General features: G+C 43.2%; 1 protein-coding gene across 1 annotated transcript; it reads left to right on the forward strand.

Annotated features, from left to right (window-relative positions):
• The first annotated feature begins 14,471 nt into the window (after nt 1-14,471).
• LOC129859510 (cholecystokinin receptor-like) lies at nt 14,472-59,701 on the forward strand. Its single transcript, XM_055929375.1, has 5 exons — nt 14,472-14,931; nt 28,432-28,680; nt 46,399-46,660; nt 50,335-50,462; nt 50,886-59,701. The coding sequence occupies exons 1-5, from the start codon at nt 14,760-14,762 to the stop codon at nt 51,458-51,460; spliced, it is 1,386 nt and encodes a 461-aa protein (XP_055785350.1). The 5' UTR covers nt 14,472-14,759; the 3' UTR covers nt 51,461-59,701.
• The last annotated feature ends 8,184 nt before the right edge of the window (nt 59,702-67,885 follow it).

Below are 67,885 nucleotides of genomic sequence, written 5' to 3' on the forward strand. Positions count from 1 at the left end.
TAGAGGAAATGTGTGGTAGATCATGGTGAAGAGAATGAGAATAAGCAGCGGGAAGGTATGACATTCCCAGTCACTCATTTCAGTATGAACAAATCACCTTTACGTACAGTTATTCATAAAAAATCTCATGTACTTTTTCAATCTCACTCACTAAAACTGCTGGGGAGATGTTTTAACCTATTATCATCACATTTACAGTACATTGCTCTTCATACTGTCATTATTTTAGAAATGCATAACAATGTGGACATCTAACAAGTTTCCTAACACGTTTTTAGTATTTTTTGCCTATCAAAAGACAAGCTCAGTGTCATCGGGAACATCATGCGCATTGTCTTATTCGTGTCTCTCACTTTGGTTGTCATGGGGTTGTGTGGACGTTGGGTTATGAAAGCTAAAGATATGGTACCACTCTTCCTTCTCCAGCTAAAATAATCCAACCAAACAGAGGACAATATCCATGTTTTACATTTCCTTGTATGTTTTGTCATGAAATCATTGTTGGGAGACTGGCCTAATCCCAAATGGATTCCTACCTTTTGGAATAATTTGATCGCTACAAGCAAAATTATGAAACGTTCACCTAGCCTATCCGAGGGCAAGGTGGAGTTGTTACAATATTGATTGCACCTGTCAAATCCTCTCAGATCTCCACAAGTGTATAGCGTCTAGCGGTCCATTTGGTCCACTTACAGTATGTTAGTGAATGTCACCCCTGTGACCTACAGGAAAATGCTGTCCTGTGTGCATCCAACCACCAGAGGGCAGTGCAGTGTTCCAATGCAGAATCCCCACAGGCTGGCCCGTCTAACATGGAGATGACCACTATGGCTGCAGCTGCAGGGGCTGACGCCGCAGAAGACTCATGGGAAGAAGATTATGATGACTGTGAGCGATGCTGATCTGAGAAATACTATGCAATAATACAATATGGCTAATATTGTGTAACTTCCACCAGTATAGTTTAACTGTAGATTAAGCATTAAAAGGGACATTTCACTTTTAGATGAAAGTTTAATATTTCCAGACCTCAAAAGGAGACGAGTAGACTAGTGTTGAGATATGTCAACAAACCCATAAGTTGTATAGATCCAGCTATAGGCCTCAATCACCAATGAATGGTAAAAATAAGTAACATCTAATTTCCTAGGTTAATTTGGTGCTCATCCATTCCATTTGTTTGGGGGTTGAGGAATATAGCTGGATCGACACAACCAATTACCTGGGAATAGGATATTCTGTATTTTAACACTAGTTACCCTCTTGCAATCTATTGACTTTGTTAAACATCTTCATTCTACATGGAGCTGTATTTCTATATTGATACTGTCAACAGGAAATCAGTCTAAGGTCAAACGTATGAAAATGACCAGTTGATCCCTGCTTATATGTGTCTGCTTTACTCATGTGCTTTTATCCATATTAAAGAAGATTAATTAGATACATTGCCAGTTAAAATCAAAATGTTAAAGTGGTGCAGCAGAGCTTTTGTATCATTTCAGCAAGGAGTTTTGAAGTAGTGTTCACGAGCCAAAACAGGTTCACGGAAATTGTGCACAATTGTGTACAACGTCAACCATTTCATATGATATGTTACATCACGCAAAACTATTCTTCAAAATCCTGCAATTCGTATATATTATGGATTTGTAAGTGCTTAAGATCTCGTTCAATCTCTTTATTTAATAACAAGGCAACAGTAAAGATGTCATCCCTTACGAATGATGCAGAGGCTCACCTTTGGCCAATAGTCACAACAATTCAAGCTCAAAATGGGATAGGAGATATGCTTGTTCACAGTTTGAAATTACTAACATACGAACAGCCAGAGACAGAGCCATAGTCTCCCCTTCGATTTCTTCGTGGTGCCAATTACACACCAGCGAAAAGCAAGACCGATGTGCGAGTTAAATATACTACCTTTTCACGTTTAGTATTTGTCAAAATTTGAATCTACTAGGGAAGACAGAACCTGCAAAGGACGAAATCAACTAGGGAAGAAAGAGAAAAAGCAAATAGCCCAATACACAAACTCTGAGCCTCTATCTATTGAAGGGGAAATCTGGGATTGGTAAATCCATTTGGAAATTTGACCAGGGTGATCGCTTTGTTGTTGTTTGAATCTCAGATTGACCCTTTAATTCTGTGCTCATACATCAACTATTAATAGGTAGCTATATATTCATGAAATCATGATTATTCAATTACATCAGAGGGATTCATTACCTTTTGCTCAGACATCCGGCTGCTTTTGCCACCAACAGAGAATATGTACTCAGACAACATATCCCTTCATCCAAATGACAGATGGATGAAATACCTAATGATGAAGGTAAATTCTCAGCATAAGGGTGCACTCTCCTGTGCTCATACATCACACACACACAGGCGCACACACACTGCTGTGATTTACAAGGCTTCTCCGTCAGACTCCCACTCAGATTGGTCCTAAAAAGGGTCTAATTCAATGGCTTTCCCTTTTCATTACTGTCACTCACCATCATTACCCAAGATGCTTAGCGCCCTCTCTGAGTGGTCACTGACTCAACACAAAGTAGTACACAATAGGTCAGGCAGCATAGTCTGTGCATTCCAAATGGCACCCTATTCCCTAGACTAGTGCACCACTTTTGACCAGAGCCCTATAGGCCCTGGTCACAAGTAGTGCACAAAATATCCATCAATCAATCAAACGTATTTATTAAGCCCTTTTTACATCAGCAGAAATCACAAAGTGGTTATACAGAAACACAGCCTAAAACCCCAAACAGCAAGCAATGCAGATGTAGAAGCATAGTGGCTAGCAAACACTCCCTAGAAATGTAGGAACCTAAAGAGGAACCAGGCTCTGAGGGGTGGCCAGTCCTCTTCTGGCTGTTCTGGGTGGAGATTATAAGAGTGCATGGCCATTAAGGTCAGCTCGTTCTTCAAGATGTTAAAACGTTCATACATGACAAGCAGGGACAAACAATAATCACAGTGGTTGTAGAGGGTGCAATAGGTCAGCACTTCAGGAGTATATGTCAGTTGGCTTTTCATAACCGAGCATTCAGAGGTTGAGACAGCAGGTGTGGTAAAGAGAGAGAGCGAGACATGGAGAGAGAGAGGAAAAGAGAGTCGAAAACAGCAGGATCGGGGCAAGGTAGAATGTCCGGTGAACAGGCCAGGGTTCCATGGCCGCAGGCAGAACAGTTCAAAGTGGAACAGCAGCACGACCAAGTGGAATGGGAACAGGGACAGCCAGGAGTCATCAGGCCTGGTAGTCCTGCGGTATGGTCACGGGGCTCAGGTCCTCTGGGAGAAGAGCAAGAGAGAGAGATGGAAAAATTTGAGGGAGCATAGCACACCAGATAAGACAGGAGAATTGTGCCCCCCGGCACATAGACTATTGAAGCATAGATACTGGAGGCTGAAAGGGGGGGGGGGGGGGGGGGGGGGTTGGGGACACTGTGGCCCTGTCCGATGATACCTCCGAACAGGACCAACCAGACAGGATAAAACCCCACCCACTTTGCCAAAGCACTGCCCCCAGACCACTAGAGGGATATCAACAGACCACCAATTTACTACCCTGAGACAATGCTGAGTATAGCCCACAAAGATCTCCTCCACTGCACAAGCCCGAGGGGGCACAGAACCGGACAGGAAGATCACGTCAGTTACTCAAACCACTCATGTTGAGTATAGCAAAAAAATCCTGGCACGATGTTACACACCCCTCCTGGGTACGGCATGGGAGAGCACTAGTAAGCCAGTGACTCAGCCCCAGTAATAGGGTCAGAGGAAGAGAATCCCAGTAGAGAGAAGGGAGCCGTCTAGGCAGAGACAACAAGGATGCTTCGTCACTCTAGCACCTTGCCTTTCACCTTCCACCCCTGGGCCAGACTACACTCAATCATAGGACCCACTAAAGAGATGAGTCTTCAGTAAAGACTTAAAAGTCGAGACCGAGTCTGCGTCTCTCAAGTGAATAGGCAGACCGTTCCATAGAAATTGAGATAAATAGGAGAAAGCCCTGCTTCCAGCTGTTTGCTTACAAATTCTTCTAACTGTAGTGTATGTGTAGGTACAGTATGTTCGGCAGAACCAAATCAGAGAACAAGTTTGGAGCAAGTCCATGTAACGCTTTATAGGTTAGCAATGAAACATTGAAATCATTCCTAGCCTTAACAGGAAGGCAGTGTAGAGAGGCTAGCACTGGAGTAATATGATAGATTCGTTTGGTTCTAGTCAAAATTCTAGCAGCCATATTTAGCACTAATTTAATTGTATTTAGTGCTTGATCCGGGTAGCCGGAGAGTAGAGCATTGTAGTAGACTAATCTAGATGTGAAAAAAGAGTGGATTAGGTTTTGTACATAATTATTGAAGATGGAAAAAAGCTGCCCTAGAAATATTCTTGACACTGTATGTTCGTCTAAAGATAGATCAGGGTCCAGAGTAACACCAAGGTGTAACGGTTGTTCTCCTCCTCGTCTGAGGAGGAGCATGGATTGGACCAAAACGCAGCTGGTGATGAATACATGTTGATTTATTAAACAAGACGAACACGAAGCACACTTGATTAACTACAAAACAACAAAACGACGTAGACAGACCTGAACATGAGAACTTATAGAACACAAAGAACGCATGAACAGGAACCGACTAAAACAAACGAAACAGTCCCTCGTGGTAACAACCCACAAACAAACGATGTTAACAGCCTACCTTTATATGATTCTCAATCAGAGGAAACGTCAAACACCTGTCCCTGATTGAGAACCATATAAGGCTAATTACCAATGAGCCTAAACATAGAAACACATAACATAGACTGCCCACCCAGCTCGCATCCTGACCATACTAAACAAAGACAAAATAAAGGAAATAAGGTCAGGAACGTGACACAAGGTCCTTCAATGTGTTATTTTAGACGACTGTACAACCATCAAGTTTAATTGTCAAATCAATTGTCTGATTACATCTTGCGACCTAGAACTATCATCTCTGTTTTGTCCGAGTTTAAAAGTAAAAAATGTGCCTCCATCTACATCCTTACGTCTGAAACACAGGCTTCCAGGGTATGCAATTTTTGGCCATCACCATGTTTCACCTATGTTTCATTTAAATCTGTGTGTTGTCTGCATAGCAGTGAAAGTTGACATTGTGTTTCCGAATGACATCACCAAGAGGAAAAATATATAGTGAAAACAATAGTGGTCCTAAAACGGAACCTTGAGGAACACCAAAACCTACCATTGATTTGTCAGAGAACAAACCATCCACAGATGGTGTCAAAAGCGGCATCGATGGTGTCAAAAGTGGCACTAAGGTCTAACACGGAACCCAAACCGGCTGCACGCATGCGCCATCGTGCGCCATCGTGCATACATTTATTTTATCCCACCACACAAAACGCAATCACGACACGCAGGTTAAAATATCAAAACAAACTCTGAACCTATGACATTAATTTTGGGACAGCTCAAAAAGCATTAAACATTTATGGCAATTTAGCTAGCTAGCAATTTAGCTAGCTATTCTATGAACCAATGAGAAGATGGGAGAGGCAGGACTTGCAGCGCGATCTGCATCAGAAATGGGAATGACTTCTATTTTAGCCCTTGGAAACGCAGACGCTCGTTGGCCCGAGCGAGCAGTGTGTGTGCAATAATTGAATAACATGTTTTTTTTTTGGTGTGGTCAGCCTATAAGAGCACAAGGACCTTGATTTGACGCCATTAAATAGTAATTTACCACCTTCACGAGTGCAGTCTCTGTACTTTGATGGGGTCTAACACTTTTGTATACATTATTTGTCTTCAGGAAGGCAGTGAGTTGCTGCACAACAGCTTTTTCAAACAATTTTGAGAGGAATGGGAGATTCGATATAGGCCGATTGTTTTTTTACATTGAAGGAGAGGCTTTATTACTGCCAATTTTAGTGAGCACAGGAAATAGCTCTTTCAGTAGTTTTGTTGGAATAGGGTCCAGTAGACAGCTTGAAGGTTTAGAGGCCATTGCTATTTTTGTGAATGTGATGAGAGGTACAGGTTAAAAAAACTTGTCTCAATTGATCCTAGGTCCTGGTAGTTCTGTGCAGACTCAGGACAACTTAGTTTTGGAGAAATACGAATATTCAAAGAGGAGTCCATCATTTTATTTCTAATGATAATTATCTCTTTGTCGAAGAAGTAGCTTTGCGACAGTATAAAAACAACATTTTTGATTTTTTTTATTCTCCTTAATCAGGTTGGAAAAGCAGCAGTGAGGGCTCTTCGATATTGTACGGTACTGTCTTTCCAAACTAGTCGTAAGACTTCCAATTTGGTGGAACGCCACTTCCGTGCCAATTTTCTGTAAGCTTGCTTCAGGGCTCAGGTATTTTCTGTATACCAGTGAGCTAATTTCTTGTGACAAAGTTTTTTGTTTTCAGAGGTGCGACTGCATCCAGGGTATTATGCATTCCATCATGCTATGGAATGTGGTCTCTTTAGGTTTTATCACCCAAAGACATCATACATCTTCTGTCAGTGTGAAATCTCCCAGAGGCCCACTTTCAGTTCACACAAACACAATAGAGTTATAAGAACACTCTATTCTGTTGCACAAAACAACCATTTGATGCAATAACAGTATTATAAGATCATCTTCTAAATTGTCTCACAGTCCTTGGGAAGGTGGAGGGAGTCTGAAAAGGAATCTATGGGTTGTCTGAGATAGTGCGGCTTTTGATAATCCTTGTTTGGGGTCTGAGCAGATTATTGGTTGTTATTGCAGACGTTAAAGATGGTGGTCCAATAGTCCAGAAGGAAAAACCTTTAGATCCACAATATTTATTCCACGGGACAAAACTAGATCCAGAGTATGATTGTGGCAATAAGTAGGTCCGGAGACAGGTTGGACAAAACCCACTGAGTTGATAATGGCTTCGAAAGCCTTTTGGAGTCACTGAAAAGTAGGATATTACCTGCCATGACTACGAGGTCCAATAGGAACTCCGGGAATTCAGTAAGAGACGCTGTATACGGCCCAGGAGGCTGAATGTGGACCAGGAGGCCTGTAAACAGTAGCTATAAAAAGTGATTGAGCAGGCTATATAGATTGTATGACTAGAAGCTCAAAAGACAACAACGCAGTCTTTTTTTTCGTGATTGAAATTTGCTTTCATAAATATTAGCAACACCTCCACCTTTGCGGAATGTGAGGGAGATATGGTTACTTGTAAACCAGGAAGAGAGGCCTCATTTAACACAGTATATTCATCAGGCTTGAGCTATGTTCCAGTCAGGTTATGATCAGTGATTAGTTCCTTGACTATGACTGCCTTGGAAGTGAGGGATCTAACATTAAGTGGTTTTCTTATGGTATGTGAGATATTTTCAAATTCTCTTTCAATAATGACAGGAATGGAGGTTTTTATCCTGTGAGATTGTAAAAGCGAACACCGCCTTGTTAAGTTTTGCCCGACCTAGAACGAGCAACAGAAACTGTCTCAATGGGGAAGCAGAGCTGTTCTATCCGTTTTATGGACTCTTAATTAACCAGCCGTGCTATTTGATCGTGTTTTTTGAATTGTAACTTATTTTGTACATAATGTTGCTGCTATCGTCTCATATGACAGTAAATGGTTTCTGTGGACATGAGAACAGCGATTACTCACCTTGAACTGGACAAATAATTTTCCTTTAATGTGTTGGACAAGAGGGATTTACTCCAGACACCTGACCAGGCCCTCATGCCCGCCATTCGCAGGAGAAAGAGACGGAGGTTTTGCAGAAGGAGTTCAGGGTTCCTGGTGACGATCCGGCAACAAGTGGCTAATCTGCCTTTGCCATCGGTACTATTGGCCAACGTACAATCGCTGGAAAAAGTGGGTGAACTACAAGTATGTATATCCTACCACGGGACATTAAAAACTGTAATATCCTAAGTTTCACCGAGTCGTGGCTGAACGACGACATGAATAACATACAGCTGGTGGGTCATACACTGTATTGGCATGATAGAACAGCAGCCTCTGGTAAGACAAGGGGTGGCGGTTTATGTATATTTGTAAACAACAGCTGGTGCACGATATCTAAGGAAGTCTCAAGGTTTTGCTTGCCTGAGGTAGAGTATCTCATGATAAGCTTTAGACCACACTATCTACCTAGAGAGTTTTCATCTATATTCTTCGTAGCTGTCTAGTTACCACCACAAACCGATGCTGGCACTAAGACCACACTCAATGAGCTGTATACGGCCATAAACAAACAGGGAAACGTTCATCCAGAGGCGGCGCTCCTAGTGGCCGGGGACTTTAATGCAGGTAAACTTAAATCAGTTTTACCTAATTTCTACCAGCATTTACATTTTACATTTTAGTCATTTAGCAGACGCTCTTATCCAGAGCGACTTACAGTAGAGTGCATACATTTTATTACATTTTTTACATACTGAGACAAGGATATCCCTACCGGCCAAACCCTCTCTAACCCGGACGACGCTATGCCAATTGTGCGTCGCCCCACGGACCTCCCGGTTGCGGCCGGCTGCGACAGAGCCTGGGCGCGAACCCAGAGACTCTGGTGGCGCAGCTAGCACTGCGATGCAGTGCCCTAGACCACTGCGCCACCCGGGGGGCCAGCATGTTAAATGTGCATCCAGAGGGGAAAAAACTAGACCACCTTTACTCCAACAGAGATGTGTACAAAGCTCTCCCTCGCCCTCCATTTGGCAAATCTGACCACACTTCTATCCTCCTGATTCCTGCTTACAAGCAAAAATTAAAACATGAAGCACAAGTGAATTGGTCAATAAAAAAAGTGGTCAGATGAAGCAGATGCTAAGCTACAGGACTGTTTTGCTATCACAGACTGGAAAATGTTCTGGGATTCTTCCGATGGCATTGAGGAGTACATCACATCAGTCACTGGCTTCATCAATAAGTGCATCGATGACGTCATCCCCACAGTGACTGTACGTATATACCCTCACCAGAAGCCATGGATTACAGGCAAGATCCGCACTGAGCTAAAGGGTAGAGCTGCTGCTTTCAAGTATAGGGAATCTAACCCAGAAGCTAATAAGAAATCACCCGATGACCTCCGACGAACCACCAACATCAATACAGGAGGACTAAGATCGAATTGTACTACACCGGCTCCAACGCTCGTCAGATGTGGCAGGGCTTGCAAACTATTACAGACCACAAAGGGAAACACAGACGAGAGCTGCCAAGTGACACAAGCCTACCAGACGAGTTAAATGACTTCTATGCTCGCTTCGAGGCAAATAGCACTGAAACATGCATGAGAGCGTCAGCTGTTTTGGACGACTGTGTGATCACGCTGTCCGTAGCCGATGTGAGTAAGATCTTTAAACAGGTTAACATTCACAAGGCCGCAGGGCCAGACAGATTAACAGGACGTGTACTCCGAACACGCGCTGACCAACTGGCAAGTGTCTTTACTGACACTTTCAACCTCTCCCTGTCTGAGTCTGTAATACCAACATGTTTCTAGCAGACCAACATAGTCCCTTGTGTCCAGGAACATTAAGGTAACCTGCCTAAATGACTACCGACCCATAGCACTCACGTCTGTAGCCATGAAGTGCTTTGAAAGGCTGGTCATGGCTCACATCAACACCATTATCCCAGAAACCCTAGACCAGGCCTGGGCAATTCTAGTCCTCGGGGGCCTGATATGTGTCACACTTTTCCCCCCCATCTCTAGCAAACACAGCTGATTTAAACTAATTGCATTTTTCACTGAAGATCATGATTAGTCGATTATTGGAGTCAGGTGTGTTAGCTAAGGCTGGGCCAAAAGTGTGACACCAATCAGGCCCCCGAGGACAGGAGTTGCCTAGGCCTGCCCTAGACCCACTTCAATTTGCATACCGCCCCAACAAATCCACAGATTATGCAATCTCTATTGAACTCCACACTTCCCTTTCAAAAATGGACAAAAGGAAAACCTATGTGAGAATGCTATTCATTGACTACAGCTCAGCGTTCAACACCATAGTTCCTCAAAGCTCACCACCAAGCTAAGGACTATGGAACTTCCCTGTGCAACTGGATCCAGGACTTCCTGATTGGCCGCCCCCAGGTGGTAAGGGTAGGTAACAACACATCCGCCACGCTGGGGCCTCTCATGGGTGCGTTCTCAGTCCCCTCCTGTACTCCCTGTTCAGCCATGACTGCACGGCCAGGCACGACTCCAACACCATCATTAAGTTTGCTGATGACACAACAGTGGTAGGCCTGATCACCGACAATGACGAGACAGCCTATAGGGAGGAGGTCATAGACCTGGCGGTGTGGTGCCAGGACAACAACCTCTCCCTCAACGTGATCAAAACAAAGGAGATGATTGTGGACTACAGGAAAAGGAGGACCGAGCACGCCCCCATTCTCATCGGCGGCGCTGAAGAGCTAGTCGAAGGTTGAGAGCTTCAAGTTCCTTGGCGTCCACATCAACAACAAACTAACATGTTCCAAACACACCAAGACAGTCATGAAGAGGGCACAACAAAACCTATTTGACCTCAGGAGACTGAAAAGATTTGGCATGGGTCCTCAGATCCTCAAAAGATTCTACAGCTGCACCATCGAGAGCATCATGACAGGTTGCATCACTGCCTGGTATGGCAACTGCTCAGCCTCTGACCGCAAGGCACTACAGAGGATAGTGCACACTGCCCAGTACATCACTGGGGCTAAGCTTCCTGCCATCCAGGACCTCTATTCCAGGCGGTGTCAGGAAGGCCCTAAAAATTGTGACCCAATTCAGGAAACTAGGCGTATATCGCAAGTCATGACATCACAGGAGAGCCTTTTGAACTTTACATTTTTTTTTATCAAATTGCATTTTTTGAAGGCTGCTGTCGATATGAGCTCGTCAGTCTGTGTTGGTAATGTATTAGTCACATGCGCCGAATACAACAGGTGTAGACCTTAGAGTGAAATGCTTACTTACGAGCTATTAACCAACAATGCAATTTTTTTAAATGCGGATATGAATAAGAAATAATAATAATAATCCTGTCTAACACTGCTTTTTAAAAAATGTATTGTGTACTGGAGCTGCATAAATGTTGCTCTACACTTTCTGGAGGATCAAGTTTTGAAATCAGTGGAATTAGAGTATGATAGCTAAAGAGATGGAGAAAACACCTGTCTCCAGATTACATTTTCAAACTAAGGGCAACCATGGTATGGCATTCATGACAGGGAGATGATGATGATGATGATGATGATGATGATGATGATGATGATGATGATGATGATGATGCTGATGATGATGATGATGATGATGATGATGATGTATACGGGTAAGATAGTCTAGTGTTAGCTAGCTACATTTTCAGATATTACATATTTCTAATTTTGACAGAAAGTGGTTTCATTTCAGGCTGTACAGTACTGTTAGCTAGCTGGCTCCCTAGCTGACGTTATTATTTCTTTTACCAGAGCCGTTTGCTTTTCTAGTTAGAGCCTGATGTTAGGCATTGTTGGCTCTTTGATAATTGTTGTTTAACTAGCAAACGTTAGCTGGCTGGCTCGTTATCCTGTCTGGGAACGGGGTTCCGCTAGTGGAACCCCTCGCCAACAGCCAATGAAATTGCAGGGCGCCAAATTCAATTAACAGAAATCTCATACTAAAAATTTCTCAAACATACAAGTATTAGACACCATTTTAAAGATAAAATTCTCGTTAATCCAACCACAGTGTCCGGTTTCAAAAAGGCTTTTCGGCGAAAGCAGGACATATCATTATGTTAGGTCAGTGACTAGTCACAGAAAGCATACAGCGATTTTCCAATCAGAGAGGAGTCACAAAAAGCAGAAATAGAGATAAAAGTAATCACTAACCTTTGATATTCTTCATCAGATGACACTCCCGGGACATCATGTTACACAATACATGTAGGCTTTGCCTCCAAAACATCACGTGAATTTGCACAGAGCCACATCAATGATGAAAAATACAAGTGTTATTCACAGAATTAAAGATATACTTCTCCTTAATGCAACCGCTGTGTCAGATTTCAAAAAAACTTTACGGAAAAAGCAAACCATACAATAATCTGAGTACGGTGCTCAGACAACAAATCAAGCCAAACAGATATCCGCCATGTTGTGTAGTCAACAGAAGTCATAAATAGCATTAAAAATATTCACTTAGCTTTGATGATCTTCATCAGAAAGCACTCCCAGGAATCCCAGTTCCACAATAAATGTTTGATTTGTTCAATAAAGTTCATCTTTATGTCCAAATACCTCCCTTATGTTTACGCGTTTAGCTCAGTATTCCAAATTCATGACGCGCGATCACTAGGAGCAGACGAAAAGTCAAAAAGTTCTGTCACAGTCCGTAGAAACATGTCAAACGAAGTATAAAATCAATCTTTAGGATGTTTTTAACATAAATCTTCAATAATGTTCCAACCGGGGGATATTCCTTTGTCTTCAGAAATGCAATGGAACTCAAGCTAACTCTCACGTGAACGCGCATGGTCAGCTCATGGTACTCTGGGAGAGACCTTACTCAATCCCCTCTCATTCGCCCCCACTTCAGAGTAGAAGCATCAAACAAGGTTCTAAAGACTTTTGACATCTAGTGGAAGCCTTAGGAAGTGCAATATGACCCCATAGACACTGTGTATTCGATAGGCCAAGAGTTGAAAAACTACAAACCTCAGATTTCACACTTCCTGGTTGGAGTTTTCTCAGGTTTTTGCCTGCCAGAGCAACTGGGACTGAGTAGCAGGCAGTTTTCTCTGGGCACGCTTTTCATCCAAACGTGCCCAAACAAGATTTATCTAACGTTACGTGATGTGTGTGATCTTCAACGTTCTTTACCTAGCTAAGTTCAATGTTTAGCTATCTACCTATATGTCTTAAGCTAAAGTGTACTGTTAGCTAGCTAGCTAACATTAGCTGGCTGGCTACCTAGCGGACGTTACTATTCGTTTCCCAGAGCTGTTTGATTTTCTAATTAGAGCCTAATGTTAGGCATTGTTGGCACTTTGTTCATTGTTGTTTGGCTGGCTCGTTAGCTAACGTTACGTGACGTGTGTACAACACCCGTTGAACATGGTCGGTGTCAGTAAACGTCTGCAAAAAGGCGTAATGAAATTGTTGCCAGCAGAGCTGGTTAAGCTGTTTTCATGTTATCCAAAGGTAAACAAATCATCGGTCAGAGCGCCAAGTGTGCGCTCCGAGAGCGAAACGAGATGGGTGGGGCTAAAGCTTCAGAGGGTGTGAACGATGCTGAATGGGTGTAGACAAAGAAGAGCTCTTCACTAGAAACCAAAACATTCAAATGCGATTTTCTCAAAAGTGAGTTTACAGGTTGATCAAGTTTCAAAGCAAAATTACTTTCCATTGTTCCTCAAATGCAGTGTATGATATACCATTTTGTAGCTCTGAGTCTCTACTTTTATCCAATGTATAAAACACAATTTCACATTTTGCTACATAAGGCCGAATCCAGGTGGTGAGTCACAATTGTAAAAGACTCCAGCCACCCTAGTCATAGACTATTCTCTCTGCTACCGTACGGCAGCTTAGAAAGAAGCCTCGATACTGTAAGATTTATAAACTTTTAAAACCATGACTAGAGAGAGACAGCAAAAATCTGCTGTTTATGTAAGTAAGTTATTTTTTTACGTTGTTATTCAGCACTGTCAACAATTTGTTCAACACTTTTATAAGCCATAAAATGCGCCTTCTACCTACTTCCACTCACGTTACAACCAGCACTGCAGCTGCAGTGAATGAGTATAGAAAAGGGCTTAGATAAGCTTGCATTGTTATTATTAGCGGCTTGTGTCTTTTTTAATATGAAGGAATATTTCCCTATCTCTGTTTATAGGAGGAACATTATGATTTGGTGCATGATGCAGAATTAATGCAGTGCAACTTGAGATCAGCTGGAAGACTGTGTCCCCTTTTCTCAACAGAGGTAGGGAGAGCAGAGGGACGGTGAGTTGGATGAGAGGCAGCCTCACCACTGCTCCCTCCCTCCCCTCAGACTGACAATCAGATGCAGACCATCAGTCCAGTAACATTTAAAAAGCTAATTATTATGCTCACTCAGCTGTGCCTCTCAAGAAATACAACAAATTATCTATTATCAGTGTGATCATATACCTATTATTTGGCAGGGCAATTTAAGCATATATTGCGCCTATAGCCTACTGCACAAACCTCATTGCTACATAACTGTTTTTAATAGGTTTTTTAAGAATTAAAAAAAATAATCTGAATGGAAGACCTCGGCTTGCTTTCGGACTCAGAAAGTGTTGTTGACTCAGAAAACTTTGGTGACCACTAGGCTAAGGTGTTATATCTTCCACTGGGAGGCAGTGTCAAGCTACAGTATTTGCTACTGTGCTGCAGTTAGTAACTGCACGGCCCCTCATCCCAAACACCCCTCCCCAACGTGTGTTTTATAGTGATGCATTCTCTCTACATACCAGAAAATCTCTCCAGTCTCCACGCAACAATGATGCCAGTGTGCTCTCGTTGACTCTACACACGAATCTGCATCTTTCTGCGGACTGTCAGTTTATTGACATATACGACAGCTCGCCTACAGAACATTTCGATGTCAAAACGACAGGAGTGTACTTTGGAAATAATCCTCTGGACCAGACTTGCTACCATGGGCATTTTTGTGATGCACTCCACAACTGTAAAATTATTTAATGGAGATACAACTGATAAGGATGAAAAGTTATTGATTTGATTGATTTTAATAGTTTGAAGAACAGAGAAAAAACATGGCTTTACAAACTTCTAATGACACTTCTTTGTCAACATTCCTGGACTGTCTGCCACGCCTGCAGAGCAACTCATCTGTGAATGCATCTGGAAATATCAGCAAGGAAGTTACCAATCCCACCTGTAGCAATGCGTCTGTCATCACAAAACCCCCATCCATGCGGCAAAAAGGTAATACTGGAAGATTCATAAAGATTCTCTATAACAATCTCAGTTCTTTTGAGGTTCTTGAAACCTTTTCCTATCATTAAATTAATTACATGAGATTAATTCCTACATTAAATGATATGATGGGTTGCGAACAAAAGAGTGCTCTAATTGGCATTGTTTGTCACTGTAGTATAGGATTTAATTAAGTGAGAAATGCAGATTGTTCACACCACATTGAACAATAGTGTAACTTGGAGGAAATGTATATCCACCTTAAGGTAAATGTATATTTTCTGACAGAAAAAAAAGTTACATTTGGTAAGATTTAGATATATTGCAAAATGCCCCCTGAAGATTAGTGACTTAATTGACTCTTAAAAGCTAAAGTCTAGGTATCTTATTTTAATTAAATAAATCCAATTTTGGAAAACAAAATGACATTGTATATGTAAACGACGTCATGTTGCTTGCTTAGAGATTACCACTTCCTCCTGATTTGGGGCATACCTTGCAAGAACTCAGGAGCTCTGCCATGGTAGCACAGGTGACACCCTCCTGAAGTGTTTTACCAGTCAGCACCACACAAAGCTAGTTATTCACTTGCGCAAGTGGGTAACATCGGATAAAACAGATGAAATGTTTAGTTGCACAAGACTAGTGGCATCCAGGGAAAGTGTTGAAAATAAAATAGTTGACAAAAATTGGTTTCAGTTAGAATTACAGGTGTGGGGGGGGGGGGGTTATCCCGGGGGTCATTTAACCCTAAGCCACCCTAACCACTAATTCAGTGTCGACATAAGGCAATGGTTCTTTATTAAGGCACAAACAATTGTTTATATACAGTACCAGTCGAAAGCTTGGACACGCCTACTCATTCATACTGTAAATCCAATCCATTTTTATTACTAATCAAGTCTGACAATTTTCATCCCCAGAATTCAACACACTATGAAAAGCGGTGACCAGTGATGGTCCCCAACTTGACAAAAGTGATCCGCTCGAACGCGACCATTGAGATGAGCACAATGCAAGACTTTGCTTTCACACAGTCACACAGGGTATCTGCACATGTGCATGGGTATGACTCAAACGCTGCTACAACATAGTAGCAATGTGACCAGAACAGCTGAGAGAACCAAATAATATAAAAATGAAATATACATATTTTTATAAAACTAGTCAAATGCATCTGAAAACTAACTGAAACTAAACTAAATTTAAAATAAAAATTGTTGAACTAATTAAATAAAAATATATATATATGCACAAAACTATAATAACCTTGCATCCATCACAATCATCGATTTTAGCTGTCAGTGTCACTGGCATTACAGTTGTCATTTTAGATCATCATCCCCATCTTTGATATCATAAAGGTTGTCAGAAGCGTTATGTTCATCTTACAGCATTTTGGTGATAGAAAGAAGCCACTCGATTGCTATAGGGAACAATGGATCAGATGCATGTCTTTGTTCTAACCAGGCACCTGGGTCAGTTAGGCTCAGTTTAGAATTTTCAATCACAATGAATGAGCTTAACATGGATAAGGGAGGGCTGAGCCTCTGAGACACTTCCTACGACTCCGGCCACTGATCCAATGCACAGATAAGGAGACGACATGGACTTCCATTGATTTAACTGAAAGGGAGTCATTTTGGGAGCTGACACTGTCCTTCTGCATGGTTTAGAAAAAAATGTGTCATGAAGCTGATATGATACTGTCAACATTTATTCAAGTTCCCCTCGGGCACCATACATGGGGGTGGCGAGAGAGAGGGAGAGAGAGGAGGGAGAGAGAGGAGAGAGAGAAGCGTTGTACTGCACCGTAATAACGCCTAGAAGACCTTGTATCAGGGGTTTATGTATCAAGCAAGTTATTGCCCCTTGCTATCTACTGGAGGTGGCTTAGAAATTCTGGGACCAAGTGAGTTTCAGGTATCCAGTGAGCATAGATGGTCATGGTTTTCGCCTGATAGATTTAATGTGATTGGAAATTTGGTGGACAGAACCACTTATCTGATAACTGACGAAATCCTCCTCTCAGCCCACATCTCCTTCATACACCAGCCCCCAATAATTAAATCCGATCTCAAATAAAAAATATATTACATTTTTCACATGCTTCGTAAACAAGAGGTGTAGACTAACAGTTAAATGTTTACTTATGGTCACTTCCCTACCATGCGGAGAGGAAAAAAAGAGAAATAATAGAAAAATAATAACAAAAGGAATAAATGCAAACTGAGTAACAATAACTTGGCTATATGCACAAGGTACCAGTACCGAGTCAATGTGCAAGGGTACTAGGTAATTGAGATAGATACTGTATGTTCTTACTATCAAGGAACAAGGCGAGGCCCAAATGCAGACACAGGACACAGATGGTTGGAGTCTTACAATGTTTATTAATCCAAAGGGACTGTCACGTTCCTGACCTGTTTTCTGTTAGTTTTGTAGGTGTTAGTTGGTCAGGACGTGAGTTTGGGTGGGCAGTCTATGTTTTCTGTTTCTATGTTTGTTTAAGGGTTGCCTGGTATGGCTCTCAATTAGAGGCAGGTGTTTGGCGTTTCCTCTAATTGAGAGTCATATTAAGGTAGGTTGTTTCACATTGTTTGTTGTGGGTGGTTGTCTCCTGTGTCTGTGTATGTCGTTGCGCCACATGGGACTGTTTCGGTTTTGTTTGTTTGTTTGTTCGTTCGTTTTATGTAGGCAGTTTTCGTGTTCATGCGTTCTTCGTGTTTCATGTGAGTTCGTCGTTCAGGTCTGTCTACATCGTTTATTTGTTTTGTAACTTCAAGTGTTCGTTCGTGTTTTCTGTTTTGTTTATTAAACATTATGTCTAAGTATCACGCTGCGTCTTGGTTCAATCCATGCTCCTCCTCTTCGGATGAAGAGGTAGAGGAGAACCGTTACAGGGACAGGCAAAAACGTCAAAACCAGATCAGAGTCCAGGAGGTACAGAGTGGTAGACAGGCTCGTGGTCAATGCAGGCAGGTACAAAGTCCAGAAACAGGCAAGGGTCAAAACCGGGAGAACTAGAAAAAGGAGAATGCAAAAAGCAGGAGAACAAGAAACCACTGGTTGACTTGGAAACATACAAGACGGACTGGCACAGAGAGACATGAAACACAGATATAAATACACTGGGGAAAATAAGCGACACCTGGAGGGGGTGGAGACAAATCACAAGGACAGGTGAAATAGATCAGGGCGTGACACATATACAGTGGGGCAAAAAAGTATTTAGTCAGCCACCATTTGTGCAAGGTCTCCCACTTAAAAAGATGAGAGGCCTGTAATTGTCACCATAGGTACACTTCAACTATGACAGACAAAATGAGAAAAAAAATCCAGAAAATCACATTGTAGGATTTTTAATGAATTTATTTGCAAATTATGGTGGAAAATAAGTATTTGGTCAATAACAAAAGTTTATCTCAATACTTTGTTATATACCCTTTGTTGGCAATGACAGAGGTCAAACGTTTTCTGTAAGTTTTCACAAGGTTTTCACACACTGTTGCTGGTATTTTGGCCCATTCCTCCATGCAGATCTCCTCTAGCGCAGTGATGTTTTGGGGCTGTTGCTGTGCAACACGGACTTTCAACTCCCTCCAAAGATTTTCTATGGGGTTGAGATCTGGAGACTGGCTAGGCCACTCCAGGACCTTGAAATGCTTCTTACGAAGCCACTCCTTCGTTGCCCGGGCGGTGTGTTTGGGATCATTGTCATGCTGAAAGACCCAGCCACGTTTCATCTTCAATGCCCTTGCTGATGGAAGGAGGTTTTCACTCAAAATCTCACGATACATGGCCCCATTCATTCTTTCCTTTACACGGATCAGTCGTCCAGGTCGCTTTGCCAAAAATGCCCCAAAGCATGATGTTTCCACCCCCATGCTTCACAGTAGGTATGGTGTTCTTTGGATGCAACTCAGCATTCTTTGTCCTCCAAACACGACGAGTTGAGTTTTTACCAAAAAGTTCTATTTTGGTTTCATCTGACCATATGACATTCTCCCAATCTTCTTCTGGATCATCCAAATGCTCTCTAGCAAACTTCAGACGGGCCTGGACATGTACTGGCTTAAGCAGGGGGACACGTCTGGCACTGCAGGATTTGAGTCCCTGGTGGCGTAGTGTGTTACTGATGGTAGGCTTTGTTACTTTGGTCCCAGCTCTCTGCAGGTCATTCACTAGGTCCCCCCGTGTGGTTCTGGGATTTTTGCTCTCCGTTCTTGTGATCATTTTGACCCCACGGGGTGAGATATTGCGTGGAGCCCCAGATTGAGGGAGATTATCAGTGGTCTTGTATGTCTTCCATTTCCTAATAATTGCTCTCACAGTTGATTTCTTCAAACCAAGCTGCTTACCTATTGCAAATTCAGTCTTCCCAGCCTGGTGCAGGTCTACAATTTTGTTTCTGGTGTCCTTTGACAGCTCTTTGGTCTTGGCCATAGTGGAGTTTGGAGTGTGACTGTTTGAGGTTGTGGACAGGTGTCTTTTATACTGATAACAAGTTCAAACAGGTGCCATTAATACAGGTAATGTGTCACGATCGTCAAAGGGACTGAGAGAAGACCAAGGCGCAGCATGATATGAATACATCTTCTTTTTTATTATACAAAGACGTAACACGAAACACTTATACAAACTAACAAAAACAACAAACGACCGTGAAGCTACAAACGCAAGTGCACACACAGACTACTTACGTTCAACATAGACAATTCCCCACAAACAGCTAAAGCCTATGGTTTCCTTAAATATGGCTCCCAATCAGAGACAACAATAACCAGCTGTCTCTAATTGAGACCCAATTCAGGCAACCATAGACTTTCCTAGATACCTACACTCAACCATAGACACAGCTAGACTTCTATACTAAACATAAACCCAACTACTCTAATAAACCCCCTAAACTTTACAACCACCCTAGACACTACAAAAAACACATACATTCCCCATGTCACACCCTGACCTAACTAAAATAATTAAGAAAACAAAGAATACTAAGGCCAGGGTGTGACATAATGAGTGGAGGACAGAGGAGCCTCTTAAAGAAGAAGTTACAGGTCTGTGAGAGCCAGAAATCTTGCTTGTTTGTAGGTGACCAAATACTTATTTTCCACCATAATTTGCAAATAAATTCATAAAAAATCCTACAATGTGATTTTCTGGATTCTTTTTCTCATTTTGTCTGTCATAGTTGAAGTGTACTTATGATGAAAATTACAGGCCTCTCTCATCTTTTTAAGTGGGAGAACTTGCACAATTGGTGGCTGACTAAATACTTTTTTGCCCCACTGGAGTTAGGGCAAAAGTGACTAGGCAACAAGATAGATAATAAACTGTAGCAGCAGCAAATATGATGAGTCAAAATAGTTAGTGCAAAAAGGGTCAATGCAGATAGTTAACTTAGCTACCCAGACTAACTACCCAGACTAACTATCAGTAATATGGCTGGGGGGTGGAAGCTCTTCAGGGTCCTTTTGGTTCCAGACTTAGTGCATCGGTATCGTTTGCCGTGCGACAGCAGATAGAACATTTTATCACATGAGTGGCTCGGTGGCTTTTTGGGGCCTTCCTCTGACACCGCCTTGTAAAGAGGTCCTCAATACCCTCTGTAGTGCCATTTGGTCAGATGCAAAGCAGTTGGCATACCACCCAGTGATCACGCCAGTCAAGATGCTCTCAATGGTGTGGCTGTATAACTTTTTGAGGATCTGAGGGCCCATGAATCATCTTTTCAGCCGTCTTAGGGGGAAGAGGCATTGCCGTGCCTTCTTCACGACTGTGTTGGTGTGTGTGAACCATGATAATACCTTAATGGTGTGGACACAGAGGAACCTGAAGCTCTCGACTTGCTCCACTACAGCCCTATCGATGTGGATGCGGTTGTGCAGGGTGCTCCGTTTCCTGTAGTCCACGATCAGCTCCTTTGTCTTGCTGACGTTGAAGGAGAGGTGGTTGTCCTGGCACCACACTGCCAGGTCACTGATCAGTTTTTCACAATTCCTAACATTTAATCCTAGTAAAAATTCCCTGTCTTTGGTCAGCTAGGATCACCACTTTATATAAAAAATGTGAAATGTCAGAATAATAGTAGAGAGAATGATTTAGTTTTAATGATTCAAACCTGTGTGTATGTACATTTCCAACTTCAACTGTATTTACCTTACTGTGATTGTGTTAAATTAAAATGGCCCCAAAAAGAATAGTTCTCAGCAAAAATGCAATTTCTCAAGCAAAAATGTTGCTAGTGCTGGGAGTGGTCTGAGAGAAGGGCCTAATTGGAAGAGCCTAATGGGAGGGAAGTATAACATGAAAACTAGCTTTTATTGGCAAAGAGGAGGGTAAGCTCTCTTTGTTATTGGTAAATTAACTTATACCACTTGGTGATGTCACCAGGCAGTCCAAAAAAAACAACCAGGAAAACAAGCTGTGTCACGCCCTGGCCTTATTATTCTTTGTTTTCTTGATTATTTTAGTTAGGTCAGGGTGTGACATGGGTAATGTTTATGTTTTGTTGGTTTTGGATGTTTATTTGGTAAAGGGGTTATGGGGTGTAAAATATGGTTTTGTGTTTAGTGTAGATGTCTAGCGTTGTCTATGTCAGAACGTTTGTAGCCTGTCTGTCTATGCACAACGTTTGTAGCTTCACGGTCGTTTTGTTATTTTGTATAGTTTGTATTAAGTGTTCGTTTTTTCATTTAAATAAATTCATTATGACTGCATACCTTGACGCGTATTGGTCCGACCCATGCTTCTCCTCTTCAGACGAAGAGGAGGAGAACGATCGTGACAGAATTACCCACCATCGGACCAAGCAGCGGAAAACAAGGCAACAGGACCTACCCATAAAGGATTTCTGGACATGGGAGGAGATACTGGATGGTAAGGGGCCGTGGGATCAACCTGGAGAATATCGCCTCCCTCGTGAAGAGCTGGAGGCAGCGAAAGCCGAGAGGAGGCGATATGAGGAGGCAGCACGGAGACAAGGCTGGAAGCCCGTGAGTACAACCCAAAAATTTCTTGGGGGGGGCCTTAAAGGGAGTGTGGCGAAGTCAGGTAGGAAACCTGCGCCTACTCCCTGTACTTACCGTGGAGAGCGAGAGTACGGGCAGACACCGTGTTACGCAGTAGAGCGCACGGTGTCTCCTGTACGCGTGCATAGCCCGGTTCGGTACATTGCAGCTCCACGTATCGGCCGGGCTAGACTGAGCGTTGAGCCATATGTCATGAAGCTGGCCCAACGCATCTGGTCACCAGTGCGTCTCCTCGGGCCGGCGTACATGGCACCAGCCTTACGCATGGTGTCCCCGGTTCGCCTACATAGGCCGGTGCGGGTTATTCCACCTCCCCGCACTGGTCAGGCGACGGGGAGCAGAGAACCAGGTAAGGTTGGTCAGGCTCGGCGTTCAAGGGAGCCAGTACGCCTGCACGGTCCGGTATTTCCGGCGCCACCTCCCCGCCCCAACCCAGTACCACCAGTGCCTCCTCCACGCACTAGCTATATGGTGCGTGTCTCCAGCCCTTTACCACCAGTGTCTAAACCACGCACCAAGCCTCCTGTGTGTCCCCAGAGTCCTGTGCGTCCTGTTGCTGCTCCCCGCACTAGCCCTGAGATGCGTGTCCCCAGCCCGGTGCCACCAGTCCCGGCACCACGCACCAGGCCTACAGTGCGCCTCAGCCGGCAGGAGTCTGCCGTCTGCACAGCATTGACTGAACTGCTCGTCTCCCCAGCGCCATCTGAGCCATCCGTCTCCCCAGCGCCATCTGAGCCATCCGTCTCCCCAGCGCCATCTGAGCCATCCGTCTGCAATGAGCCTGCAAAGCCGCCCGTCTGCCATGAGCCTGCAAAGCCGCCCGTCTGCCATGAGCCCACTGAGCCGTCCGCCAGACAGGAGCCGCTAGAGCCGCCAGCCAGACAGGAGCCGCTAGAGCCGTCCGTCAGACAGGATCTGCCAGAGCCGCCAACCAGACAGGATCTGCCAGAGCCGCCAACCAGACAGGATCTGCCAGAGCCGCCAACCAGACAGGAGCAGCCAGATCAGTCAGCCAGCCATGAGCAGCCAGATCCGTCAGCTAGCCATGAGCAGCCAGATCCGTCAGCTAGCCATGAGCAGCCAGATCCGTCAGCTAGCCATGAGCAGCCAGATCCGTCAGCTAGCCATGAGCAGCCAGATCCGTCAGCTAGCCATGAGCAGCCAGATCCGTCAGCTAGCCATGAGCAGCCAGATCCGTCAGCTAGCCATGAGCAGCCAGATCCGTCAGCTAGCCATGAGCAGCCAGATCCGTCAGCTAGCCATGAGCAGCCAGATCCGTCAGCTAGCCATGAGCAGCCAGATCCGTCAGCTAGCCATGAGCAGCCAGATCCGTCAGCCAGCCATGAGCAGCCAGATCCGTCAGCCAGCCATGAGCAGCCAGATCCGTCAGCCAGCCATGAGCAGCCAGATCCGTCAGCCAGCCATGAGCAGCCAGATCAGTTAGCCAGCCATGAGCAGCCAGATCTGTCAGCCAGCCATGGGCTGTCCCTCAGTCCGGAGCTGCAGTCCCTCAGTCCGGAGCTGCAGTCCCTCAGTCCGGAGCTGCCATTCCTCAGTCCGGAGCTGCCCCTTACCCTGGAGCTGCCCCTTCCCCTGGTGCTGCCCCTTACCCTGGTGCTGCCCCTTACCCTGGTGCTGCCCCTTACCCTGGTACTGTCCCTGACCCTAGTACTGCCCCTGACCCTGGTACTGCCCCTGACCCTGGTACTGCCTCTTACCCTGGTACTGCCCCTTAGTCTGGAACTGCCCCTGAATGCAATGGGGTTAATGTGGAGGGGGGTCGTTTGGAGGAGGCCTAGGAGGTGGTTAGGTACTGTGGTGACGTGGGGACTACGACCAGAGCCGGAGCCGCCACCGTGGAGGGGAGCCCACCCAGACCCTCCCCTAGACTGTGTATGGTGCGCCCGGAGTTCGCGCCTCAAGGGGGGGGTTATGTCACGCCCTGGCCTTATTATTCTTTGTTTTCTTGATTATTTTAGTTAGGTCAGGGTGTGACATGGGTAATGTTTATGTTTTGTTGGTTTTGGATGTTTATTTGGTAAAGGGGTTATGGGGTGTAAAATATGGTTTTGTGTTTAGTGTAGATGTCTAGCGTTGTCTATGTCAGAACGTTTGTAGCCTGTCTGTCTATGCACAACGTTTGTAGCTTCACGGTCGTTTTGTTATTTTGTATAGTTTGTATTAAGTGTTCGTTTTTTCATTTAAATAAATTCATTATGACTGCATACCTTGACGCGTATTGGTCCGACCCATGCTTCTCCTCTTCAGACGAAGAGGAGGAGAACGATCGTGACAAGCTGTCTTTTCAAAAAGCTTTTACACTATAAGTGCATTATCATAATTTTCTCAATTTCACAGTATTATTCCAACCTCATAGTGTGGAAATATAAGGAAAACACAGAAAAATCATATTTTTACTGCACTGGAAGTCAGGATTTGTTATGTACAGAACAGTAAATAACCATTATCTGTTAACGTTAAAAATATACAATGCATACTGAAAGTATTCAGACCATGACCTTGACTTTTTCCACATTTAATTACGTTTCAGCCTCATTCTAAAATGGATTTAAAAAAATACACACAATACCCCATAATGACAAAGCAAATACAGGTTTTTAGAAATGTTTGAAAATGTTAAAAAAAAGAAATACCAGATTTACATAAGTATTCAAATAAAGCAGCTTTGGCAGCCTCAAGTCTTCTTGGGTATGACGCTACAAGCTTGGCACACCTGTATTTGTGGAGTTTCTCCCATTCTTCTCTGTAGTTCCTCTCAAGCTCTGTTGGTTGAATGGGGAGCGTCGCTGCACAGCTCAGGTCTGTCCAGAGAAGTTAGATCGATTTCAAGTCCAGGCTCTGAATACTTTCCGAATGCACTGTAATCTTTAAGGTTTTGTTTCTATTGTTTGGATATACAGTACAGCCTAGTGTACATCATATAATAATATCTACCATTTAGTAGATGCTATTATTCAAAGCAACTTACAGCAGTGTACAACAATGCATTTCAGTACATGTGGCCCCATCAGGAATCGAACCCGTATTTATGTCATTGCTAGCTCCACGCTCTTACCTACTGCGTTACACAGGACCGGTCAAGTGTAGATTACTTTGTATAGTTTGACCTTTAAAATGTATCTAGATTCAGCTCAGTTGATTATAGAGTAGCCAGGTTTTCTTCCACAAAACTGAAGTGTGTTTAGCAAGCCTCATGGGTAATTTTATGCATTTTTGGCATGGTGCCCAACAAGCAGACATTTTAAAAGTGCCAGCAGTAAGACAGCAAAAAATGCTTGGGTTAGTCTTGGCCCCTCTATGGTTTGCATCGCTCAAACACTAATTTACTTGAATAATGCTGATGTTATTCTAACTTATCTTGTTAGAAAGTAGACTATAAAGATAGTTGTTGTTTTCTTCAGTGTGTTAAGCTACAGCATATTTTTTAATAGTTCATCAATAAACTTATTGTTGTTGTTGGCGGGCTGTCAGGCTGGATGGCTGTAGATCAGTATATATTTATATAAAGTATATACAGTACCAGTCAAAAGTTTGGACACACCTATTCATTCAAGGTTTTATTTTTATTCTTATTATTTTCTACATTATAGAATAATAGTGAAGACATCAAAACTATGAAATAATGCATATGGAATCATGTAGTAACCAAATAAGTGTTAAACAAATCAAAATATATTTTAATTTTAGATTCTTCAAAGTAGCCACCCTTTGCCTTGATGACAATTGAAGACATATGGACAGAAAACCTGTAATCACTACTAGTGTAGACTACCTGCTACTTTTCCCCAAGAATTTCTTATGAACAGAATTGCAAAGCGGGGCAGTATTGGTATTTCCAAGCAGAAGTGAGGCATTTCGATTTGTTGTGAGCATTATGGTCGAGGAGCTTTGATTTAAGCACAGAAGTCTATTGATTAGTGAGAGAGTGCAGTGCCCATGATGAAAGCCTTACCGGCGTGGCACCAGAGCAATGGGGAGCAGCTCGGGAGCATAAGAGCAGGTAGAGACTGATTAACTGTGGCAGCACTAACGCAGCCATTCTGTAACGGTGTAACCCTTAATGTCCACACACACACCGGTTCTATTAACCCTGTGGCTCCCCCCATCACAGCCACAGACCTTACCGCAGACCAGTCTGATAGGTTATTTAACCTTTATTCATCCCACACCTAAGGTGCAAGGAAATTAAAGTCTGATTTACCTAGCTCTCTAGACACCAATGGAGTCTACAGAGTTAACCAACCCTGTTAAAGGGTAATTTTAAATCTTAACAGTAATGTTAGGTAAGTCGGAAGTTTGTGGCTTTGTAAACAAACAGTGAATAATAATGTGATCTATGATGACAAAGCGGTCCAGCCAAACTTTTTGTAAAGAATAAAGTGATGAGTAACAAACTGTCTCCTTTGATAAAACGAATTGTGCCCTGAAAAACAGCATCCAAAGGTTTAGGAGTAGAGGCAGCTGCACTTTAATAAATGGTATTACAATAATCAAGAACAGATATACAGTGCATGCGGAAAGTATTCACAACCCTTCAAATTATCCACATTTTGTTACGTTACAGCCTTATTTTAAAATGGATTAAATAGTTTTTTCCCCCCCGCTTCTCAACAATCTACATACAATATTGCATAATAAAAAAGAGAAAAATCACATTTAGATAAGTATTCAGACCCTTTACTCAGTATTTTGTTGAAGCACCTTGGCAGCAATTACAGCCTCAGGCTCTGTCAGGTTGGATGGGGATTGTCGCTGCACAGCTATTTTCAGGTCTGTCCAGAGATGTTAGATGGGGTCAAGACCGGGCTCTGGCTGGGCCATTCAAGGACATTCATAGACTGTCCCGAAGCCACTCCTGTGTTGTCTTGGCTGTGTGCTTAGGGACGTTGTCCTGTTGGAAAGTGAACCTTCGTCCCACTCTGAGGTCCTGAGCACTCTGGATACAGGTTTTCATCAAGGATCTCTCTGTACTTTGCTGCGTTCCTCTTTTTTTAATTTAACATTTATATAACTAGGCAAGTCAGTTAAGAACAAAATCTATTTACAATGACAGCCTACCCCGGCCAAACCAGGACGACGCTGGGCCAATTCTGCGCCGCCCTATGGGACTCCCAATCACGGCTGGATGTGATGCAGCCTGGATTCGAACCAGGGACTGTAGTGATGCCTCTTGCACTGAGATGCAGTGCCTGATGCACCACACATAAAGGCCTAATTGGTGGAGTGCTGTAGAGATGGTTGTCCTTCTGGAAGGTTCTCCCATCGCCATAGAGGAACTCTGGAGCTCTGTGAGAGTTACCATCGGTTTCTTGGCCCTTCTCCACCCCTTAAAAAATAAATAATTAAAAAAGTAATTAAAAAAGGCCCTTCTCTCCCGATTGCTCAGTTTGGCCCGGGCGGCCAGCTCTAGGAAGAGTCTTGGTGTTTCCAAACTTCTTCCATTTAAGAGTGATGGAGGCCACTGTGTTCTTGGGGACCTTAAATGCTGCAGAAATGTTTTGGTACCGTTCCCCAGAACTGTACCTCGACACAATCCTCTATCAGAGCTCTAGGAACAATTCCTTCTACCTCTTGGCTTGGTTATTGCTCTGACATTCACTGTCAATTGTGGAACCATATATAGACAGGGGTGTGCTTTTTCAAATCATATCCAATCAATTGAATTTACCACAGGTGGAATCCAATCAAGTTATAGAAACATCACAAGGATGATCACTGGAAACGAGATGCACCTGAGCTGAATTTCGAGTCTCATAGCAAAGGGACTGAATACTTATGTAAATAAGTATTAAAAAATATATATATATAAATTTATCAAAAAATAAATTAAAAACTGTTTTCGGTTTGTCATTATGGGTTATTGTGTGTAGATTGATGAGAAAAACATTTAATCAATTTTAGATTAAGGCTGTAACGTAACAAAATGTGGAAAAAGTGAAAGGGGCTGAATACTTCCCGAATGCACTGTAAAGGTTGATTGCACAATCTGCTTCCTGCTGACTAGAGAGAAACAAGATTTGTTTCTGTAAAAAACGGCTACTTTAAGTCTTAGTTTCTCAACAAGCTCAGTCATATGCTTTGTAAACTATAAGTCATTGTCAAACAATAAGTATTTGAAGTATGAGTATGCATCCTGCAGACATTAACCCTTGACTTTGGGGGTGACATTACTCTTGTAATCACTCAGCTCAGCAGATAGTCAATGGTGACCTTGTCCCGTCACATGCTGTCAGCTTCAAGCACAGGGTCCGTGACAGTGTAATGACTAGCATCAACTTCACTGGCATCCTTGGAGCTCTCTGTCCTTGCAGTCATAGATGCTCAGTTGCAGACCAGCAGATTGTGTTGCAGACCAACTATGGTGTGTTGTGATTATGCTCCGTATAAAATGATATAATACTGATATGTTTTAATATGTGATCATTGTCATCTGTCTCTCTCTCTCTCTCAGAGATGGACTCAGTGCGGATCTTGCTTTATTCTCTCATCTTCCTGCTCAGCGTCTTTGGCAACCTTCTGATCATTGTGGTCCTGACGGTCAACAAGCGCATGCGCACGGTCACCAACTCCTTCCTGCTTTCGCTGGCGGTCAGTGACCTGATGATGGCAGTTTTCTGCATGCCCTTCACACTCATCCCCAACATGCTGGAGGACTTTATCTTCGGAGCCGCCATGTGTAAAACGGTCACCTACTTCATGGGTAAGATTGTGACCGTCTGCAAAGCAGTCGCACTGCACAAATTCACCAATTATTAAATTGCATCTAATCTACATTGCAGTCGAGCATCAGATTGCAATATTATATTGGTGTAGTTACTGACATGGGCAACACTTATCCAGGCATTATGAGATTTGGTGCATGTGTAACGGTCCTGACCTGTTTTATGTTGTTTTTGTATGTGTTTTAGGTCAGGGCATGTGTTTTGGGTGGGCAGTCTATGTTATCTGTTTCTATGTTGGTTTTGGTTGCCTGGTATGGCTCTTAATTAGAGGCAGGTGTTTTGCGTTCTCCTCTAATTAAGAGTCATATTTAGGTAGGGTGTTCTCACTGTTTGTTTGTGGGTGATTGTCTCCTGTGTCTGTGTCGAAGTTATACCATACGGGATTGTTTCGGTTTGTTCGTGCGTTTATGTAGTCTGTTCCTGTGTCAGCGTGCTTCGTGTATTTGTAAGTTCGTTTGTTCAGGTCTGTCTACATCGTTTTGTTATTTTGTTAGTTATATCAAGTATAGTTCGTTTTCGTCTTTGTCTGTTTTGTTTATTTAATAAATCATCATGTATTCACAACCCGCTGCGCCTTGGCTCGATCACTACTCCACCTCTTCTTATGAAGAGAGAGAGGAACGCCGTTACAGAATCACCCACCATTCCAGAGCCAAGCAGCGGAGTAAATGGAGTAAGGGACAGGAAAAGAAGGAGCAATGGACATGGGACGATGTATTGGACGGAAAGGGTTGCTACACTTGGGAGGAGATCCTGGCTGGTAGGGATCGCCTCCCATGGGAACAGCTGGAGGCACTGAGGAGAGCAGAGGCTACCGGAGAGAGGAACCGGAGCTATGAGGGAACGCGTCTGGCACGGAAGCCCAAAAAGCCCGTAAGTAATTCCCAAAAATTTCTTGGGGGGGGGGCTAGGAGGTAGTGGGCCAAGGGCAGGTAGGAGACCTGCGCCCACTTCCCAGGCTTACCGTGGAGAGCGGGAGTACGGGCAGGCGCCGTGTTACGCAGTAGAGCGCACGGTGTCTCCTGTACGAGTGCATAGCCCAGTGCGGGTTATTCCACCTCCCCGCACTGGTAGGGCTAGATTGGGTATTGAGCCAGGTGTCATGAGGCCGGCTCAACGCGTCTGGTCTCCAGTGCGTCTCCTCGGGCCGGCATACATGGCACCTGCCTTACGCATGGTTTCCCCGGTTCGCCTACATAGCCCGGTGCGGGTTATTCCACCTCCCAGCACTGGTCGTGCAACCGGGAGTATTCAACCAGGTAAGGTTGGGCAGGCTCAATGCTCAAGAGTGCCAGTACGCCTCCACGGTCCGGTATTTCCGGCGCCACCTCCCCGCCCCAGCCTAGTACCTACAGTGCCTACACTACGCACTAGGCTATCAGTGCGTCTCCTGAGCCCAGTTCCTCCTCCACGCACTCTCTCTGTAGTGCGTGTATCCAGTTCGGTGCCTCCAGTTCCGGCACCACGCAAAAAGCCGCATGTGCGTCTCCAGAGCCCTGAACACACTGTATATTCTCCCCCTACTAATCCTGATGTGCTTGTCCTCAGCCCGGTGTCACCAGTGCCGGTACCTCGCATCAGGTATAGAGTGGGCTTTGAGAATACAGTGTGCCCTGTCCCTGCTCCCCGCACTAGTAGGAAGGTGCTTATCCTTAGCCCGGTGCCTCCAGTTCCGGCACCACGCACCAGGTCTACAGTGCGCCGTATCCGGCCAGAGCCATCCGTCTCCCCAGCGCCATCTGAGCCATCCGTCTCCCCAGCGCCATCTGAGCCATCCGTCTCCCCAGCGCCATCTGAGCCATCCGTCTCCCCAGCGCCGTCTGAGCCATCCGTCTGCCATGAGCCTGCAAAGCCGCCCGTCTGTCATGAGCCTGCAAAGCCGCCCGTCTGCCATGAGCCTACAGAGCCGTCCGCCAGACAGGAGCCGCTAGAGCCGCCCGCCAGACAGGAGCCGCTAGAGCCGCCCGCCAGACAGGATCTGCCAGAGCCGCCAACCAGACAGGATCTGCCAGAGCCGCCAACCAGACAGGATCTGCCAGAGCCGCCAACCAGACAGGATCTGCCAGAGCCGCCAGCGAGCCATGAGCTGCCAGAGCCGCCAGCGAGCCATGAGCAGCCAGAGCCGTCAGAGAGCCATGAGCGTCGAGAGCCGTCAGCCCGCCATGAGCGTCGAGAGCCGTCAGCCTGCCATGAGCGTCGAGAGCCGTCAGCCTGCCATGAGCGTCGAGAGCCGTCAGCCTGCCATGAGCGTCGAGAGCCGTCAGCCTGCCATGAGCGTCGAGAGCCGTCAGCCTGCCATGAGCGTCGAGAGCCGTCAGCCTGCATAGACCTGCCAGAGTCCCTCAGCCAGGATCTGCCAGAGTATATCAGCCGGGACCTGCCCCTTGTCCCGGTGCTGCCCCTTGTCCCGGTGCTGCCCCTTGTCCCGGTGCTGCCCCTTGTCCCGGTGCTGCCCCTTGTCCCGGTGCTGCCCCTTGTCCCGGTTCTGCCCCTTGTCCCGGTGCTGGTCCTTATCCTGGTGCTGCCCCTTATCCTGGTGCTGCCCATTGTCCCGGTGCTGCCCCTTGTCCCGGTGCTGCCCCTTGTCCCGGTGCTGCCCCTTGTCCCGGTGCTGCCCCTTGTCCCGGTGCTGCCCCTTCTCCTGGTGCTGGCCGTTTATTTAGGGGATGTGAGTTTTAGGGTGGTCATTGGGAGGGGTAGACAGAAGCGTTGGGTGACTATGGTGGTGTGGGGACAGCGTCCAGAGCCGGAGCCACCACCGTGGTCAACTGCCCACCCAGACCCTCCCCTGGACTTTGTGCTGGTGCGCCCGGCGTTCACACCTTGAGGGGGGGGTTCTGTAACGGTCCTGACCTGTTTTATGTTGTTTTTGTATGTGTTTTAGATCAGGGCATGTGTTTTGGGTGGGCAGTCTATGTTATCTGTTTCTATGTTGGTTTTGGTTGCCTGGTATGGCTCTTAATTAGAGGCAGGTGTTTTGCGTTCTCCTCTAATTAAGAGTCATATTTAGGTAGGGTGTTCTCACTGTTTGTTTGTGGGTGATTGTCTCCTGTGTCTGTGTCGAAGTTATACCATACGGGATTGTTTCGGTTTGTTCGTGCGTTTATGTAGTCTGTTCCTGTGTCAGCGTGCTTCGTGTATTTGTAAGTTCGTTTGTTCAGGTCTGTCTACATCGTTTTGTTATTTTGTTAGTTATATCAAGTATAGTTCGTTTTCGTCTTTGTCTGTTTTGTTTATTTAATAAATCATCATGTATTCACAACCCGCTGCGCCTTGGCTCGATCACTACTCCACCTCTTCTTATGAAGAGAGAGAGGAACGCCGTTACAGCATGACAGCTTTGTAGACAGGCTGGATATTACTGGCCTGGAACTGTCACATAGATCTGAAAGCAATACGTTACATATTTTCAGTATTCTTACAAGATATCAGAGCATAATTAGGTTCTGGAGTCAATAATCTTTAAACAGTGGTTTGAGAGGTCTCTTCCTAGTGACATTCTGTTTTGGAGTCGTAACAATACCCAAAGGGGAATTAACTGTAGCTCTTTTATGCTGAGGTCAGGGTGGACACAACCCATCATGCCAGAGCCAGTTGGAGTGTCATATGTCCGCAGGAGTGGGACTTACGGATGAGCTGGCCCTTCATCAGGCTGAGCCCAATGGACCACAATAGCTCCCTGAGTCAGAGAGAGAAAAAAGAGAGGCGAGAGTGAGGGGGAGTGAGAGAGAGGGGGGAGAGAGGCAGACAGAGAACAAAAGAGAGAGAGAGAACAAGAGAGAGAAAGAGAGAGAGAGAGGACGTTTCAAATTTCACATTTTATTTGTCATGTAAGGGATAAACATGGCATACACTGTCCAAGAAAATGCTTATTTGCAGGTTCCTTCCCGACAATGCAAAAACAATAAGAAATACAAAAATATAATAATACAAACATAAAGTAAATGGCTCCGTAAAATATATTTGTTAAATTTATAGTACAGGACAGCACATTTTACAGTCCAACATGTGTTTTGGGGAAGGGGGGATTGGGGGGCAAGTGTTTAATTGTGAAGAATTTAGCAATCATAATAAGAGTCTGGTATCAGCAGTTGCGATGTTTGTGTAGCATGAATGTGTGTTGTCGTAGAAATTCATTCTGAGAGAGACTGTCATTTCTTCAAACAATCATCCCGACACTGTAGACTGTTGGGCCGAGCAGCCTAACCTTTACAGAAATGCAGAGGTCTTTATATAGCTGACACTAAGAATGCTACACTAAGAATGCTTAGTCATGGCTGGTTTCACCCCTCCCATGCAGATTGGGGCATCATAAGCCACTCTGGGTTCATCCTGTCGTTATCTTCACGGGGTGCATTGTTTTAATCCCCACCAGGCTTAGTCTCCCAGATGCAAGGATGATGCTGGAGGACATTGTGGTAGTGGATGGAGTAATTCCCGTACCAGGCTGTGATGCAACCGGTCAGTACGCTCTCAAGGGTACAGCGATAGTTTTTGGAGAGGAGCCAGTGTGGCAGGCCAAATTTCTTCAGCCGCCTTAGAAAGTAGAGACGCTGTTGTGCCCTCTTGACAAGAGTGGTGGTGTTGTTGGTCCACTTCAAAATATTAGCCATCCAAATACTAGGAAGACGAGGCCGTGTAGCCCGTCTTTTCAGCCAAGCTTGGAGTCATCCTTTTCTTCCTCTCCTTCATCACTGGTGTTGCCTTTGGTCATCTAGGGTCAGGAGCAACAGGTAAGCCCACTGTGTTGGGAACAAAAGAGCGAATGTAGTATTGCAGATTCGGGAGGCTGAGAGATATGTGTGTATCTTCCAATTCATGATCCAGAAATCTTTGCCAGTGGTAGGAAATTATTGAACAAACATTCTGAGCTAACAAAGTAATCATTAATAGCTATTTTAAAAAACTAAGTCGAGCAGGAACCAGCAACACCTGCTCCCTTCTCAGCACCCCCATATTATCTTATCATAATAAAATGAAGGAAATGGATAGAGAGAAAGAAAGAAAGAAAGAAAGAAAGAGAGAGAGATCCCCTGTCTAACTCATCTAAAGCCATCACTTAAACACTTGCTGAATCAAACTTATTTGAACAGTTTATTTATTTCAGACATTGTATAAGAACAGCAGCAGGACAAAATAATAGCAGTTATCAATTAATGTTTGCTGTATTGATTAAATCAAACACATTAAATCCATCAGAAGTAGGGCTGTAGCGGTCATGACATTTTGTCAGCCAGTGACTGTCAAGCAAATAACTGCCGGTCTCACGGTAATTAATCCCAATTAACATAAACACATTTAGAATCCCCTGGCTTCTATGCATAGCCTACAAGCCACAGATTTTTTTAACCCTTTATTTAACTAGGCAAGTCCTTTAAGAACAAATTCTTATTTTACAATGACGGCCTACCCCGGCCAAACCCTCCCCTAACCCGGATGACGCTGGGCCAATTGTGCACCACCCTATGGGAATCCCGATCACGGCCGGTTGTGATACAGCCTGGGATCGAACCAGGGTCTGTAGTGATGCCTCTAGCACTGAGATGCAGTGCTTTAGACTGATGCGTCACTCGGGAGCCCAAAAATTGCTGACCTTTGGAACATATACATTTTAAAAAGTCGAATAAATCCATGTATTATAGGCTACACGATAGTTCAAATCCATTATTTAATTTAGACAAGTCTAAAGACATGTAGTCTATTTCAGAAGAACAGAATGGCATACTCTGAGTTGTCCTTATGTTAGGCCCTGATCTGGCTATGCCATATGGCTGTGGGCTACACTAGTTAATTTAGCGGACAACATTTGCTTAGAATTCCATGGAATTATTTTATATTATTTTATTGTATGAAGAATACAATTGAACATAGCTGAATGAAATAGGGAGCGCAGACGTGCGCACTCCCTATTTTATGTCATACAAATTAATTGAGGGAGTGCGCACATGCGGCTATTCTGTGTTGAGCGGTTAACAAAGAGACAGGTACTCTTATATGCTTAATTTACAGTTATTTATCTAACTTTAGTTGTGAAATAAATGTTGGGATATATGTTTTGATTGTTAATACATTCTAAGGCTGCATGATGCAACTCTATTGATGCTTTTTTTAAAGTCGCATGAAAGGCATGAGCTCTGCTCAAGGACCCCTTGTACAACATTCTGATGAAAGATCATCAAAAGTAGGACCCATTTTATGATGCTATTTCATATATCTGTCGAACATGTTGTACTAGTTGTTTGCGCCCAGATTTTGGGTACTCTCTCGCTATACCTAAGCTGGATGTCGTAATGAATGTCGTAATTATTTGGTCAGAGTAGTTGGAGTGTCATAAAAATATCCGCACATTCTGGGAAAAAGATGCTACGTTATCACAATGTATAACCACTGATTTCAGCTCTAAATATGCACATTTTCGAACAAAACATAAGTGTATGTATAACCTGATGTTATAAGACTGTCATCTGATGAAGGTTTATGAAGATAAGTGAAAATTAATATATTTTGCTGGTTTATTCCCTATCGCTAACGTGCCTATTGCTATCGCTAACGTGCCTTGATGAATGAATGCGGTAGTGTGGTATGCTATTGTAGTAAGCTAATATAATGCTATATTGTGTTTTCGCTGTAAAAAATCGGAAATATTGTCTGGATTCACAAGATGTTTGTCTTTAATTTGCTGTACACCATCGATTTTTCAGAAATGTTTTATGATGAGTATTTAGGTATTTGACGTTGGTGTCTGTAATTACTCTGGCTGCTTCGGTTCTATTTCTTACGGTAGCTGTGATGGTAGCTGCAATGTAAAACTGATTTATACCTCAAATGTGCAAATTTTTCGAACAAAACATAGATTTATTGTATAACATGTTATAAGACTGTCATCTGATTAAGTTGTTTCTTGGTTAGTTTGGTTGGTTCTTGGTTAGTTAGGTTGGCTTTGTGCATGCTACCTGTGCTGTGAAAAATGTCTGTCCTTTTTTGTATTTGGTGGTGAGCTAACATAAATATATGTGGTGTTTTCGCTGTAAAACATTTTAAAAATCGGACATGTTGACTGGATTCACAAGATGTGTATCTTTCATTTGCTGTATTGGACTTGTTAATGTGTGAAAGTTAAATATTTCTAAAAAAAATCTTTCGAATTTCGCGCTCTGCCTTTTCAGTGGAATGTGGGAGGAGTTCCGCTAGCGGAACCCCGGTGCCAGACAGGTTAAGTTAATACAAATGTAACCATGTTTTGGAAGGAGATCGATATCTGGTCCACCCACATAACATTCAGCCCGTAGATGACGCCAAAATATAAACCTAGATATTCCTGTCTAGCTCCATAGATAACTCATTATATCTACAACCTTGACTCACTAATGCCAAAGTCCCAGCACGTAATATAGCTTGTTACACGGACACGTCATTCAATCTGATCATCCGCACAAACTACCTCACTTTGTTGCTCACATGACTTGATCCAACCCTGTTCTCACTCTCCTCCATCCCAACCAGGCTAAAACCTATCTATCCCATAATACTCACTGCACTTGATGATTGCGAAATATCTTCTTTGCTTGGCAACAAGCCAAGCATTTGTACACCACATGTCCAGTGGTGATAATAAGTTGACATGATGATACATGTAGACACCACTGTAGCCTAGTTATTTTCAGGGGAGAATAAATGTAATTAATCTTTTTTTTGAACAAAAAATATTTAGGATGCCAGCATTTCCCTTAGCCATGACTGGAATATGTAATGTATAATCATATCCCACTCTCACATTGTTTGTTCGCCACTATTGTATTAAAGGCACAGTCAACTTAGTGTATGTAAACTTCTGACCCACTGGAATTGTGATACAGTGATTTATAAGTGAAATAATCTCTCTGTAAACAATTGCTGAAAAAATTACTTTTGTCATGCACAAAAAAGATGTCCTAACCGACTTGCCAAAACTATCGTTTATTAACAAGAAATTTGTGGAGTGTTGAAAAACATGTTTTAATGACTCCAACCTAAGTGTTTGTAAACTTCCAACTTCAACTGTAAAAGAGATTTGCAGTTTTCCCTGGCGTGACCAACATAATTGACAGACTAATTTTTTACATTTAAACTCGGACAAAACAGAGGTGCTAATTCTAGGTCCCAAGAAATAAAGATATCTTCTGTTGGATCTGACAATTAATCATGATTGTTATACAGTCTTCTCAAATCAAATTGTGAAGGACCTCGGCCTTACTCTGGACCCTGATCTCTCTTTTGCTGAACATATCAAGACTGTTTCAAGGACAGTTTTTTCGATATATGTAACATTGCAAAAATCAGAAACTTTCTGTCCAAAAATTATGCTGAAAATTAATCCATGCTTTTGTCACTTCTAGATTAGACTACTGCAATGCTCTACTTTCCTCGGCTACACAGATAAAGTACTACATAAACTTCAGTTCGTGCTAAATACGGCTGATAGAATCTTGACTAGAACTAAAGAATTTGATCATATTACTCCAGAGCTAGCCTATCTACACTGGCTTCCTGTTAACTTCTACTTCATCACAATCCCGGATCCGGGAGCACCCCCATCAGTAAAAAAGCTGACTAGCATAGCCTAGCATAGCATCACAAGTAAATACTAGCGTCTAAATATCATTAAATCACAAGTCCAAGACACCAGATGAAAGATACACATCTTGTGAATCCAGCCATCATTTCTGATTTTTTAAATGTTTTACAGGGAAGACACAATATGTAAGTCTATTAGCTAACCACGATAGCAAAAGACATAACTTTTTTTCCCACCATTTTTTTCCTGCATAGGTAGCTATCACAATTTCGACCAAATAACGATATAAATAGCCACTAACCAAGAAACAACTTAATCAGATGACAGTCTGATAACATATTTATTGTATAGCATATGTTTTGTTAGAAAAATGTGCATATTTCAGGTGTAAATCATAGTTTACCATTGCAGCCACCATCACAACTCTCACCAAAGCAACTAGAATAACTACAGAGACCATTGTGTATTACCTAAATACTCATCATAAAACATTTCTGAAAAATACACAGCGTACAGCAAATGAAAGACAAAGAGCGAAAACACAATATAGCATTATATTAGCTTACTACAATAGCCAACCACACAGCAGCATTGATTCATGCACGTTAGCGATAGCGAATAAACCAGCAAAAGATATTACATTTTTCACTAACCTTCTCAAAACTTCATCAGATGACAGTCCTATAACATCATATTACACAATACATATAGAGTTTGTTCGAAAATGTGCATATTTAGCGGCACAAATCGTGGTTATACAATGAGAAAAGTAGCCAAGCTGCCAAAAATATGTCGGGAGAAATCTTGGGAGAGGCACCTAGTCTAATCAGTAACTAATCCTAAACTTGACAAAAAAATACACATTTTTAACTTCTACTTCAAGTAGAAGTTAAAGTATTACTAACTACAAACCTCCCTAAAATGGTTTCACCGGAATCTGGCAACCCCATTTAGCTTTCGCACTACAGCTAGGCTAGGCAGTAGGTTTGTATTTGAGGTGATAATCTGTGAGGTGAAAACATTCATTTGCTTTGTGATTTGTTAGAAACTATAAACGACTTGTCAGGTCAAGTGCCCTGGTTCTTGTATACACTGTAACAAGCACATCGAAGATTTGTAATATGCTGAAAAGTGGCCAAACTAAGTTAATCTTATTCAGGCAATGGGCGCTGCCATCTTTGACTTTGTTTATTTGTGTCTTATAGTCAATGGCGTTCTGGGATTAGGGAGTTTTCATTGGTCAAACATAAACAAACATGCAATCATGAAGATTTTAGCCGCTGTTAGCTTAGCTGACACGTACCTCTATAATATTTCATTTCTCCCTTGTCTCCCAGAGATGTGGAACATTGTAAACAAGTCTAGCTGTTAGGTTGCAAATTTATGTTTAGTTTTTTGTCAGCGCAACCTGTTTTTTAGACTGGTTTATGGAATGAGTTTGGCTGTGGATGTGTTCCGTGTGATGCTTGGATGCTAAAGTTTGCATTTACAATAAAATGTAAAATTGAGGAATAAAGTTGTGAAAAGCTTTATTTTCCATCAGTACGTAATATTTTTTTAGATGCTTTTCAGACAACAACGCCATTTAGATGTGCTTGTTATATGTAGACGTTCTGTTCCAATCACATATTTGTGATGGTACGCTGCAGGGACCATTCAAAAATTATCACAAATATGTGACCGTACGCTTGAAAAGGTTAAAGGTCCAATGGAGCCATTTTTATCTCAATATCAAATCATTTCTAGGTAAGAATGAAGAAGTATCTTACTGTAATTGTTTCCAATTAAAATAGACAAACAGAGCTTCTTAGCAAAGAGCAATTTGTCAAGAAAGACTTTAGCTAGGACTGTCTGGGAGTGGTCTGAGTTGTGAGGGGAAAACTGAATGCCGTGGCTGTGAATACAGAGTTTTCTGTCACCTGCCGCCCCTCCTGAAACCTTTTAATCAAAGCTAAGGATTCGTATGACATTCTGCGCATGTGTTATTTTACATACACTACATAGCTGCTGCTCACACTACCTCTCTCTTGATTCCCCCTTTTCTGTAGCCTACAGTATGTCTGCCTCATATTCCTGAACATTTTGAATAAGTAAAAACCTGCAGCGATTTGAATGAACTTTCCCAAAAATATATATTGAAGGCTATACAACCTTCTCTGTCTGGTGTATTGCAATTGCACAAGCAGGACACAGTCCCTTAACATCGCATTGGAGAAAAAACAATCACTGATGATGTAGGCTAATCTTATAGTTTCTGCCATATCGTAGCCACTAGCCAGAGTTCCTGAAAAAAGAACACCCCTACTTTTGACTGTCCGTCTGTCTCCAGCTTAGCCAATGTTCGGAATGATGATGAAAAAATAACATCAAATCGCTTGTGATTGATATGCTACCTAGTTTAGAGGAGCATCACATCAACACATCCACGCTAGACATCAAAAACAATGAGAAAACACAAGGACCTCTGTTGTTTAGGATGGTGACCAGCCATACGGTAGCTGTCAATTTATGAACTACAAACCAATTCAAGGCCACCCCGTGAGGAGACTTTGCAAGAATTCTACTTGGACTGCTGAAATCCCTTGTTGTGGAGAGTTGAAGACCTTTGGTTCCAGACATGATATACGTAAGAGAATCCATCTCGATATCACCTATCTTTACCCTGATTGTGTGTAATCTGTATCTGTTGCTTTATTATTACTATCTACACTGAACAAAAATATAAACAAACATATAAAGTGTTGGTTCCATGTTTAATGAGCTGAAAAAAAAGATTTCTGAAATGTTCCATATGCACAAAAAGTGTATTTCTCTAAAATGTTGTGCACAAATGTATTTACATCTAACTCAGAAATATAATAAGTGTCTTTTCTCTGTCAACTGCATTTATTTTTAGCAAACTTAACATGTGTAAATATTTGCATGAACATAACAAGATTAAACAAATGAGACATAAACTGAACAAGTTCCACAGACATGTGACTAACAGAAATGGAATAATGTGTCCCTGAAAAAAGGGGGGCTCAAAATCAAAAGTAACAGACAGTATCTGGTATGGCCACCAGCTGCATTAAGTACTGCAGTGCATCTCCTCCTCATGGACTGCACCAGATTTGCCAGATCTTGTGAGATGTTACCCCACTCTTGCACCAAGGCACCTGCAAGTTCCCAGACATTTCTGGGGGGAGTGGCCCTAGCCCTCACCCTCCGATCCAACAGGTCCCATACGTGCTCAATGGGATTGAGATCCGGGCTCTTCGCTGGCCATGGCAGAACACTGACATTCCTGTCTTGCAGGAAATCACGTACATAACGAGCAATATGGCTGGTGGATTTGTACAGGCCAGAGTCCAGAGTACAGGCCTCTGTGTAACGCTCATTCCTTAGTCGATAAACGTGAATCCGACCATCACCCGTGGTGAGACTGTACTGCGACTCGTCAGCTGGCCTACACGCCTTCAGTCCAGCCTCTCTCAGCCTATTGCGGACAGTCTGAGCACTGATGGAGGGATTGTGTGTTCCTGGTGTAATTCGGGCAGTTGTTGTTGCCATCCTGTACCTGTCCCGCAGGTGTGATATTTGGATGTACCGATCCTGTGCAGGTGTGGTTACACCTGGTCTGCCACTGTGTGGATGATCAGCTGTCCGTCCTGTCTCCCTGTAACACTGTCTTAGGCGTCTCTAATGTCCATCATTTATGTCCAAATAGCTATTTTTGTAGCGTGTTTGGTAAACAAATCCAACGTCAGGAAGCGCGTTCACTAAAAGCTGACGAAATGTCCAAAAGTTTCGTAACAGTCAGTAGAAACATGTCAAACGATGTATTGAATCAATCTTTAGAATGTTTTTAACATAAATCTTGAATAACGTTCCAACCGGAGAATTACATTGACTTCAGATGAGCGATGGAACAGAGCTCCCTCTCATGTGAACGCGCATGGTCAAAGAATGGTCAGGTCATGGCAGACCTGACTAATTCCCCTCTCATTAGGCCCCCCTTCACAGTAGAGGCATCAGACAAGGTTCTACAGACTGTTGACATCTAGTGGAAGCCGTGGGAAGTGCAAACTCCTCCATATCTCGCTGTGATTTCAATAGGAACTTGGTTGAAAATCGACCAGCCTCAGAATTTCCACTTCCTGTTTGGATTTTTTCTCAGGTTTTTGCCTGCCATATGAGTTATGTTATACTCACATAAGTTATGTTATACAGACATAATTCAAACAGTTTTAGAAACTTCAAAGTGTTTTATATCTAATACTAATAATAATATGCATATATTAGCAACTATGACTGTGTAGCAGGCCGTTTACTCTGGGCACCTCTGTGCACCTTTCATCCAAGCTACTCAATACTGCCCCTTCAGCCATAAGAAGTTAAATGTTTTACTCATGTCGGCCACGGAGAAGGAGGGGGGGGGGCGTAGTCCTTGTTAGCGGGCCACGTCGGTGGCACTGTATTATCCTCAAAGCAGGCAAAGTAGGTGTTTAGTTTGTCTGGAAGTAAGACTTACGTGTCCGTGACGTGTCTGGTTTTCTATTTGTAGTCCGTGATTGCCTGTAGACCCTGCCACATAAGTCTTGTGTCTGAGCCATTGAATTGCGACTCCACTTTGTCCTTATGCTGACATTTAGCTTGTTTGATTGCCTTGCGGAGGGAATAACTACACTGTTTGTATTCGGCCGTATTCCCGGTCATCTTTCCATTGTTAACCTGTCTAGGATCAGCGTGGCGCTAGCGGCACACCCCCCCCCCCCCACTGAAAAACCAGTGCCGCGAAATTCAAAAAAAATATTTTTTTTAAATATTTAACTTTCACACATTAAAGTCCAATACAGCTAATGAAAGACACAGATCTTGTGAATCCAGCCAACGTGTCCGATTTTTAAAATGTTTTACAGGGAAGACACAATATGTAAAGATGTACATCTATTACCTAAAAACACATTAGCATAATCCACCATCTTTTATTTGTCCACCAACACCAGTAGCCATCACCAATTCGGCTAAACTAAGATATTTATAGCCCCTAACCAACAAAAAAACTCATTAGATGACAGTCTGATAACATATTTATGGTATGGGATAGGTTTTGTTAGAAAAAAGTGCATATTTCAGGTAGATGGCATAGGTTACAATTGCACCCACCGTCACAAATGGAATAGAAAAACTACTTAGAGCAACGTGTTTACCTACTTACTAATCATCAAACATTTCGTAAAAATACACAGCATACACGAATCGAAAGACACAGATCCTGTGAATACAGACAATATTTCAGATTTTCTAAGTGTCTTACAGCGAAAACACAATAAATCGTTATATTAGCTTAGCACATAGCAATTAGCAGCCCAGCATTGATTCTAGCCAAAGTGAGCGATAAAAGTCAACATCGCCAAAATATATTAATTTTTTCACTAACCTTCTCAGAATTCTTCAGATGACACTCCTGTAACATCATATTACACAATCCATATAGAGTTTGATCGAAAATGTTTATATTTAGCCACCAAAATCATGGTTAGACAATGTGAAATGTAGCCAAGCTGGTGAGAAAATGTCCGTGCGCCACTTAGACAGTGATCTACTCTTATACATAAATACTCATAAACGTGACTAAAAAATATAGGGTGGACAGGGATTGATAGACAATTTAATTCTTAATACAATCGCGGAATTACATTTTTTAATTTATCCTTACTTTTCAATACAGTTTGCGCCAAGCGAAGCTACGTCAAAAAACATGGCGTCCTAAGCCACTAACATTTTTCGACAGAAACACGATTTATCATAATAAAAATGTCCTACTTTGAGCTGTTCTTCCATCAGTATCTTGGGCAAAGGATCCTTTCTTGGGAGTAATCGTCTTTTGGTGGAAAGCTGTCCTCTTGCCATGTGGAAATGCCAACTGCGTTCGGGATGAACTGGAAGCGTGCCCAGCAATTCACAGCGTTTCAGAAATAAATGTCCCAAAATCGCACTAAACGGATATAAATTGCTATAAAACGCTTTAAATTAACTACCTTATGATGTTTTTAACTCCCATAACGAGTAGAAACATGACCCGAGTAATATTACTCCCTCCACTAATGCTTGGAACAGGTGCGGGTCGGTGTCCTCTAGGCGCATGACGCACCAAGAAAAGAGTGACTAGCCTCAGGGTTTTTTAATTTGTAGTGCCTGTGAACGCGCAATCGACCCCATTCAAATCGTCATCACGTAAAGGCATCCAGGGGAAGACGTAAGCAGTGTCCATATACTCATAGCAATAACAGTGCCCTTTTAACTGACTCCAGATCAGGGGCCAAAATTTCTGAAATCTGACTCCATGTCAGGGAAATTGCTGTAGAATGGGCTCTGTTCCACTTAGAGACAAAATTTCAACTCCTATAGAAACTATAGACTGTTTTCTATCCAATAATAATAATAATATGCATATTGTACGATCAAGGATTTTGTGGGAAGCCGTTTCAAAAATTACACGATTAGCATAAATAGTCACAACAGCGCCCCCATCCTCAACAGGTTAATTGATTTGATAAAATAGCCATAATCACATTAATGATAGTCACATCAAGACTGAGTGCTCATGGTGGGTCTGGGATTGAAGTAGTGGATCTTTCTAAGGAGGGAGGATTAGTGGGTGGAATATATTGAAGGGATTCTCAAGAGGTGGGTAATGGCTGCCGGTTTAATACATGTACAGTATGCCTTTATTGATGCTATTTGTCTTCACTGCCAACTCTTTGTCTGAGTGCACTCCCTCAGTGCAGCTTCATGCATATTCATGTAGGCAACACACAGTTTGGGTTGAAGATTTTTTTACTAAAGGGTTTTCACTCAAGTTTGAAACCAATTACAAGGGTGTCCTTGGGTATTATAATGCAATTTAGAGATCTAACACTGAGCAGGACAGAACGACAATGGTGTGATTCCATCAGTGTGAGGCTATTTCTCTGAAATGTAATGCACTTCGTGTCTTTACTTAATGATAAGCTAAAGAGGCTTTACCATTTGTCTTTACTTTTTTGGTGGCCTACGAGCATCTCTCTGACGTGTCAAGCCTGCTCAAATACATGGAAGGTGTTTATCACTATCAGACCTGGTAATATAGTATTTGTTTTCTTTAAAATATTTTTCCTGCTTATTTGAACTTGCCTTGCTCAATGGAGACAATTGAATTGTTTTAAAAGCTTAACCTTTCACGCCTCTCTACCCCGGATCCGGGACACCCCCCCCCCCCCCCCCCCCACACACACACTGATAAGCATCGCTAGCATAGCGTCACAATTAAATAGTAGCATCTAAATATCATTAAATCACAAGTCCAAGACACCTAATGAAAGATACAGATCTTGTGAATAAAGCCACCGTTTCAGATTTTTAAAATGTTTTACAGGGAAGACAAAATATGTAAATCTATTAGCTAAACACGTTAGCAAAAGACACCATTTTTCTTTGTCCACCATTTTTTCTCAACACCAGTAGCTATCACCAATTCGGCCAAATAAAGATATCGATAGCCACTAACCAAGAAAAAACCTCATCAGATGACAGTCTGATAACATATTTATGGTATAGGATAGGTTTTGTTAGAAAAATGTGCATATTTCAGGTAGAAATCATAGTTTACAATTGCACCCACCATCACAACTCGACTAGAAAAAATACAGAGCAACGTGTATTACCTAATTACTAATCATAAAACATTTCGTAAAAATACACAGCGTACACTAATTGAAAGACACAGATCCTGTGAATCCAGACAATATTTCAGATTTTCTAAGTGTCTTACAGCGAAAACACAATAAATCGTTATATTACCATAGCACATGTGCAAACATTACCCCAGCATTGATTCACGGCAAAAAGAGCGACAGCATTATCACCACCAAAATGTATTAATTTTTTCACTAACCTTCTCAGAATTCTTCAGATGACACTCCTGTAACATCATATTACAACATACATATAGAGTTTGTTCGAAAATGTGCATATTTAGCCACCAAAATCATGGTTAGACAATGAGAAAAGTAGCCCAGCTGGTCAGAAAATGTCGTGCGCCATATTAGACAGTGATCTAGTCTTATACATAAATACTCTTAAACTTGACAAAAAAATACAGGGTGGACAGCGATTGATAGACAATTTAATTCTTAATACAATCGCTGAATTACATTTTTTTAATTATCCTTACTTTTCAATACAGGTTGCGCCAAGCGAAGCTACACCTAACAAAATGGCGGCATAAGCGTTTAACATTTTGACAGAAACACGATTTATCATCATAAATTGTTCTTACTATGAGCTGTTCTTCCATCAGAATCTTGGGCAATGAATCCTTTCTTGGGTCTAATCGTCTTTTGGTCGAAAGCTGTCCTCTTGCCATGTGGAAATGACCACTAACGTTCGGCATGAACTGGAAACGTGCCCAGCGGTTCAAAGTGTCTCAGAAAGAAATGCCTCAAAATCGCACTAAACGGATATAAATTGCTATAAAATGGTTTCAATTAACTACCTTGTGATGTTTTTAACACCTATAACGAGTAAAAACATGACCGGAGAAATATTACTGGCTAAACAACAGGTTGGAAGGAGGCGAGTCCGACGTCCTTCGTGCGTCAGGCGCAGACAGCAAAAGGAAGTTACTTCCGGTATTTGGTGATTTATAGAGGCCCTGATTGCGCAATCGACTCCATTCAAAGCGTCACCACGTACTGACATCCAGCGGAAGACGTAAGAAGTGTCTGTTTCTCCATAGCATTTACAGGGACCTTTAAACCGACCCCAGATCAGGGGCCAAGATGTCTGAAATCTGACTCCCTGTCATGAAAAGTGCTGTAGAAGGAGTTCTGTTTCACTCAGAGACAAAATTCCAACGGCTATAGAAACTAGAGAGTGTTTTCTATCCAATAATAATAATAATAATATGCATATTGTACGAGCAAGAATTGAGTACTAGGCAGTTTAATCTGTAGAGCAAATTATGCTAATGCGAAACAGCACCCCCTATAGTGGCAAGAGCGTCCATCTGGCACTCCAGACAGAAAACAAGTACTATTTGAACCCAGGTCTGATCACTGTTGATACAGTCATTTTAATTTCTCTTATTGACCCCTCCCCCTTCCCTGCATTCCTATAGGGCTCTCCGTCAGCATCTCCACCTTCAGCCTGGTTGCCATAGCGATCGAGAGGTACAGCGCCATCTGCAACCCGCTGAAGTCGCGGGTGTGGCAGACACGTTCCCATGCCTACCGGGTCATCGCCGCCATCTGGGTGTTGTCGTTGGTCATGATGGTGCCCTACCCAGTGTTCAGCCACCTCAAGTCCTTCCCCAAACCCGACCGAACTACGGGACACATGTGCCGCCTGGAATGGCCAAGGGGTTGGGTGGAACAGACGTGGTGAGTGAGTTTCTGACTGGAGACCTCTAGTGCAGTGGTCAGAACTGGTTTCTGACCGGTCCCTGAGTTTCCTGACGCTAATTAAGTCAGTTCTTGAGTGGTATTTTCAAAGTAAGCAGTTATCAAAGGAACATAGATTGCCAGTCCCTTGTACAAAAAAGAGTCTTGGGTTTGTTCGGTCTGTTTTTATGTTTGATTGCTTTTATTGAATAGATTTGTTTCAAAATAAATTGTTTACCCCCCATTTCTGAACAGGGAAGCAATGAAGCGTTTCGTGCTGTTTTCATTATATTTCACTTATATTAAAAGTAATGCCTTCCCCATGCAAGACTGAACAGAATCGTCATAGCCGGACATTTAGGAGCACCACAGCAACATCTAAGGCAAAGCAATTATATTATTAGGCGGATTTGTTCGCATTGACTCAGGGCTAGCGAAGCAGTTTTAGAAGGTAATTCCACTCTAAAGATTAGTAATATAGCTAGAATAAAGCTCCACTGCCCAAGTATCTGCATCTGCAGTTCAAGGCAAGGCTTTTTCTGTAGAAACTGTTGCTGTTAAGTTTGGGCACAGACGACTATTCATCAATTTGCCCATAAACATACAGAGAGGCTGTGGAGCAGAGCAATTAAAGGAAGATTGACATTCTCCAGGGGTTCTCCCCAGCCTAATACAGCTCTCTCATCTCTCTCCTCCAGACTATACTTCTTATCTTTCACACTAAATAAGCTCTCTCTCTGCAGACCTTACTACTTTAATTGTAGTTGTTTACTGATTGCAGCCTGTTAAAACCTCTCCAGACTTTACTTCTTTTTTTTTACACTACAACCCTAAGAGTCCTTTGGGGATCTACAGTGCATTCTGAAAGTTTTCAGACATCTTGACTTTTTCCACATTTTGTTGCATTACAGCCTTATTCTAAAATTGATTAAACCGTTTCATCCCCCCCCTCATCAATCTACACACAATAACCCATAATAACAAAGCAAAAAAACATATATTTTTAAATAAATAAATAAAAAACGTAAATTTCACATTTACGTAAGTATTCAGACCCTTTACTCAGTACTTTGTTGAAGCACCTTGTGGAAGCTATTACAGCCTCAAGTATTCTTGGGTATGGAGCTACAAACTTGGCACACCTGTATTTGGGGAGTTTCTCCCATTCTTCTCTTCAGATCCTCTCAAGCTCTGTGATTTTGCTGCCCAGCCAAGTCACTCCTGGATTGTCTTGGCTGTGTGCTTAAGGTCGTTGGAAGGTGAACCTTCGCCCCAGTCTGAGGTCCTAAGCACTCTAGAGCAGGCTTTCATCAAGGATCTCTCTTTACTTTGCTCCGTTCATCTTTCCCTTGATCCTGACTAGTCTCCCAGTCCCTGCCGATGAAAAACATCCCCACAGCATGATGCTGCGACCACCATGCTTGACTGTAGCGATGGTGCCAGGTTTCCTTCAGACTTGAGGCTTGGCATTCAGGCCAAAGAGTTTCAATCTTGGTTTCATCAGACCAGATATTCTTGTTTTGCATGGTCTGAGAGTTCTTTAGGGGCCTTTTGGCAAACTCCAAGCGGACTGTCATGTGCCTTTTACTGAAGAGTTGCTTCCGTCTGGCCACTCTACCATAAAGGCCTGATTGGTAGAGTGCTGCAGAGATAGTTGTCCTTCTGAAAGGTTCTCCCATCTCTACAGAGGAACTCTGGAGATCTGTCAGAGTGACCATCGGGCTCTTGGTCACCTCTCTGACCAAGGCCCTACTCCCACGATTCTTCAGTTTGACCCGGCGGCCAAACTTCTTCCATTTCTTTGTGGTTCCAAACTTCTTCCATTTAAGAATGATGGAGGCCACTGTGTTCTTGGGGACCTTCAATGCTGCAGAAAGTTTTGGTTTCCTCGATACAATCATGTCTAGGGGCTCTAAGGACAATTCCTTTGACCTCATGGCTTGGTTTTTGCTCTGACATGCACTGTCAACTGTTGGACCTCACATAGACAGGTGTGTGCCTTTCCAAATCATGTCCAATCAATGTAATTTGCCACAGGTGGAATCAAGTTGTAGAAACATCTTAAGAATGATGAATGGAAAAAGGATGCACCTGAGCTCTATTTCGAGGCTCATCGCAAAGGGCCTGAATATTTTTTTTATATAGATTTGCAAACATTTCTGAGGATTTATTGATATTTCTGAGTATTTTCTGTTATCTAATCCATTTTAAAATAAGGCTGTAACCTAACAAAATGTGGAAAAAGGGAAGGAGTCTGAATAATTTCCGAATGCACTATTTCTCTTAACAATGGCAGGCACAATCATTTTAATCGGATTTATATTTTAATTTGTATTGATATTCAAAAAGTTATCAAAGCAGTGGTGACAGTAGATGTCATCAACAAGCACACACAATATAATACCTATGTAACGGCAGCCTTCCCTCTCTTCACGAGAAGAGAGGGTGTAACAGGGATCGGACCAAGACGCAGCGTAGTTGGTGCTCAACATATTTAATGAAGACAATAAACAGTGAACACTCAACAATTATAAAATAACAAAATGTGGCAAAACGATACAGTCCTAGCTGGTGCAGACAAAACACAGAGACAGGAAACAACCACCCACAATCCCCAACACAAAACAAGCCACCTATATATGATTCCCAATCAGAGACAACACAAAACACCTGCCTCTGATTGAGAACCATATTAGGCCAAACATAGAAACAGACAAACTAGACACACAACATAGAATGCCCACCCAGCTCACGTCCTGACCAACACTAAAACAAGCAAAACACACAAGAACTATGGTCAGAACTTGACAACCTATCATTTTTAAATTATTACAATATACTTCAGAAAAGATGCTATTGAAATATAACTTGTGACCTTAGTACTTTTGTACTTTTGGTGACCTTTTTGAGGCCAAGCATCTTGGTGTAATGGCTAAGGTGTTGGACTGACAGTCACAGGGACTAAGTGACTGAGTCCATAAGAGTCCATTACGGGCTACTCCCCAAATTGGCTATTGAATCAGCGTGTCTAATTATGCTTACTAATGATGCCGGTCATGAAGAATCCTCAAATAATGTGAAACAGAAATATTATAGAGAATAAGGATCAAAGACTAAACAAAAGATTAACCGAAACCTCTAACCTCTAATTACTACCTCTCTGTATGTCCTTCCTTCCTGTCACCTTTTGTCCCCCAATCCCTGATGTGTGAGTACTGATGAAAAGCTTTGAGTATCAGAGGCTGCATTAATGAATGAATGAGTGAATGAGAGTCTAACCTGCTGCAAAGGCTGTTGGGAGATGAAAAATGAACCATCCATGGAGGATGTTCAGAGGAAAACACCCACGCACCCATTAGAATTTCACACAACGCAAAATAAAGGCTTCCTCTCTACTAATTCTCAAATTGTGTGGAATGAACAATAGTGAATTTGTACTTTTTTTGTACAAGGCCAAGTTGATAGTATCCAGATTGATGTGAAGATAATTGGAAAAATGCAATGACCACCATAGAAATTTTATTTTATGACCACAATGATCAAAGTCACTTTTTTCTCTTCCTGTCTGGCTTCCTGTCCCTCTTTCCCTCCGTCTTTCTCTCCCTCTTTCTTTCCCTCCCTTTTTCTCTAATTTTCCCTCTCTTTCCCTCTTTCTTTCTCTCTTTTTTTCTCAGGTACATGCTGTTGCTTTTAATCTTGTTCTTCATCCCTGGGGTTGTGATGATTGTTGCCTATGGACTCATCTCCAGAGAGCTGTACCGGGGGATGAAGTTTGAGTTGGACCAAAACAGAGAGAACAGTGGTGAGACTCCTACACCACATGTATCTCCTGCCATGGAAATGATTGAACATATAATTTGTTTCTTATAAATAGAAAGTTATATAAGTGAAGTTGAGGTTTTGGGTTAGGGATTGGGGTTGGGTTTTTGAAATAGGGTTGTGCTGGGCAGAAGAAATGAGGGTAAGGGCTAGGATTAGGGTTTTTAAAACAGGCAATGATAAGGCTGGGGCCAGAATAAGGGTTTTGCATTCATACAGTAACTATTTTCTCATAAGGGCTGTTTATTTGTGAATGCATGTTCCCCACAATGCAGGCTTATGTCACCAACTCTTTTCTCATTCTATTATTAGTAATGTGCTCTGTCTTCAACCTACACACTTACACTCACCTACACACTTAAACCCAATTCAGACCCACGTACATACTTCCATGTACATTCCACAGCACTGAAGAATGGCGTAAACACCACCATGACCACCAGCAACAACGTCACAGACGATGATGGCTGCTACATCCAGATACCAAAGAAGCCACCGTCCATGGAGCTGTCCACCCTCACCACCCCTACTCCGGCCCCTCCCAAACCCAGAGTGTCTGCCGAGCACCCTCGAAGCAATACCTCGGAGGCTAAACTCTTGGCCAAGAAGCACGTGATCCGCATGCTCATCGTCACTGCCATTCTCTTCTTCCTCTGCTGGATGCCCCTGTACACGGCCAACACGTGGAAGGCATTCCACATCAGCTCAGCCCACCGGCTCCTCTCGGGGGCACCCATCTCGTTCATCCACCTATTGAGCTACACATCGGCGTGCGTCAACCCCGTTATCTATTGTTTTATGAATACACGCTTCCGCAAGGCGTTGCTCACTACCTTTGCCCACAGCCGTCCGCCCTGCTGTCGGCGCCGCCGGGGGATGTGGAACGGCGGGGATGATGAGATGACAGTGACGGGGACTATGGGTCCTTTGTCCATGTCCAAGATCAGCTATACCACAGTGAGCACCGCGGGTACCTACTGATTCTTTGTGAAGGGGGCTAGGGGTACAGTGTCCATATTAGGACAGCCTCATTCTCAGCAGGACTTCTTCCTAATATGGACCCTGTATAGGGGAACACAGGGGGCTGTAGCAGTGGGTGCACAGGTAGTTGTGACCAAGGATGGCAACCGACAGAATGCTTGTGTATTTCTTTGCTTGTTTGCTCCTGATTTCTTCACGTTTTATTGTGTTACATACTGGGATTAAAATTGATTTAATTTAAAAAAAAATGTCAACGATCTACTCAAAGTACTCTGTAAAGTCAAAGTGGAAGAAAATATCTAATGAAAAATAAAACAGTAATATATATTGATTTGATAAATATTCACCCTCCTGAGTCAATAGATGTTAGAAACACCTTTGGCAGCAATTACAACTATGAGTAATCTTGGTTAAGTCTCTAAGAGCTTTGCACACCTGGATTGTACAATATTTGCCCATTTATTATTTTCAGAATTCTTCAAGCTCTGTCAAGTTGTTGGGGATCATGACTAGACAGCAATTTAACGTCTTGCCATACATTGTCAAGCAGATTTAAGTCAAAACTGTAACTTGGCCACCCAGGGACATTCACTGTCTTCATAGTAGACAACAGTGTAGATGCAGTGTAGATTTGGCCTTGTGTTATAGGTTATTGTTCCACTGAAAAGTGAATTCCTTTCCCAGTGTTTGGTATAAAGCAGACTTAAGCAGGTTTCCCTCTAGGATTTTGCCTGTGCTCAGCTCCATCCCATTTATTTTTTGTCTTTGCCAATATCAATCATACCTATACCATGATGAAGCCAACACCATGCTTGAAAATAAGGTGGCAGTTAGTCAATGAGGTGTTTTGTTGGATTTACCCCAAACATAAGGGTTTGCATTTAGGTCAAAAAGTGTATTCCTGTGCTGTGTTTTTTTTCAGTATTACTTTAGTGCCTTGTTGCATACGTATGCATGTTTTATTCTGTATGTTTGTATTCTTCTTTTCACGCTGTCATTTAGGTCGTTATTGTGGAGTCACTACAATGTCGTTGATCCATCCTTCGTTTTCTCCCATCACAGCCATTTCAAATCAAATGTATTTATATAGCCCTTCTTACATCAGCTGATATATCAAAGTGCTGTACAGAAACCCAGCCTAAAACCCCAAACAGCAAGCAATGCAGGTGTAGAAGCACAGTGGCTAGGAAAAACTCCTTAGAAAGGCCAAAACTTAGGAAGGAACCTAGAGAGGAACCAGGCTATGAGGGGTGGCCAGTCCTCTTCTGGCTGTGCTGGGTGGAGATTATAACAGAACATGGCCAAGATGTTGAAATGTCCATAAGTTACCAGCATGGTCAAATAATAATAATCACAGTAGTTGTCGAGGGTGCAGCAAGTCAGCACCTCAGGAGTAAATGTCAGTTGGCTTTTCATAGCCGATCATTAAGAGTATCTCTACCGCTCCTGCAGTCTCTAGAGAGTTGAAAACAGCAGGTCTGGGACAGGTAGCACGTCCGGTGAACAGGTCAGGGTTCCATAGCCGCAGGCAGAACAGTTGAAACTGGAGCAGCAGCACGGCCAGGTGGACTGGGGACAGCAAGGAGTCACCATGCCAGCTAATCCTGAGGCATGGTCCTAGGGCTCAGGTCCTCCGAGAGAGAGAAAGAGAGAATTAGAGAGAGCATAATTAAATTCACACAGGACACAGTGGCTGATACAGCAGATGTTCTGACATTATACACTGCACTCTGAGAAAACTTGATTAAGCTTAATGTCAGACTTGTTATTGTTACCCTTCTATTAATCACTGCCCTTCTTTATGAGGCTTTCGAAAGCTCCCTGGTCTTTGTAGTTGAATCTGTGCTAAATTCAATACTTGACTGAGGGGCCTTACAGATGTTGTATGTATGGGGGACAGAGGAAGGGATAGTCATAAAAAAATAACGCCAACCCCTGTTATTTCACACAGAGTTAGTCCATATATTTAACTGCTGAACTGATTTAGGTTTGCCTAAACAAAGATGGTGAATACTTATGCAACAACTATATTTAGTTATTTAAGTTTTATTCATTTGTACACATTTGTAGAATTCTCTTTTCACTTTAACAATGGAGTATTTTGTGTAGATCAATAACAAAAAAAATACAAGTAATGCCACAAAATGTGAAAAAAATCCAAGAGAGGTGAACATATTTATAGGACTCATTACCTGAACATATAAGGTATTTCAAATTCACGCTCAACAGTTTCCCGTGTGTATCAAGAATGGTCCACCACCCAAAGGACATCCAGCCAACTTGACACTTGACACAACTGTGGGAAGCATTGGAGTCAACATGGGTCAGCATCCCTGTGGAATTCTTTCGACACCTTGTAGTGTCCATGCCCCAAAGAGTTGAGGGTGTTCTGAGGGCAAAAGGGGGTGCAACTCAATATTAGGAAGGTGTTCCTAATGTTTTATACACTCAGTGTAGGAGTTGTCTGATTACTCATCCTGAATTTAATTTTGCTGGTCTATCAATCCCTCCGTACATCAGTCTGAACCTACTACTCTAGAAGTCGTTTGTGCTGACGTGAAGATATGTATAGGCCCAACCCATCGGTTTCTAGGACCAACCAGAACGGTTTGACTTTGTTCGCATTTAAGAAGGCAAAATTCCGAAACTTTAGTGGGTGTGGCATTTGGCCGGAGATGTGGATGGTTAACCAGACAACATAGAAGATCTGTCACCCTAAGACTATTGATACAGTAGCTTGGTGGTTGGTGTCTTATAGCTCCTTACCGGAAATGTACAGTATACAGTATGTTTAAAACTAGTTGGAAAAACAATAATTACACAATAGCACATTTAATTTCAACACAAATTAAATGATTACATATTTCCGTATTTTACCCCCTTTTTCTCCCAATTACGATCTTGTCTTGTCGCTGATACTCCCCAAAGGGCTCGGGAGAGGCGAAGGTCGAGTCATACATCCTCCAAAACATGACTCGCCAAAGTGCACTCCTTAACACCCACTTGCTTAACCTTGAAGCCAGCTGCACCAATGTGTTGGAGGAAACACTGTTGAACTGACGACTGAAGTCAGCCTGCAGGCACCCAGCCCACCACAAAAATCATTAGAGCGTGATGAGCCAAGTAATGCCCCCTCGGCCAAACCCTCCCCTAACCTGGACGACGCTGGGCCAATTGTGCGCCGCTCTATGGGACTCCCGGTCACAGCTGGTTGTGACACAGCCTGTAATGCAGTGCCTTAGACCGCTGCGCCACTCGGGAGGCCCCAAATTGTAACATGTTAAATGCATTCTATTCCGCCTTTGCTTTCACAAACATCTAAAACGCTTGTTTGGAGTGCATTTTTTTTTCCCTAAATACATTTCAAATGTATTGGAAAGAGGTTATCAAGTCCTTTCAAATACATGGAACATGTTACAATTGCAAACGTGTAAATCTTGTGTGAAATATCCGGTAAGGTTTCCCAATATCCGGTAAGGTTTCCCACAGACAGTTATTACCTCCTCTGAAATGCTGTTGAAGCTTTTTATTGAGGGAAGGTACCACAGCCACAGTATATCTACCATCCTCTCGTTGAACATATGAAAAACCATGTTGTACCTGCTGTAGCAAGTATTTGCTTTGTTATTTCAGGGTCAGAAGGAAAATTACTGCTAAAAATATGTTTCAATGTACCTGTTTGCATTGCAAAGTTTCATTTCCATCCATGCATTATGTGATTGGTCTGTGTACCGCAGGTGAACTTGTTCTTTGCTCAATGGTGTTCTGGCTACACATGGTACAGAAAAGCTGTTTTAGTCCAAGTCAACCTTCATGCTTGAGTTTCTCTGCAGTGTACTCTGCATGTCCTCACCCACCAGCCGTAGCAGAGGCAAATTGATCGTGCTCAGCTTTAGACATGCTCAAAACATGCATTTTATGGTTATAGATAAACAGCTGTATTTTGGAGAGCTCCTGCAATGCGTATCTCATTGCTTCCTCATCTTAAAATTGTTTACAAATAGCTGTATACTGATATATCTCTGTATTATTGACTGTGCCATGGTACGGACTAAATCCTCCTTTTAGTGTGTGGTAATACACTATACTTTCCAACAATCCACAGTGTAGCAAAGATCTGACACCATTTAGATTATGCTGCTTTACGGTGTCCATATTAGGACAGCCTCTGTCTTATCAGAACTGCTTAGATTAATCATAACACAGTCAAATTAAGTAATGAACTGATGAAACCCAAAATGTGCAGAAACCCCACACATTACATGCTTATTTATTTCCACGCAAGCGCGCACACACACACACACATACACACACACACACAAAGGATCAGAGCTAAATCCTATGCATGATTACACAATTATACAATTTCAATGCCCTCGCTGTTTCACCTTTACTTTTTCTCCCCTTTGGAAATGAAAATAGGCCTCTTTCCATGTCCTAACCTTAGCCCCTTAGACCTTTTCTCTCTCAGCAGAGAGGCGTTGAATATATGAATGGCAATAGAGACACTGCTGTGATGTGCTTATGGTCTGTGTTCAATAACGGTATGTCACAGACTTTAGGGGATTATTTGACACCAATGGGCACATGCATAAACTCGCACATACCTTGTAAAAGACATTGTTCAATCGTAGGTGTCTCTTAATCTTGGTATGACAAATGCCTGGAAGGGAATTCGGTAACACTCTACCTATAGCCTGTTGGTGTAATGCTTTATAAGTATTATGAGCCCTACAATGCATTATAACTGCAGGCTTTGTGGAAAGTGTAACTGGGAATTCATCACTTGGCTGTCTCTCTCTTCGCTGATCAGTGTAGAGTAGCATGCACCATACTTAGTATCGTTTGCTGCTCTCCCTGGCCTCAATTTTACCTTGTTAATCTACAATCTGATCATATTGTTATGATTTTCTGTCCCGGTTCCACAAAGCCAATATCCATTTTAATACTCTGTTTAATTAGTGTTAATCTAAACTTCGTCCTTACACACGATATGAATAGCAAACATATCATTGTGTGGTGTGTCTCTTACTTGTAGTGTCAGCTTCACAAATGTTGTACGTATGAGGACCATAAAGAAGAGGAACAACCATTCACAACAACGTTGTGACTAAAAATCTGTCTTTCTTTAAAAAACATTTTTATTTCTTTATTTTGTTAATTTTTTCCCCAAATTACAAACCTTCCCCTGCCTTTGTAAGAGCAATTGTTTATTGCTAGATATGGTTGGAGCTAAGAGGGCAAAGCCAACAATAACTACAAATAGGATTTTAATGATAATAGGTTCTTATCCTCCAAGATATAAAAACTCAAACACAATTCTCTAATGTAATTGAAGAAATGGCTCGTGGGAATCGGAAATGGGACCGAGAATAAGACCCTGGTGTTAAAATGTCTGTGACTGATTCCAGAAACTCTAAAGTCAACATGGCACCCTTAATGAAAATGTAAAATTGAAATGGACCTAGACAAGGTGAACATGTCACTTGTTCCTGTGAGAGCATTTATTCAGGATAAACTCCATGTCTCTCTTCTTAAATAGGTGTTAAAATAAGAAAAATGCAGGCGCCATGGACAAACAACCTTGGTCTCGCCTCGTTTTCCAGTAATTGTCTTGTATGTTTCAAGGTACCACATGTGGCACCAACTAAATTACCTAGGGGACTTCATTAATTTACAATACATGATTAAACTGCCTTGTTGTCTTTGTTTATCATTTGTTCTTAGTCAGGTGATGCATGCTTTTTATTTAGTTAAGGATCTATTATTTATCTGTTTTTCTTTGCTCTGTTCCTTCTTGTTATTCGCATTGACAGTGTAATGCATGTAATGTAGTCCAAATGAGAACTTGATTCAAGACAGTATTAAATGATAGTGGCTTTACTGATAGTTCATTCAGAGTTAGCTTGGTTTTGCACGACAGTGCCAGTGTGTCTCGGATGGAGGGAGAATGGGAGATGGAAAACTTGATTGAAAAGTAATCTTGCACACAAAACCAGACTGACAATTTATACATCAAGTGACAACTACGTTCTTCATCCAGGACATGCTGCTGTGCAAACCAAAGGGACAAGACAGACCAACACAAATGTCGGACATGCGCAATTGATCACTTCCTGGCTGACGACAAACGGTGACGATTCAATATGCAGAATCGTATGGAAATTAAAGGAAAACGATGGCTGATGTTCTGTGGTCAGAGGCAATAGGATGGCCTCTCACTTTACACGACGCCCACCCACTTAAACACAATTCTGAAAGTATTATCTGAAATCTAATTAACTGCAATTGATTGAATACAGGATAAATGGGAATCTAAATGTGATTTGATGTTTAATTTCTGCCAAATAATAGTAAGCCAACAGCATATTTTCGAAAGATGCTGACATATCATGTGCATTATATGGTTCATTCTGTGGTTCTGTTTACTGGATAAAAGTTTCTGTGCTTAATCTTGGGAAGTCATTTTTACATTATATCAAATGTGTGTTATAGAGAAACAATTTTCATACAATCTTCCCATATTTCGGAGGATTTTGAATTATTGAGATAGGAGTAAGGGCGGATTTCTGTTTGTATTTGGGGTCTTTTGAATCATCCATCATCTTGCTCTCTGGTGAGTAGAGAAAAGCATGATGAATGTTTGAGCCCAAGCTCTAGTGGATTACACACCGTCAACCCATTTTTGGAATGGTAAGGTTATGTTATAGCAAGCCAAATTATACTGGGAAAAAACAAACACAGCATGTAAAGTGTTGGTCCCATGTTTCATGAGCTGAAATAAAATATCCCAGATTTTTTCCATATGCACTAAAAAATTATTTTTCAAAAATATTACACAGAAATTTGTTTACATCCCTGATGGTGAACATTTCTCCTTTGCCAAGATAATCAATCCACCTGACAGATGTGGCATATCAAGAAGCTGATTAAACAGCATGATCATTACACAGTGCAACTTGTGCTGGGGACAATAAAAGGCCACTCTAAAATGTTACATTTTGTCACACAACACAATGCCACAGACATCTCAAATTTTGAGGGAACATGCAATTGGCATGCTGACTGCCAGAGCTGTTGCCAGAGAATTGAATGTTAATTTATCTACCATAAGCCACCTCCAAAGTTGTTTTAATGAATTTGGCAGTACGTCCAACCTGCCTCACAACTGCAGACCACGTGTAACCACGCCAGTACAGGACCTCCATATCTGGCTTCTTCACCTGTAGGATGATCTAAGACCAGCCACCTGGACAGCTGATGAAACTGAGGAGTATTTCTGTCTGTAATAAAGATCTTTTGTAGGGAAAAACTCATTCTGATTGGCTGGGCCTGGCTCCCCAGTGGGTGTGCCTGGCTCTCCAGTGGGAGGGCCTATGTCCTCCCAGGCCCACCCATGGCTGTGCACCTGCCAAGTCATGTGAAATCCATAGATTAGGGCCTAATGCATGTATTTCAATTGACTGATTTCCTTATATGAACTGTAACTCTGTAAAATCATTGAAATTCTTGCATGTTGTGTTTATAATTTTGTTCAGTATATTTCCATTGCAATTTTCAACCATCGACTAGGGGCAACACGAGTGCCTGCTAATTTGGTCGGATCGCAACAAGCTAGGGCGTTAGGGAGGAGGATAAGCTAAAACTTTGCGCTATGGCTCCAAGAAATCACAGGTTCAATCCCAGCGTTAGGCATTTCTTTTGTGTTTAACCCTTTCCCAAACCATAACCATAACCATTTTGAATTAATGCCTAAGCTTAACCCTAATGCCTAAACTTAACCCAGACCTTAACACTTACTCAGTTAATGCCTAAACAAATGTTTCCCTTTTGCGTAGTTTGACTGACAGCTAACAGATGTGGATAAATAAGATACTTTTGTACATGGTTCAATTCTTACTTGGTTGAATCCTTGAAGTCTTTTTCAGACAGAAATAGTTTCTGTGTCTGTGTTGTAAACTGCAACCATCAAGTCTGAACAACTGACTGTCATTAACTTTTGATAGCGTTATACTGCATTTTTTTTCCTGTGTCAATCTGATTTGTCCATGCCAGGCCAGCTTTTGGTGTAAATTATTATCTGTAAATGTTAGTGTCGCCACTTTGCAATGTTTTCAGGATTCTGGTTAGTGTTCCCACTTTGTAATGTTTTCAGGTTTCTGTGTTTATTTGTGTTTCATGTAAAATTATGTTTAAAAAACAATAAATGTTTGGACAACAGATAGGCGCTCTGTCATTAAATGTACATTGTGTTTTTTTGTGTGTGTTTGTCTGTGTGTGTCTCTGTCTGTGTCTGTGTGTGTGTGCATACATACCCACATGTCTGTGACTGTGTGTACCATAGTGTGCATGCATAGACCTACGGGTGAGTACGTGTTCATGGGAATTTGAATTCCACCAGCACTGAACAGTATCTCCTCATTTGATGTAACTTCTCTGGTTGCTGCTACCATAAAACAGGTTCTCTCGTGTGTCCGTTTATAGGCCTGGGAAAGATTTTGCGCGTGGTCAACACTAAATAAAGCTCATTGGTTCACTCTATAGAGGCCAGTCTTTCATGCTAACATCAGGGCCAGGTCTCAAAGCTCCCATTTGACGTGGTACCCCCTCAGGTGAAGGGCATTTACAGTGAGGCAGTGGTCCCGTAAACACTCAGTTTGTACAACTGATGTACAATTAATTTGACAAAACAGACAACACACAATGATTGTGTAAAAAAATGTGTAAAGACAAACTGTTGCATCGCAAAAAGTTGTATCAGTTGTCAGTATCAGTTGTATCACATCCATTGTATCAAATGTGTTTTACGTGAACAGTGTGGCTGAATACAATTTGTGTGGGTGTGCGGGAGAGTGTTAATTAGCAATATTTGTGTGTGTGTGCGTGTGTGTGTGTGTGTGTGTGTGTGTGTGTGTGTGTGTGTGTGTGTGTGTGTGTGTGTGTGTGTGTGTGTGTGTGTGTGTGTGTGTGTGTGTGTGTGTGTGTGTGTGTGTGTGTGTGTGTGTGTGTGTGTGTGTGTAAATGCATGAGATTCCACTTGCTCATCCACACATTGCTCTGACAATAGGAGTCTTCAGAAACGTGATTCTCATTCCATAATGGACCCAATTTTGGTCAATGTTGGAAATGCTTGTTGATTTTCTCTTTCTACTACTTTCTCTTTCCACTGAACGTTTTTTCCTAACACTGACTGGGGAAAAGCTCATTGTTGAATGGAACAGGACTTTCAGAGAGGTACAGTATGGGAGAAGAAGGTATAACAAAACAAAAAAACAATAAAAAACACGAACAGCTTTAGATTTTATTGCCATAGTAACAGACTTTTTTACTCAAAAAACTGGAGCAATATATTTCTAAACGTTATCTATCAAAGACACTGGTCCCATCACAATAAAATCAATTTCCAAGAGAGTGCCAGAGATTATATCGGGATGCAACTAGTCATAGCTTGTCTTTCAGCAGGTGTTTGAAATTATGTTTCGTAATTTGAGCAGAGTATGTTAAGGTATTGACTGCGGCATAAAGTTTAAAGAATAAATACGTTTTCTCAAAGCACATGGCATATTATCATTAGGCTTATATTTGCCATATTCTTAAACCTGTAAAATCTTCCAGAGTAGATTCAGGTGTAATGCACATAAGGATTTCAATAGCGACATGATGTCAATAATGAAGCATATGAACCTTTTTTCCCCATTACCTCTACAAACAGTAAATAGTATGTATTTTCTATAATGTTACACAAACAGAACACGTTTGGAATAGATGCATAGTGTCCATTATTAGTCCCTGCCTCCATCCCCATGTGTTATGTCTGTGGGCCGCTCCAGGGTACATTACTAACGTCAGATCCAGCACTCCAAGCAAATAGATTCTCACTCTCCCAATCAGCCTACCTACAGAAAGGCTCATTCATCTCTCTCCGGTCCCTGACGCACTCTCAGGTGTACCCCACTCTCCTTTTCTATATAAATTGTTCTCTCCTCCCTTCATCTCTAATTTCTGTATATACAGTGCATTGCAAAGTATTCACCCCTTTGGCGTTTTTCCTATTTTGTTGCATTACAACCTGTAATTTAAATAGATTTTTTATTTGGATTTCATGTAATACACAAAATAGTCCAAATTGGTGAAGTGAAATGAAAAAATAACATGTTTCAAATAATTCAAAAAAAAATTAAACGGGAAGGCGGTGCATGCATATGTATTCACCCCCTTTGAATAGAAGCCACTAAATAAGATCTGGTGCAACCAATTACCTTCAGAAGTCACATAATTAGTTAAATAAAGTCCACCTGGGGGCAATCTAAGTGTCACATGATCTGTCACATGATCTCAGTATATATACACCTGTTCTGAAAGGCCCCAGAGTTTGCAACACCACTAAGCAAGGGGCACCACCAAGCAAGCGGCACAATGAAGACAGAGGAGCTCTCCAAACAGGTCAGGGACAAAGTTGTGGAGAAGTGCAGATCTGGGTTGGGTTATAAAAAATTATTCAAAACTTTGAACATCCCATGGAGCACCATTAAATCCATTATAAAAAATTTTAAGAATATTGCACTACAACAAACCTGCCAAGAGAGGGCTGCCCACCAAAACTCACAGTCCATAAGGACCACTTTAATCCATACACTCCACAGAGCTGGACTTGAGCTGGAAGAGTGGCCAGAAATAAATAAGCAAACATGTTTGGTGTTCGCCAAAAGGCATGTGGGAAACTCCCAAAACATATGGAAGAAGGTACTCTGGTGAGATGAGACTAAAATGTTGCTTTTTGGCCATCAAGGAAAACACTATGTCTGGCGCAAATCCAACACCTCTCAATCCCCAGAGAACCCCATCCCACAGTGATGTTTTTCATCATCAGGGACTGGGAAACTGGTCAGAATTGAAGGAATGATAGATGGCGCTAAATACAGGAAATTCTTGAGGGAAACCTGTTTCAGTCTTCCAGAGATTGTAGATTAGGACAGAGGTTCACTTTCCAGCAGGACAATGACCCTAAGCATACTGCTACAGCAACAGTTGAGTGGTTTAAGGGGAAACATTTAAATGTCTTGGAATGACCTAGTCAAAGCCCAGACCTCAATCTAATTGAGAATCTGTGGCATGACTTAAAGATTGCTGTACACCAGCGGAACCCATCCAACTTGAAGGAGCTGGAGCAGTTTTGCCTTGAAGAATGGGCAAAAATCCCAGTGGCTAGATGTGCCAAGCTTATAGAGACATACAACAAGATACTTGCAGCTGTAATTGCTGCAAAAGGTGTCTCTTCAATGTTTTGACTTTGGGGGGGTGAATTGTTATGCGCGATCAAATTCTCTTTTTTGTTTCACAATAAAAATATTTTGCATCTTCAAAGTGGTAGGCATGTTGTGTAATTTAAATTATACAAACCCCCCAACAATCAATTTTAATTCCAGGTTGTAAAGGGAACAAAATAGGAAACATACTTTCGCAAGCCACCTTTCTCTTTCTTTCTCTCTCTCTCTCTCTCTCTCTCTCTCTCTCTCTCTCTCTCTCTCTCTCTCTCCTCTCTCTCTCTCTCTCTCTCTCTCTCTCTCTCTCTCTCTCTCTCTCTCTCTCTCTCTCTCTCTCTCTCTCTCTCTCTCTCTCTCTCTCTCTCTCTCTCTCTCTCTCTCTCTCTCTCTCTCTCTCTCTCTCTCTCTCTCTCTCTCTCTCTCTCTCTCTCTCTCTCTCTCTCTCTCTCTCTCTCTTCTGTTTAGATTTCCTCCTCTCTCTCTCTCCCATTCCATCTCTTTTTCTGAAAATGCTTGTTCTTCTCTCTCTTTCCCTCTCCGTCTTTCTAAGGTTCTCGATTCAATCTGTATTGCTCAAATTCAGCGCTATAGCGTGATAAAGGCAATGTTCGCAGAGGCTGCATTGACGATTTACGCTCCATATTTCGGCTCAGTCGGAATTTACTTTAAAATATAGCGCTGAACTTCGGCAATACGAATTGAATTGAGCCCTTGATGTCCCCCACCCGCTCCCCAGCTGTATTTTATGGCAGTAATGTTGTGTAATAGTTGTAAAAGGCTGACGAAGACACACACACTTTAACAGTGTTCCAATTTGGAGAGACTGAAATTTTCATGATCCATGGGAATAAAAGTATGTTACACTAGGCTAATGTCGTGAATACACCACTGGAGTTATGTACAGTATATCTCCACATACACATCTGTCAGCTCGGTGTAGTGACGTAGTTTGGAGAAAAGAAAGCAGTAGAACAAGAGGTACTATATACATTAGATGCTAAAAAGGTTTGTTATAGTATTTGTGGAGCTGAATTCAAACAAATGTGATGTATTATTTAAGCTGAGTATGTGTAAAAAACTGCTGCTTTAAGGGCTATATCAGTGATTGTAACGTTCCTGACCTGTTTTCTGTTGTTTTTGTATGTGTTTATGGTCAGGGCGTGTGTTTTGGGTGGGCAGTCTATGTTTTCTGTTTCTATGTTTGGTTTTGGGTTGCCTGGTATGGCTCTTAATTAGAGGCAGGTGTTTTGCGTTTTTCCTCTAATTGAGAGTCATATTTAGGTAGGGTGCTCTCACTGTTTGTTTGTGGGTGATTGTCTCCTGTGTCGTCGATGTATGTACCATACGGGACTGTTTGGCTGTTCGTTCGTTTTGATGTAGTCTGTTTCCTGTCCGTGAGTTCTACGTTTAGTTAGTTAAATTCATGTTCAGGTTTCGTCTACGTCGTTTTCTTGTTTTGTAATTTTGTAAGTGTTTGTTTTCGTGTTGCCATCGTTTCAAATAAAGAGATGGCTTATTTCCCTAATGCTGCGTATTGGTCCACTGATCCTTCTCTCCTCTCCTCATCTGAGGGGGAGGAGGACAACAGCCCTTACAGAATCACCCACCAAACTAGGACCAAGCGGCAAGGGAAAGCTCAACTGAGCAACAAGGACTCCTGGACTTGGGAGGAGATCCTGGACGGTAAAGGACCCTGGGCTCAGCCAGGGGAATATCGCTGTCCCAAGGCGGAGTTGGAAGCAGCGAAGGCAGAGAGGCGCTGGTATGAGGAGGCAGCGCGGCGACGCGGTTGGGAGCCCGTGAGTCAGACCCAAAAATTTCTTGGGGGGAGGCACACGAGGAGTGTGGCAAAGCCGGGTAGGATACCTGAGCCAACTCCCCGTGCTTACCGTGGAGGTAGAAGGCGTCGTACTGGTAAGACACCGTGTGCTTAGCCCAGTGCGGGCTATTCCACCTTGCCGCACTGGGAGGGCTAAGTTGGGCATCGAGCTGGATGTCATGAAGCCGGCCCAACGCATCTGGCCACCAGTGCGTCTCCTCGGGCCGGCATACATGGCACCAGCCTTACGAATGGTGTCCCCGGTTTGCCAGTATAGCCCAGTGCGGGCTATTCCACCTCGCCGCACTGGCAGGGCTACGGGCACCATTCAACCTGGTAAGGTTGGGCAGGCTCGGTGCTCAAGAGCACGTGTCCTCCTTCACGGTCCGGTATACCCGGTGCCACCTCCATGTACTAGTCCTCCGGTGGCAGCCCCCCGTACCAGGCTGTCTCTCCGGGTTCTCTCTCCAGCTGTTTCCTCCTCTCCAGCGCAGCCAGTGCCTATACCACGCACCAGGCTGTCTCTCCGTCTCCTCCCTACAGAGCCGTCCTGCCATGACCAGCCAGAGCCGTCCTGCCATGACCAGCCAGAGCCGTCCTGCCATGACCAGCCAGAGCCGTCCTGCCATGACCAGCCAGAGCCGTCCTGCCATGACCAGCCAGAGCCGTCCAGCCAGGACCTGCCAGAGCCGTCCAGCCAGGACCTGCCAGAGCCGTCCTGCCATGACCAGCCAGAGCCGTCCTGCCATGACCAGCCAGAGCCGTCCTGCCATGACCAGCCAGAGCCGTCCTGCCATGACCAGCCAGAGCCGTCCTGCCATGACCAGCCAGAGCCGTCCTGCCGTGACCAGCCAGAGCCGTCCTGCCGTGACCTGCCAGAGCCGTCCTGCAGTGACCTGCCAGAGCCGTCCTGCAGTGACCTGCCAGAGCCGTCCAGCCGGGACCTGCCAGAGCCGTCCAGCCGGGACCTGCCAGAGCCGTCCAGCCGGGACCTGCCAGAGCCGTCCAGCCGGGACCTGCCAGAGCCGTCCAGCCGGGACCTGCCAGAGTCCGTCCAGCCGGGACCTGCCAGAGTCCCTCAGCCGGGACCTGCCAGAGTCCGTCCAGCCGGGACCTGCCAGAGTCCGTCCAGCCGGGACCTGCCAGAGTCCGTCCAGCCGGGACCTGCCAGAGTCCGTCCAGCCGGGACCTGCCAGAGTCCGTCCAGCCGGGACCTGCCAGAGTCCGTCCAGCCGGGACCTGCCAGAGTCCGTCCAGCCGGGACCTGCCAGAGTCCGTCCAGCCGGGACCTGCCAGAGTCCGTCCAGCCGGGACCTGCCAGAGTCCGTCCAGCCGGGACCTGCCAGAGTCCGTCCAGCCGGGACCTGCCAGAGTCCCTCCAGCCGGGACCTGCCAGAGTCCCTCAGCCGGGACCTGCCAGAGTCCCTCAGCCGGGACCTGCCAGAGTCCCTCAGCCGGGACCTGCCAGAGTCCCTCAGCCGGGACCTGCCAGAGTCCCTCAGCCGGGACCTGCCAGAGTCTCTCAGCCGGGACCTGCTGCCCCTTGTCCCGGTGCTGCCCCTTGTCCCGGTGCTGCCCCTTGTCCCGGTGCTGCCCCTTGTCCCGGTGCTGCCCCTTGTCCCGGTGCTGCCCCTTGTCCCGGTGCTGCCCCTTGTCCCGGTGCTGCCCCTTGTCCCGGTGCTGCCCCTTGTCCCGGTGCTGCCCCTTGTCCCGGTGCTGCCCCTTGTCCCGGTGCTGCCCCTTGTCCCGGTGCTGCCCCTTGTCCCGGTGCTGCCCCTTATCCCGGTGTTGGCTGTTCATTTAGGGGATGTTAGTTTGAGGGTGGTCATTGGGAGGGGAAGACAGAAGCGGGGAGTGACTATGGTGGTGTGGGGACAGCGTCCGGAGCCTGAGCCACCACCGTGGTCAACTGCCCACCCAGACCCTCCCCTGGACTTTGTGCTGGTGCGCCCGGCGTTCGCACCTTGAGGGGGGGGTTCTGTAACGTTCCTGACCTGTTTTCTGTTGTTTTTGTATGTGTTTATGGTCAGGGCGTGTGTTTTGGGTGGGCAGTCTATGTTTTCTGTTTCTATGTTTGGTTTTGGGTTGCCTGGTATGGCTCTTAATTAGAGGCAGGTGTTTTGCGTTTTCCTCTAATTGAGAGTCATATTTAGGTAGGGTGCTCTCACTGTTTGTTTGTGGGTGATTGTCTCCTGTGTCGTCGATGTATGTACCATACGGGACTGTTTGGCTGTTCGTTCGTTTTGATGTAGTCTGTTTCCTGTCCGTGAGTTCTACGTTTAGTTAGTTAAATTCATGTTCAGGTTTCGTCTATGTCGTTTTCTTGTTTTGTAATTTTGTAAGTGTTTGTTTTCGTGTTGCCATCGTTTCAAATAAAGAGATGGCTTATTTCCCTAATGCTGCGTATTGGTCCACTGATCCTTCTCTCCTCTCCTCATCTGAGGAGGAGGAGGACAACAGCCCTTACAGTGATGTTAAAATGAATGATAAAATAACTGTAATAAAAATGTATAATTTGGTAATTTTGTCATCTTCATGTCTTTACTGCTTGAAAAAATTGATTTCTGAACTAGTACCTCCAAATTTGCGGTGGTCTGGAACAAATTGCTTAAGGAGGCCAGGGGAAAGACACCCTCGCCGTGTGCCTTTCTCCCACCCTTCAAACTCCAAACTCAATGTAAAGCATTGACATGACTTGTGCATGAGTGTTTCTACCTTATACTGCCAGCTAACAGACGGTAAAAGGCAGGCAGAGAGCTTCACAGCCTTTCATTTGTCAGCGTGTCTCATTTATTTTCCTTGCACTCAAATAATAAGTGTGCAGGTATATTGGCGTGAAACAAATAATGGGATAGGCAGGAGGATAGGCAGGATTGCTAACATATTGCATCTGAAACAATTTTCAAAGTTGGATTTTCTAGCGAAACAGGGCCAGGGGTGATAAAGGATGAAAGAAAAACAACTGAGCTTGGGGACCTACATCATGGAAGGGACAGAAAATACACAATTATTTCAATCTGAGTGGTATCAATGGAAAGACTGGCTCTGTGGCTGCGGTGCTAGCAGCCGACTCTACTGCTTCCCCTGCCTGCTTTTCCCCACCAGCAACAGTGTGTGGACAATAACCTGTTACTGCATCTTTACTTTATCTTTTCATTACTGCAACTTGCCTATAGCACTCAACAAGCATGAGAAATGTGTGTCTCACATCCGAAGGCAGATAGCTCTTAAGACATTTCGCAGCTCACAGATAGATCTGGCATTGAATGAATTACATAGATTGAAAATCAGCATGCACAATGCAAAGGTAAATGAGAACTGTGAGATTCTGAAAGATCAAAT

The sequence above is a fragment of the Salvelinus fontinalis genome, chromosome 7 (assembly GCF_029448725.1).
Source record: "Salvelinus fontinalis isolate EN_2023a chromosome 7, ASM2944872v1, whole genome shotgun sequence".
Taxonomy (NCBI): Eukaryota; Metazoa; Chordata; class Actinopteri; order Salmoniformes; family Salmonidae; genus Salvelinus; species Salvelinus fontinalis.

Excerpts from the sequence above, each read along its gene's own strand:
- LOC129859510 (XM_055929375.1), top strand. The coding sequence starts at position 14,760 with ATGGCTTTACAAACTTCTAATGACACTTCTTTGTCAACATTCCTGGAC. Across the intron at positions 46,661-50,334 it reads GGTTGGGTGGAACAGACGTG|GTACATGCTGTTGCTTTTAA; the intron begins GTGAGTGAGTTT and ends TTTTTTTCTCAG. Across the intron at positions 50,463-50,885 it reads CCAAAACAGAGAGAACAGTG|CACTGAAGAATGGCGTAAAC; the intron begins GTGAGACTCCTA and ends TACATTCCACAG.